Genomic DNA, 72,089 nt, shown 5'->3' with positions numbered 1-72,089 from the left:
TTATCCTTCCAATATAGTTCCTCTAGGTTTTACATGTATTCCAACTTAGCTTTGAGTCTAGAGGTAGTACTAGTATCAGTAGGATTGGAAACCCGAACCTCAGCCAAATCTTTTCTAATGGTAGAAATATTATTTTGGTGTTACCAAAGGAAGATTTATTCCATTCCCTAAGACCTCTTTTAGTATTTAAAAGCTTAGCTTTTAATTTATAGGCAGGAGAGCCTACAACATTCACATACCAGGAGTTAGCAATGATATCTCTACAAGTAGGATCTTCAATCCACATAGCCATAAAGTGAAAAGGTCTATGCATGCAAACTTCCTCATAATTGAAACCAATATGCATGGGGCAGTGGTCAGAAGAGTCTCTAGGTATATTGTTGACACACAGTTTGGGGCAAAGGTCTTCAGCAATTTGATTTAATAAACATATATCTAATCTTTCAAGAATTAAATCAGGACATTGTTGCATATTAGACCAAGTAAATCTAGGACCAAAAAAGCCAGGATCATGCAAGTTGAAAACAGAACATAAATTATAAGATTTAAGAAATCAGAATCATCAACCTCTAGTCCACCATTTTTATCTTCAGTCCCTAACATATCATTAAAGTCACCTATAAAGAAAATTGGTTTATCTAAGGGAGCATTAGATTGCTGGCATTGTTAATCCCAGAAAGCTTGTCTCAAAATACTGTTGGGTTCACCATTCAAAAAATGTATATGACAAGTTTTAGAGTGAATAATGTCAGTGGATATAACATAAATGCCCCTCAAACTGGATGAAATAATGTTGAGTTGAATTTCCTTTTTCCAAGCCAGAACAAGACCACCACTTCTACCAACACTAGAAACATTAAAAGTGCAGGGGAATCCCATACTTCTACCAACACTACATAGTAAGCTAAGATCCTTATTTGCAGTTTTTTTCTTCCAAAACCTCTAATGTTCCAAGCAATCAGATTAATGTTATTGACAAGGAATTGGTTTCTAGCATTATTGGAATTGTCAACTAAATAGGGTGAGGGAGTTGAATTTACCTGAGTGGTGGAGTCAGATCCACTACCAAGAGAAGCACTGGTAGCACCACCGCTCTGGGAAGAATTTTGGGTGGAATCGAGAGTAGAAGTAGCAACATTGAGATGAGAATTATTGCAAACACCATTGTTGTTTGGAGAAGAATCAGCAGGTATATTATATCTCCCATATGAATCAATCAAAGGTTGGGTACTTATTGAACAGTTGGAGAGGTTGATAGCAGGTAATTCCCCCAATTTGGTGATATGAGGACAAAGTTGAGCATAATCAGGTTCATTGTTATCCTGTTCTTCCGGAATAACCACTAGACTAGTTAAGTTGGAGTATGCTCTAGTTCGTTTTCTCAAATCATCTCTAGGATTAATTTTACTTTTGAGGTTAGATAGAACGTCTTGCTCAGCTGAAATCAGAGTTCTTCTTGAGGAGTTAGATGTTCGAATCGGACCACTCGTAGTCGGTTCAGAGCCAGTAACAGAAGCTTCAACAGTGACATTCTCGGTGGTAACCTGTTTGAAGATAATTGGTAAACCATTGTTCTGCTGAGTCGAGTTTTGTTGAATCGGTCCAACATCAAAAATCTTCAAAGTTGTGGATCGATTGACGAAAGGTCCTATTTGAAACATATTTGATAAACCCTTTTGAGTGGTATTATCCATCTTCTTATTATTATCCTTAGCTTTTCCTTTATTGCATACAGGAGTAGCAATAGTTGAGTATCTGGCACAATCTCAGTTTGTTGCATGACAGTATCCAAGATTGAAGTGGAGGTGGAGATAACTTGTTTATTTTCTGGTACGGATGACATCATGATTCTTGAAACAACAACAAAAACATATTTACTGCTAGAAGACGCAGTTTTTTTAATTGATTTCTGTTTTAATTTCCAAGATGGACAGTTTTGATCTTTATGATCAAGCACACGACATGAAGTGCATAAGTATCTTGGAACTTTGATGTATCTGCATTCAATCAGGAATGGTTGAGTTCTTTCGCTGGTGAAGATGGGGATACCTACTGGTAAAGATTTCTTCACTGGAATTCTGACGCACACCTTGACATTCTTCTTTAAAGGATGATTGTCGTAAGGATCTGAGCTTCAATGAGTTCTCCCATCTTAAAAGTAAGTTTCTAAAGGTCTTAAAACTCGATGCATTCTTTAGGGATGTTACATAGAATAAACCACATTAGTTCTTCAGTGAAGTAGAGATGATGATTTGCTGGCCAACCCTCTGTTGGGACAACTTTTAACACCATTAGGTAACCACAAACAAACCAAGGTCTCTGAGAGTTTATTTTGTTGAAATCATCTTCAGTTAAGAAACAAATAAGGACTTTGTTGCGCAGTACACTAAAAGTAGTGACAGTAGGATATTGAGCTAGAGGCCATTGATTACAGATATAGAAACGGATGGAAGAGGTAGGAACCAAGGTTTCACAGCATAGATATCCTACCATACAACATTTAATTTACTATCAGATTCGGCTAGAACAACTTTTTTTCGATGAACACTGGTTCAGAAAGGGTGGATGGTAAAGTTAATTTCTCCGCCATCAGAGAAGACAGGTTTTGAATATCTTGGTCTAACTTTTGATTGTTTTATGGAAAATTTGGGAACTCCAATATGTAAGAGGACTGGATATTTACGAATAGATTTTGATTGAGATGAGGGTTACAAATAACCATTATAATATGCGGTTGTGTTTAATGGGTAAAAACTGATTCTGTTGTTTTTGGGTAATTTGGGGTGTGTTGATGAGAAACGAGTTCAAACCCTAAAAAAAGGCATTGCAAGGGAATACTTTTAGGTTAGAGAAATCAATATGTAAGACTCTGTCCTAAACCAAGAAATGGCCGTTCCAGATTCAATTCGGTCACAAGGTGAAGGAGAAGGGTTGATCTCAGGGAGGGAAACGGAGAAGGTGTTTGAGATCAGAGTGTTGAATTATGAAGGTGTGGTTGTTTATGACTTGTATATCAGAAAATGGTTTCTGGATACTGGTGTTGATAACACTTGTGTTCCCTCTTTGTTGAAACATATTGAAAATCTATTTATACAAGTCATTGAGCGCACCCTGATCTCTTAGGAAGTGGAGGAATTGAAGTAGTGGAGAAGTGGATTTGTGCGAGAGGTAGTGATTATCGTATTTCCGTTATGAAGGAGAACTGATCACACGTCATTCCACTGCTCTCACTACTGTTAACCGTCCGTCTTTCCTGTCACGTTCTCGTAATGGACGCGTTGCACGCCGCACGCTGTAAACCGCCAGAACAATACCCCAGTAAGCATCCCCCAGTTTGTGACATGTTTGATGTCTCGAATAAGTGGGTCAAGTCGTGGGACCTTCCGCGGAGAATAGCATGGTGCTATTAGGTAAAACAACCAAGTTGTTAATACGGCTGATATAAAATATCATATGTATTTGATGCATGTGAAGCATCGTATTTAAGCATCTCAATTTAATCGATGTGTATGAAGCATCATTGTTTTAGAGCCTGATTGAATAAGTCGCGGATAAGCGTCTTAAAAGGGTAGCGGGGTCGACCACTTTGGGTGATCGTTCGAGTATCTTATGGGCAAACTACCATCTGGTTGATCACTCCCTGTGGAGGAGTGATGTCTGGTGTTCACAGCGCCACTTTGTTAATTTTCTGAGAATAAATCTACACCGTTCTACTAAGCTGGCGAAGTTGGATGGTCGTGATTTATTTCCGGAAATTGTTCAACGCCGTTGACGCGATTTTTAGGGTTTGCAGGACGATCAACCAACTCCATTTTGAGTGAGCGATTCGAGGTGTTGCATTTGGATTTGAGTAGGTCGATCGACCATGTACAAAGGTGTGTTGCCAACGATCACACTGACATCCCCTGGGTCACCTAAAATTAAATCTAAGCCACTCAATTCGGCTGGCGAAGTTTGATGGTTGTGATCGATTTTCGGCAGTAGTGTGTTGCCGTAAACGTAATTTAGGGAAAGCAGCGCGTTCTACCTACTTTGGGTGAACGATTATATACGTTATCGGCTTGACCTGAGAAATCGATCAACGATGGGTGTAGCTGGGTCTTCGGTGGACACGCCAGCGCTTCTTTGATCGCTCAAGATGCAATCTAATCCTTCTAACTAGGACGGCTAAGTTGGACAGACGTGATGCGTTTTGAGACCGTCTTTGCTGGTCTCAATTCGTTTGAGCTATTTTACACAGCGTGAACGCCCATGTTTGGGTAAGCGATTGAGCACTCTATAGGTTTTCCGCATGCAAGTCGATCGACTAGGGAACTAATGGGCCTACTGATGACCATGCTTGCGCTTCCTTAATTGTTCGTAGGAGAATCCAAGCCGTCCAACCAGGATGGCAAAGTTGGACGTTTGTGATGCTTCCAAGACCGTTTTTAACGGTCTTAACTCGTTTGAGCTTGCGCGAACACCCATCTTAGAGTTGCCGTTCGGGGCGCTTCAGATTTAATTGAATATAACTCGATCAACTAGGGATTTAGTGGGCCCACCGGCGGCCATCGTAATGATTGCCTAATTCCGTTAAGAGCAGGCTAGGTCTATTGAATCGCGCGTCCAAATCGTGCGATCGTGATTATTTTTGAGACTGATATTAACAGTCTAGATTTTCCTTAAGGAATTTAAGCGTGTTCGATCGCGCCAACTTTTAATGAAAAGGTGTGCAAATGTGCTGATCTCCTTGTCATAGGGTGGTGTATCCTATGTGGGTGTTTTCATGAAGGTCCCAATACTGACACTTCGGGAGATTTATGCTAGTCCATTGCGAGTGAACATTAGTTGTCATGTCATGCCAATATTGAGAGTTCGGTTGGGGAATATAGCATAGGAAAACACTAGGCAGGCTATGCATTAGTGAATAATGCTGGTGTAAGATAAAATTTATAGAATATTTGGGATTGTTGCTGCATGCACCATTCTGAGTATATTTTATATACATAAATATATTGAATTGCTCAATACATATATGAGCGAAGAGTCTTTAGGCACTCAACACTTTTAAATGGCTCCATTTCATTAGTGAATAATGCAACTAGGAGCTTAAATACATTATGATCTATACTAGTGAACAATTTATCTAGGATCTTGAGTTTCAATACAATATGAAGATCCGCATAGGCACTCATCAGATTTTGATATATTCTTCAAATTCCTTGAGGAATATAGACATATCAAGGTCTATTACTTCCGATGTCGGGTCAGGTAGATAGACTTTTACAATTTTCGCCCTAAACTAAAAACCACCATCAACATTAAGTTCCTTGCTTAGCACGTAACAGTGACATTGTTGCGGGGTAAGCACTAGATGGTGACAGACGAAAAACAAAACCAATAAGATTACCAGAGGTATATCGCTTGGTTTGAACTTCCTTTGCAGTCGTACTGGCGAAGCAGCTTTCAATCAGGGGATACCAACAAATCACCGCTCTTGCTCATCAATGGTAGGAAAATAAAGTGGCATGTATGGTCAAGTCCTTGGATCTCAACTAGATTCTCTAAATCCCATTCGTATGAGCGAGAGGAAGAAACCCTTTCCAGCTTTAAAATTTCGTCGGGTGTAAAGGGAACTTATGCTCTTTCCTGTTTTGCACGAACATCAAGACCCACCCATCTTCATGTACACCAAACAAGGTAAGTCCATCTCGTCTTCATACTCTTAATGTGAGTGCAATATCCACGTTCAATTCGATGTGATTGACTTTCTTTGTCAGCAGCGGAGCAAGTATCAACAACAAAAAAGCAATCTGAGGATATTTCCGCTACTAAGCCAAGGGGAATTAATGATTCCAAAGACACTCCCAATATGGATGATGAATTCTTCGAAGTGTCCTATACAATTTTTAGGACTCATCTTAATCACATGACGATTCTTTTTCCTGGACCAGAGGGTGTAGAAGCTGTACCATCGACCTTCTCTGAAATGTGTAATTTCTGTCTCCAGCCTCTCCAGTAAATTTCAAAATTTTCCGAACTCCGTTGTGCTCGATTGCAAGAGGCCTCGACTTTAAGTTTTTCGGTGGGCGTATGAGTGGTATCCTCTAGTCAAGGTGGAGGCAGTCCCCAGGAAAAATAGGTTCTGTCAGAGAGGATTGCAGGTGGCGCTTGAGCAGCTACAATGATCTCCAGTTCTTCCGATGTACGTGCATGTACATGTTTTTCTCTGTTTGACTGGCCGAATTATATGGATAGCTTTGAACTAATCTTGCTCAACTTTTTTCGTAGTTTTAATGCTTTGAGAAGATGAACGCCCTTGTTGGACTTACATGTATCCAGGATGACGTTGCAGGAAGAACCGAGAGGTAATGGAGGCGACCGACGGTTTTGAGGACGTGACTGCGCCCTCGACCCTCAATTTGATGCTCCTTATGTAAATCACGTGTTAATTAGGGGGTTCAACGAGTCAGCGAAGTATGCTCAATTGTACGCCCGGATATTGAAGAAGTATGGACACATTTTCGTAACCAAATGTGTAGTATGATCAGGCACGCTGCTTCTGGATGAGTGATCGAATATCAGAAGTATCCTCAAGACATGTGTATAGACTTCGAATCTAATGTTTCTTGGTTATGTGAAGGTATTTCCAAAATCCAAAATTTGCATTGAGAAACTGTCTCAGGAGTTGAAGTTGAAGCAGGCTACTCTTCGGGATATAAAAAGTGTTTTCTCTAAAAAAGATGAAATGTTGCTGAATGATTTCCCTTTAATGCCTTTATTTCCTTCCCAGGAATTTTCCGTGTAGGTGTTTTGGAAAGACGAGACATTCCTTTGTGGTTTGATTTGGTTTTGAACAGGTAGGCGGCTGCTCTTGAAGAATAGAGGTTTTTGTTTTGTGAAATAAATGGTGTTTCACTGAAATCTTAATTATGAATGCAAATTGGTGCAAACATTTTGGATGAATCGCAAGTATTGTATGAAAACAAGGGAAATACTAGGGAAATGGAAATATAATATTTCAGGAACTGACGGGAGCTATCTCGTGTGTATTGATACTCCTCCCAGCTGTCAGTACCAAGGAGTTTGCAATAGTCACCTTGTTTAATTTCAGAAACTAGGAAAGGATCCTGCTACTTGACCTCTGGACCTTTTATCCTCGATCAAGACTTCTTCTAAACATTTAATAAAATATTGACAGGGACCAGCTTCCTCTTCACATCGCCTAATCGCATTCGGGTTGACGACCAGATCAAGTCCCCATTTCTTGATGAGATGAGGATTAACAGACTGTAAAAGAGGTTGTTCGAGAAGACTTACTCGTGCGTTTGAGCCTCTGGATATACGATATGGCACTTCAGGACTTCCCTTCATAGTCCCTGCGTTAATCAACGTTTTTCCCAACTCGACATCTCTAAGATAAGCAGTGGTTAAGAGCCCCCAACCGCTTATGCCAATCATGTCTTCCAGAAGAGATTTAGGCCTGGGGGCAGCTTCATCGATCGAAGGTAGTTGCTTTACCGATACAACACAATTTAGAGTGACAAAGATATCTTGACTTTGTGCCTTGGAGAAAGAGAGAATTTCACACACATGTTTCATGGTTGATTGCACAGTTTTGTAGATGGAGTCCCCAGAAAGCATGCAACAACTTCTAATATGAGGATGGTATTTGTACACTCCTTCAGTGCCTAGTTGAAGTTCCCCGGAGTCAATCTTCTCCTGGAAGATGTGCTTCAATTTGTTGCAGTCACTGGTAGGATGGTTGGCAAACCTATGGAAGCGGCAGTACTTGGGATCTTTCATTTCTTGTTTAGTTGGAGGACGTTTGACACGAGGTAGCTTGATGACGTCATATTGTGTCCATACCTCCAAGAGTTCAATCACCTCTTCCACTGGAAAAGGGAAAATCTGGGAATGGTGGAGTCTCATTGTCCTATGTGAAATGGGAGTCGGACGCTTAGATTGTTGATAGTTGTTCCCTGAATGATTTCTCTTTCCACCCTCACGAGTGATTAATTGGAGGTTGGGTCTTTATTGGAAGGACACCTGCTTTCCTGAACATCTTTACGAGTTTTTTCATTCTAGGAAGGTTCAGATTGACTGAGTAAAGCAGCAGCGGATCTCTTAGCAGCTTCTGATGCAATATGGGAATTGATACTTTCCCGGAAGGATGCACATAGTGAAATCACCTTTTCATTGCGAGGACTCTGATGAGATCGTGCTAAATCCCACAAGTTTTCTTTCTGAGTTTAAGGAAGCATCTCTCGATCTTCATGAGAAGACAAGTTAGGTTGGTGGCTACTTTTCCATTTAACATGATCATAGGCTTCATCTTCCTCACCAGGAATAGGAATATGAATCTTGGAAGAAGGACTACTACCATCAGTATTGATCCAAAATGGATTGTTGGTGGCGTTTCCTTCAGAATGAATGCGTGTTCGTTCCTTCGATAGTTGATCCATGAGGACTTTAAAGAGCGCAAATACTCTGTCCTGCGTCTTGACAATAGTAGCTTGATTCCTGAAAATATCATTCAGGATTTTTATAAAATAATGAATAGTTGTTAAATATCGAGACTCCATAGCATCGACAAGGGTTTTGAATGAAAAAACAGATTCATGAATAACATGTGAAGTATTGTCAGTGCTGGGAGAAGTAAAATTGGGTTTGAGGGTTTCTGAACCATTCTGAAGATCAACCATATTGATAATTTTAGGAAATTGAAAACAAGATAGGGAAAAATGATTTTTTGCAACCGAGAGATCAACCACCCACTGTGGTCGCCAATTGTTTAATGGGTAAAAATTGATTTTGTTGTTTTTGGGTAATTTGGGGCGTGTTGATGAGAAACGAGTTCAAACCCTAAACAAATGCATTGCACGGGAATGCTTTTAGGTTCGAGAAATCAATTTGTAAGACTCTGGCCTAAACCAAGAAATGGTTTTTCCAGATTCAATTCGGTCACAAGGTGAAGGAGAAGGGTTGATCTTAGGGAGGGAAGCGGAAAAGATGTTTGAGATCAGAGTGTTGAATTATGAAGGTATGGGTGTTTATGAATTGTATATCAGAAAATGGTTTCTGTCTACTGGTGTTGATAACACTTGTGTTCCCCCTTTTTTGAAATAGATTGAAAATATATTTATACAAGTCATTGAGCGCATCCTGATCTCTTAGGAAGTGGAGGAAGTGAAGTAGTAGAGAAGTGGATTTGTGCGGGATGTAGTGATTATCGTGTTTCCGTTATGAAGGAAAACAGATCACATGTAGTTTACTGTTAACCATCCGTCTTTCCTGTCACGTTCTCGTAATGGATGCATTGCACGCCGCACGCTGTAAACCGTCAGATCAATACCACAGTAAGCATCTCCCAGTTTGTGACAAGTCGTGGGACCCGCCTCGGAGAATAGCATGGTGCTATTAGGTGAAACAACCAAGTTGTTAATGAGGTCTACATAAAATATCATATGTATTTGATGCATGTGAAGCATCGTATTTAAGCAACTCAATTTAATCGATGTGTATGAAGCATCATTGTTTTAGAGCCTGATTGAACAAGTCGCGGATAAGCGTTTTAAAAGGGTAGCGGGGTCGACCACTTTGGGGGATCGTTCGAGTATCTTATGGGAAAACTACCATCTGGTCGATCAATCCCTGTGGAGGAGTGATGGCTGGTGTTCACAGCGCCACTTTGTTAATTTTCTGAGAATAAATCTACATTGTCCTATTAAGATGGCGAAGTTGGATGGTCGTGATTGATTTGAGGCAGTTGTTCAACTCCATTGACGCGATTTTTAGGGTTTGGAGGATGATCAACCAACTCCCTTTTGAGCGAGCCATTCGAGGTGTTGTATTTGGATTTGAGTAGGTCGATCGACCATGTACAAAGGTGTGTTGCTAGCGAGCACGCTGACATCCCCTGGGTCACCTAAAATTAAATCTAAGCCACTCAATTCGGATGGCGAAGTTGGATGGTTGTGATCGATTTGCGGCAGTAGTGTGTTGCCGCAAACATAATTTAGGGTTTCTAAAGAAGCGCGTTCACCCTAGCTTGGGTGAACGATTCGATACGCCAGCGCTTCTTTGATCGCTCAAGATGCAATCTAAGCCGTCTAACTAGGCCGGCTAAGTTGGACAGATGTGATCCGTTTTGAGACCGTCTTTGTCGGTCTCAATTTGTTTGAGCTATTTTACACAGCGTGAATTCCCATGTTTGGATAAGCGATTGAGCACTCTATAGGTTTGCCGCTTACAAGTCGATGGACTAGGGCACTAATGGGCCCACTAATTATCATGTTTGCGCTTCCTTAACTGTTCGTAGGAGAATCCAAGCCGTCCAACCAGGCTGGCAAAGTTGGACGTTCGTGATGCTTCTAAGACCGTTTTTAATGGTCTTAGCTCATTTGAGATTGCGCTAACACCCATAGAGTTGACGTTCGGGGAGTTTCAGAGTTAATTGAATAAAACTCGATCAACTAGGGCTTTAGTGGGCCCGCCGGTGGCCATCGTAATGATTGCCTAATTCCGTTAGGAGCAGGCTAGGTCTATTGAATCGCGCGGCCAAATCCTGCGACCGTGATTATTTTTGAGACAGATATTAACAGTATAGATTTTCCTTCAAGAATTTAAGCGTGTTCGATTGCGCCAACTTTTAATTAAAAGGTGTGCGAACGCACTGATCTCTTTGTCAGAGGGTGGTGTAGCCTATGTGGGTGTTTTCATGCAGTTCTCAATACTGACACTTCGGGAGATTCATGCTACTCCGTTGCGAGTGAACATTAATCGTCATGTCATGCCCATATTGAGAGTTCGGCTGGGAAATATAGCATAGGAAAACACTAGGCAGGTTATGCGTTAGTGAATAATGCTGGTGTAAGATAAAATTTATAGAATATTTGGGATTGTTGCTGCATGCACCATTCTGAGTATATTTTATATACATAAATATATTGAATTGCTCAATACATATATGAGCGAAGAGGCTTTAGGCACTCAACACTTTTAAATGGTTCCATTTCATTAGTGAATAATGCAACTAGGAGCTTAAATACTCATTAGGATCTATACTAGTGAACAATTCATCTAGGAGCTTGAATTTCAATACAATATGAAGAGCGGCATATGCACTCATCAGATTTTGATATATTCTTCAAATTCCTTGCGGAATATAGACATATCAAGGTCTATTACTTACGATGTCGGGTCAGGTAGATAGACTTTTACAATTTTCTCCCTAAACTAAAAACCACCATCAACATGTTGTATAGAAAGGAATCTCTTTTTGGTATTGTATTGATATTGATCACAGACAATATGGATAGAGAAGTGGCAGAGGGGTTTTATTTGCTTATGTTTTTGAACTTTAAAAAGGGAATGAGAAGTCTGTTGAATAAATTTTGAAAAACTTTCAGGAGAATTTTGGTGTAAGGTAGTTGTTGTTTCGCTGCTATGACTGTGTTGGGTACATGGTTTATCATACGAGATGTCACTTTCGTTCCCATACTTTAAGCATAATATCGGTGTGGAGTTATAAGTATTCACGTGAGTTTGATGATAAGAGAACCAAGTAAAATCAAATCCAATGATCCATTATAATCTTTCCTGAGATATAAGAGATTGGTACGTAAGCATGGAGAATTTTGGGGTTGGTGGATCATTAATGGGTTTGTCTTTTTTATATTGACATAGGTATGATGGTACAAACTACCAAATGTAATAATGGTAATGAAATTGCAAACTGGGTAGTGGAGGTAGAAATGGAGGGAAAAATTATGTGGTGGTTGATGGTTTTGATTGGGAAGTTTCATTTTGGTAATAGTCATAGGTTTGGTGGTTGAGCTAGCAACCCATCTGGAAGACATACCCTGGACCGCAATGGTGCCTCTCAACTGATGTTGCATTCTTCTAATCTGCATAAAACACAAAATTTTAATTAGACCCCAAAATACTTTATAAGAGTTAGATGACCTACCAATACTCCACTTGAAGGCAGTTCCATAGGGAGTTATGGTTAATGAAGCGGTTAGGTGTTGAAAATAGGGTTTTATAGGGTAATTATGATGTAGAAATTAAATGGAGTACGCATGGCTTTGAAGGGACGTGAATAACCAAGCGACGAGACTGATTACCAAAAGCCATAAATGGTAGTTAATAAGAAAATTTGTATCTTTAAAAGAGATGTTTTGGATAAAATTAACATAGCCATTAGCAAGTTTACCAGAAGAGGGAAAGTTTTGGGATAATTCATCAAGAATTGGCCAGTTCCAGTAACCCCAATCCGGCAGTTCCTGCCAACTCCGATCAATACAACCTAACCAAAACTCAAGCTTTCTCACTAGAAATGGAAGAGTTAATGAAATTGAGAGATGATGTTCAGGGAGAGATGAATAGATGTGCAAGTGAAGTGGCTCAACGACGGAGAGAAGAGGAAGAGAGGAAAAGAAGAGAAGCTGAAGAAACTGATTCACTTTTTGCTGCTTGGGTACCAAAACATTTTTCCAGGTCTGATCGGAAAGAGGAGGAGAGATCTTTGAAGCGCCAAAAAGGTCCAAAGTATGAAAGTGCAACTGAGAGTGATTCCGAGGAAGGTTCTGATGCGGGGTTTGAATATCCAGTAGAGGAGGTAAACACCAGTGAAGAAGATTCTGATGCTGCTGAGAACAAGCGGAAGATGCAGAGGTATCTTGATTGGAAACTATGTAGAAAATTTGAGTTTGAGAGAGCCAATCCGAAGATATTTGCCAGAACCATGCAGGAGGGAGAAACCGAAGTTGAAGATAGATCCCCTATGAGAATATATCCCAGAGCTGCTCTTGTAGAAGAATCCAGTGAATCTGATGAAGAGTTCCCTGGTGTTTCCAATGATGAAGATGATGAAGAAGGTAGTGATGAGGAGAGCTCATCATCTGGAGATAGTGACACTTTGCCTGCTTCATCAGGTAGCAGCTGCAATGAGAGGTATGAGGAGGACGAGGACTGGAGTTACGATGAAGAGGACTTTTAGAGTTCTCTTTTGGAGTGTCGAATGCAGCCAAGTTTTCAGATTTTGAAAAAATTCTGAAAATGATCAACAAAGTTTTTGCAATATGGCTTTCTCGATGCGTTAATAAGCTCAATTGCCTTCCAAATTCTGGAATACAATGTTCCACACTAGCTTTCACCATGTTTAAACTTTAAACGGTCGCCTTCCGAACACAGATTCTGCCGCTATAAAGCAACCTCGGCCATCTTACCTTTCCTCCCGTCAAGACCTATAAATTCAGGCAGGCTTGGGCTTAGAAAACCATATGAGCCGCACAATTATTCGTTACGAACTCTCTCGGCTCGGTTAATATCTTCTTCTCTGTAAGTTGTGCAAACTAGTTTTTTTTAGGGGAAATTAGGATAAGGCCCGACCCATGGGTAACCCATAGTATGAGGCCCTTAATTAAAAGAAGTTTAAATCCAGGTCCCGAGTTATTAAAAGACATCCATGCCCTTTTATATATTTCCAAGCCCCAAATTAAATAAAATTTAAATTTAAGCCCAAATTTATTAAATATAGGCCCAAAATTATTAAAGTATAGTGTGAATGTGTAAACAGAAGTTACGCATGCATATGACATGTGTATCCAGAAGTTACACATCCTTATGACATGTGTAATGCAAAGTTACACATCAAAAAGAACGCATACAAAAAACACATGTATTACTTTAATATTTATTTACAATAATTTCTTAGCATATGTGACTAGAAGTTACACACGCATCTTTCTAGTGTAATTGAAAGTTGCATATGCATCTATCTAGTGTAATTGAGAGTTACACATGCATATGACGTGTGTATTCAGGGTCAACTCCAATTTCAGTAAGACCAAATACCAAAAATAAGCAATTAGCTTTTACGAAGTTATCGGAAACCTGAAATATCACAACCAGCAATCAGTTTTTATAAGCTTAAATGAACAATACATACAACAATGTACATTCAGTTTCACATATATCTGACTAGTGTAGCTAGCATTTACACATGCATTTGAATTGTGTAACTAAGAGTTACACATGCATATAACATGTGTAATTAGGAGTTACACATTCATATTGATATGTGTACCAATTGTTACACATACATATTTGCATGTAAAGTTGAGAACATACAGTGTCTTATTCATCTGTACATATAAATTAAAGAAAAATTGCAAGGTGAATAACAAAGAACATCAAAAACAACAGTAAGTACAGAAAAAACAAAGTGAATATAAGCTACTAAAATATGGCAGCTTCCCCAAAAAATTAGTTTTCAAATGCTTTTGATACTTGGTGAAGGAAACTAGTTCCTAGCTATGTACTTCTGGAACAGGCTAATGCAAATAATCTGCTTTATTCCGTCTAAATTAATAAGTAAATACTCCAAAACTAACTAAAGATTAAGAAAAATAAAATCAACGTCATGAGAATTAGTTGTTTGATTGGGGAACCATCAAAAACAAGGTAGTGGATGTAATGTAATAACCTTGACCATATAGTCTGTAATTTTCGTACTACCATTACATCTTTCTATATAAAATCAGAGCTAATAAGGGAATTCGTTTGTGGTACTGGTTCTACTTCTTCTTCCTTTCTAACCAAAATCTCATTAGATTTCACATTGAATCTAGCAAAATCATCAACAACTTCCTAGTGTAATTGTTAGTTACACATGCATTTTCCTAGTGTAACTAAGAGTTACACATGCATATTCCTAATGTAACTGAGAGTTACAGATGCTCACAGAATGTTGAGAAATGAGAAGAGAATCAAAGTTCTTGAAGTTGGTTTTTTACCTCTCATAGTTGGGCTGCAGTATCTTGAACCTAACACCTTGCGTTCTTATTTGCTTTACCAATTTTAGCATGAAAAGTTACCTGAATAACAAATTAAACAGCAAAAAAGCTTAGTTGAAGTACGAGAACTTAAATCTGTAACTGAATAACTAAAAGTTACACATATCAAACCTAAACATGAAGTACGATAAAAAAAAACACAACTGCAATACTTCATGTATGATTTCAAGCTCAGCCATTCATTCAATCAACTGCATTCATTAATGTAAAAGAACATTTTGAATGCTAAGGCAGTTAAAAGAAGTAAAGCAACTAAAAAACTTGGACAAAGTTCATACATAGGCAAACTCTACTGCATGAAATGAATAAAATTATTAACCTACTAGTGGCATAGGCATGTGTAAGTCGTAGTTACACATCCATATGGTTTGTGTAATCGGTAGTTACACATCCATATGCAAAAGAAGGTTTTGCTCTGCTCATCCAATGTGAGCAATAAATGAGTTAGGGATATTAAATATATCACATAACCATCAAATCCCGCAACATTAGAAAAAAAAGAAGAATTCATCGGCATCTACTTCCTCTTGGACCGACCACATAATAACAATACCCAACCATACGTATATAGAAATGGAAACATAATCCATGCTCTCAAAAAGTAAAGTTGTTAATTCAGAAAACTTCAATCACAAAAATGAGTTTCAATTAGATCAGCAGGTATGCCTCTAAGATCCTCCATGGACTCCAATATGTGAGGTTTACTTAATGAATAAGATCAAATAACACTACCAGTTTATAGAAATCAAGCTCAATCTTAAATATAAATTGCATCATGTCTTAGAAATTGAAACTCAGAAACTTGCATTCATAAACTAGCATTATAGGACAACATTGAGATAAATTATAGAGTGAAGATTACATATTAACTCTTGTAGAAGATGGAACACCTAATGCCTCATCCCGTATTGCTTTCTCACATCAAGATGTTGAGAATGAAGGTATGGTGTCGGATGAAGTGGTTCATGACTTTCTTAAATACTTCGAGGAAGCAAAACAACAACTTGTTAATAATATGAAGGATTTTGATGTGGTTAGAATTGAGGTGAAGAAGGTTACTACCGAGCTTGGTCTCATTAAGTCACATGTTAAAGAACTTCTCAATAAGGATATCTTCTCCGAAGACGCTGTTGCCAACATGAATCATGAACTAGAAGTCCGTGAAGATGCCGTACGTGAACTTTGATATGGATTGTGATCGGACTCTAGTATTTTTGAGTTCTTAGTGGATGTCTTCTTAATAAACTTCTTAATTTTATTTTTTTTGTTTAAGAAGGATTACTAGAGTTTGGAATAGCCATTATTGTGATTACACATAGTTGTGTCCAAGTTTTTCATCTTGCAATGTTTTTAGATTTATTTGTTTAAATTCTAAAGTGACTTGGATGATGATGGTTGCAGTATTAATCTTTATGGTTTTATATATTGCAATATTTTATGGGATATGTGTGTTTGCCCATATACTACCAAAAGTTAACTCTTTCACATGTCGATATGCAAATATTGATACAAGATCGATGAACTCTTGAAAAAACAAAAGTTAAGCCTATATTGTCAATCATTGATGGAAGATAGGTTAAAATCTTTTGTTTACAAAGATTATGTCTATTACAAATCGTTATGCAAATAGTGATGAAAGATATAATGAATCTTTGTATTTATCGCAGTATTGATCTTTCCCTGATCCATATTTTATGTGTATACTGCAATACTCCATAAGTTTTTCTTGTGTTGACTATATGAACGATTGAGCTAATCATTCCTTTATGGTTAACTTAGTCGTAGCTCCGTAAGTTCTCTTATGTCGAGCATTTCCAATTAAATTGATCACTTTTGTGTTTAATTTGATTGTGTGTTCCGACTAAATTAATCATGAGTATACTTGTGATTAGTTTAATTGAGATTTTTGGATATAGAAAATCATTTCTTGTGATTTTTGGTGTCCAATAAAATCCTTTCTTTTCTCGTAAAAAGTAAGGTCGCTCTTGTTGTTCTTTCGGGAATGACATCAAATGGGGGAGAGTTCATTTGAACTTGTGCTTAATTTCCATATCTTTATGGGGAATGTGTCTGTGGAATTTTTAGGGTTTATCTTGTATATTTATAAACTCCTTGATGAATGCATTTAGCTTCGGATATATGATTGCATCTAAATAAGTTGGTATGTACTTTCTTTGGTCTTGAAGCATCTCCGTGGAAATTTCATTAGGATCCCGTTTTCGTACCTTTGCCAATTTTATTAACAAAAAGGGGGAGAATTAATATGTAGTTCACACTACAAATACATATGGTTTACGTGTTTTACTCAAGGGGGAGTGCTTTTCATGTTGCGAAGACGAAGAACTACTCAAGGAACCAGTGGAACTTCATCCGACCAAAAAGGTATGTGGAGACTTGAACTTATCTATCACTCAAAATTCTATCCACTCTATCTCCTACTCTTGAGACAAAGTCGTATAAGTATGTTAGTTTTCATACATACACATTTGATATTTCGAGCGGAGTTTACTCTCCTATCTTTTATCTCGAAATATGTGTCGGTAAAGCTTTCGCTTTAGCCGTTGTTCATCTTTATCCATGACGCAAGTCATGATGACGTTTCGATCTTGAAAATAGCTTTGATGACGATAGTCGTGAATAACGATTATTATAAAATTATAGAAGAATGTTTCAATGATTGAAATGTAGAGTTGAGAATATGTAACCAACTATGGATATAAGCATATATAGTGTGTTCGCACATTAGTGTATAAATCCATGTGCCGGAAACCAAGTGTGTGCACTCGTGCATACGGTATTGGCGAAGGATACAGGTTGGGTACGCGTACTAGCGGAAGTTTTCGAACCGAAAATTTCTGCTGATGTTTGTAAAGTTTTCAAACTGGAAAACCGTCACCTTAGGTATGCGTACCCATACGTGTACCCTCATAAGTTTTCGAACAGAAAATTTCTGCTGGGTTTTCAAACCCAATTCCGGTAAAGCTAGAATACACGTACCCGTACGCGTACCCAAGCTGGTTATATCTCAAATGGGTAGTTCATGAACTTAAAACAATAAATCAATAAGGATTGCAATCTTTGCAACCGTGGGTATATTGTTCATGAATTGATTCAAGTGAATCAAACCGATTTTGTTTCAATTGTGTCTATCATAAAGGTGTAAACAATTGAACAACTCTTGAACTAGTTCTTTTGAAGTCATTTGAACTAGTTATGAAGAAGATGAATATGGTTGATATGAAAGTTACTCATATGGCTAACCATTGGTGAACCATTTGTGAACCAACCAAGTGCACACGTTTAGGTACGGTTACTCAAACCTAAACAAAAGCATTTCATTTGTGTGTGACAAGCTAAGTTTCGATCTAACGGTTGAAAGATATTAGCTTGGATAAATCAGGTTTTTCATCTAACGGTGAATATTGAATGCTTTGTTACTAAGCTAACTTAGATTACAAACCCCGATTTGAAAACTATATAAGGATGACTCTAGCATCTGTGCAAAACTAATCCCCACACCTCCTGTGTGATACTAGTTAGTTTTTCTAGAGTCGTTTCTCCTTTAACCGTAGGTTTCTTCTCGACACCGTGTCGGTTAAATGACTAAAAGACTTCATTGGGATTGTGAAGCCAGGCGAAACTACTTCTCTTGTGATTGAGCGATCTGATCTTGCCATTTTCTATCGTACGAGTTCAATTGTAAGATTGGCTTGAGATTTATCTTCGATAGGGAAAGATAAAAAGAAATCACAAACATCTTCGTCTCATCGTTTGTGATTCCGCAACATCTTGTTTCGCTACCATACGATTAATATTGCTGTGAGGTGATTGATAACTCTAGGATGTTCTTCGGAAATATAAGACCGGATTATAAATTGGTTCCTGTTCACCTTGATTTAGCAAAAGAAGGAACAAAACCTTTGGGTTTATCTGTGGGAGACAGATTTATCCATCCCATAGACTTTTCTGTGTGAGACAGATTTGTTTATCAAGTCTTCGACTTTGGGTCGTAGCAACTCTTGGTTGTGGGTGAGATCAGCTAAGGGAATCAAGTGCGTAGTATCCTGATGGGATCGGAGACGTAAGGAGCGCAACTGTACCTTGAATCATTGTGATATTGATTAGGGTTCAACTACAGTCCAGACCGAAGTTAGTTTGTAGTAGGCTAGTGTTTGTAGCGGCTTAATACATTGTGGTGTTCAATGTGGACTAAGTCCCGGGGTTTTTCTGCATTTTCGGTTTCCTCGTTAACAAAATTTATATTGGTCTTTGGTACCATCCAAGTTTATTCCTTGTATTTGATTAAGACTCGCAGATTTCTATTTGCTTGAGTAAGATCAAATCAAGAGAGAGATATTAACTCCTCGATATACTTTTACTTAGATTGAGTCTGACTGTCTAGTTGATTCTCTAGAAAGTATATTGGACTTAGTCCATACATATTGCTAAGAGAAATATCGGGTGGTGTTGTTAGACCCCCGCTTTTTCACTACTACTTTGGAAGTTTACTACGGTCCCAATTTCGAACCGCATGGAATTACTAAATTCAATTTTCAAAAGATTCTTGTGGGATGATCCAGATATGAACAAAAAGAATAATGATGTGATCTGGTTACAAATTTGTCTCCCTTTCTCTAAAGGAGGGTCGGGTATTGAGAATTTAGAGAGCGGAAACATTGTGCTAACCTTCATCATATGGGATTTTCCTGGAAAGAAACTGTGTGGACTCAATGGGTTAAAGTTAACCTCATTAAGCATAAGGACTTTTGAAGTAAGCATATTTCCCAAGACTGCTCCTGGAGTTGGAGAAGAATTTTAAGTTGTAGAGACGATGCTAAACCTTTTGTAGGCACTATTTTAGGTAATGGCAAAAGTACTAGATTCTTATTTAATTTATGGCATCCAAAGGGTACGTTATGTGAATGACCTCTCGTCTCTAGTATTCAGGATGTTAGCCAGTATGGTAAACATCTGGTTGCTGATTTTATTGATGATCAAGGTTGGGTTTCCCCGAATGTTGATGGCTTCGAATAAGAGTTTTGTCATCAGGTTAGTGAGGTCGAAGTCAACTTTTTGGAGAAAGATGTTAAGATTTGGAAAGCTAGCTCTTCGGGTACCTTCTCGATGAATATTGCACTTATAATGTTATTACATTATCTAGGCCTGATATGGAATGACACATGTTGGTGTGGTTTAATGGTCTTATCCCTCATCATTATTTTATTGGTTGCCTAGCAATGCATAATAGACTCAAAACCAGGTGCAGACTAATGCAGTGGGGTGTGATTTCTGAACCAGTTTTATGCTTTGTAATGAGGCCCCTGAATATGAAGACCATATTTTTAGTAGATGTGTGTTTTCTTCTGTGATTTGGCAAGGTTTGTTGTTGAAACTTGGTTATTACTGATATGGTCTCCTGAATTGGGAACAAAAACTGAAGTGGTGTAGTGAGCATCTTACTGGTGTTGGAGCTGTTAATTCCACCATAAAACTTACCCTCAACATTTTTATTTATCACATTTGGAAAGAACGAAACAGACGTCTATATTCCACTAAGTCAAATTCTGAAGCTTCTGTTAGATATTTTATAGTTAAAGATGTGAGACTAAAGATTAAATATGGATATTTCTCTGATGTGCATTCTTTATTTGTTAGATCCTTTTTACACATATGGGGGGTTTCCTACCGCTTGAGGGAAAAGAAGGTTATTGCTTGTAGATGGCAATTCCCAGCAGCTGATGAAGTCATGCTTAATATTTATGGATCTAAACGTGACAATTCCGGTGGTTTTGCAGTTATCATGAGAGATATTTTAGGCTAACCTCTTGTTGTTGCAACTGGGGGTTCAGATCCTGATCTTGTTCTCTCTTTGGAGTTACGGGGTGCTGAACTTGCTATGAAGTGTGTTATCTCTAAAAATCAGAGTAGAATTCAAATTAATATTGATTAAATGGTTGTTTGCGATATAAGGAAAAGTATGAACCCCAAACCTGGTTGGGCTATCTTACACCTCTGGAGAAGAATTTTCAGCTTCATAAATGGTTTCACTGGATAAGAGTTGGGAATATTTACAGGGAGACTAATCGTGTTGCTAGCGCTTTGTCAACCATCCACCCTTCTCACTCGTTTTTGGAGTTGGACGTTAATGATTTCATCCGTGAGATGAAGAAGATTCTTGAAGATGATATGTATTTGAAGATTTATTACAGGGAGTAGGTGTTCTTTTAGTTTTTTCTTTCTTCTTTCTTTCTTATCAGTTTGGATCTCCTTAACCCAACGTGCTGTTTCAAAACCAAATATATATATTAAGCAAAGTTCGCAAGAACACAAGCTTGGACAATTTGTATGACCCACTGCGCCTCTTGTAGTACGAATACTAACATTGATCTTCTCTCACTTCACTCAACCCCTCGAAACATTAGTATATCAATTAATAACAACAAAAAGTTTTGATAGACAAGAGAGAGTAGTTTGATAGACGGTATTCATGACAATTTTCATTAATTAGTTTGGTGGGGATATTGGCGAAACCAATTAAACTTCTATTGCTGATGATGGAATAATGAATTCTTGTTATAAATTACTGGTGGTGATGCTGGTGATTAGTATGTATTGTTTAAATGGTGAGTAATACTACTATTTATTTATTTTTTTGTTAAATCACAATTTTATTGATTACCAAAACAAAACTTATAGTTTACGCAAATTGAATATAAAAAGCAAGCTAAAACCAAAAAGGTGAAAAATTACACATGCTAAGAACTTTTGTTGTTAGCAGAATCTATAGTATTTTCTGCCAAGTACTTCAATTTGTTCTAAAGATGAAGGCTTCCCTTTGTTAACATTCACAACTCCTTGAGGCAATTTTGTACCTTGTTTTGCAAGCTCAATTACAGAGAAATTAACTTTTTTGTAACAATGCTCATAGATAACTTCAGAAACCTCATTCTTGGCTTTCAGTCTTCTTGACTGTAAGCACCAAGGTATCACACCCTTTTTTGCATCATCAATTACAGTTGGAGAGTGAGATCTGATGATGATCTTGCTACATTGTAATTTAACATCCCATTCAACAGACCATACAACAGCTAATGCATCAGCTATATAAGTGCTAGCAATTCCAATTCCACCAGAGATAGTTCCAATCACTTGACTATTGTGAGATCTAGCAATAATTCCAAACCCTGCCATACCTGGATTACCTACTAAATTTCCAGCAAAGTTAAATAGCACATATCCTTCATTAAGATTCAACCAATGGCATTCTTTGATGATTGTAAACTTCATATTTCTCTAGCCTAGATTGAAGAAATCAAGGATATTTGAATCATAATTTTGCCCCCATTTTGAACCTGTCATTCTGTAGCCACCATAAAATACCAAGCTCATGATTCTTCTTTTAAAAATCTCCAAATTTGGAAGAATGTTTTCATGAATCAATTTATTTTTTTGGAACCACAACTCTCTCATAGTTGCACATGTTGTTGTTATCCATACTTGCTTAACAATTGGACTTTTATGTTTTGCAGAACTAAGTATGTCTGAAAAGGAAGTAGGGGCTTGGAATTGAAAAATAGGTACTAACCATTGCCAGATGATTTTACTGAAGCTGCAATGCCACATGAGATGCTCCATACAGTCTTGATTCTGTTGGCAGATACTGAAAAAGCGGGGGTCTAACAACACCACCAATATTTCGCTTAGCAATCTGTATGGACAAACTCCAATATACTTTTTATGAGAATCAACTAGACAGTTAGACTCAATCAATAAAAAGATATATCAAAGATTTTATATCTCAATCTCTCGAATTTAATCTTACTCAAGAAAACTGCAAGTCTCGATTAAAGAGAGATAAACTTGGACGGTACCAAAAACCAATATCCAAGGATCAATCAATATCAATCAAAAACCATTAGCTCGGACTCTCCAATTGATGGATCTAAACGCACAACCTGTATTATTTCATATAACAAATATAATGCAGAAAAGAAATAACACAGACACCAGAAGTTTTGTTAACGAGGAAACCGCAAATGCAGAAAAACTCCGGGAACTAGTCCAAATTGAACACACACTATATTAAGTTGCTACAGACACTAGCCCACTCCAAGCTAACTTCGGACTGGACTGTAGTTGAACCCCAATCAGTCTCCCACTGATCCAAGGTACAGTTGCACCCCTACGCCTCTGATCCCAGCAGGATACTGAGCACTTGATTCCCTTAGCTGATCTCACCCACAACTAAGAGTTGCTACAACCCAAAATCGCAGGCTGTGACAATAAACAAATCTGTCTCACACAGACAAGTCTATCAAAGGATCAATCTGTCTACCACTGAAAAACCCTAAAGTTTTTGTTTCATCTTTTGATATAAAATTAAGGTGAATATAAACCAATTGATAATCCGGTCTTATATTCCCGAAGAACAACCTAGATTAATCAATCACCTCACAACAATCTTAATCGTATGGTAGCGAAACAAGATGTTGTGGAATCACAAACGATGAGACGAATATGTTTGTGATTACTTTTTATATCTTGCCTATTGGAGAGGTTAATATCAAGCCAATCAATCTGATTGTACTCGTACGATAGAAGATGCAAGATCAGATCACAACAACTACGATAAAAATAGTATCGGTCTGGATTCACAATCCCAATGAAGTCTTTAAGTCTTTAACCTGGTTTTAGAAGAAGAAAACCAAAGGTTAAAGGAGAACCGACTCTAGCGCGCAAACTAGTATCACACGTAAGGTGTGGGGATCAGTTTTTCACAAGGCTGGATGTCTCCTTTATATAGTCTTTCAAATCAGGGTTTCGCCTTGTTCACAAATAAAACACTATCCACCGTTAGATGAAAACCTGATTTAGATTCAAGATAATATATCTCAACCGTTAGATCGAAATCTTAGCTTTTTATACACAAATGAAGTACACGCCTCTAGGTTTGTTAACCGTACCCAAACGTGTGCATTGTTGGTTCAACAATAGTCAACCAAAAGATTATCCATTTGAGCATTTCATACCAACCATTTTCTTCTTGACCATAACTAGTACAAATGACTCATATGAACTAGTTAGAGAGTTGTTCAATTGCAAGGAAATCTCATGTACTACACAAGACACAATTGAAGCAAAGATGATTTGATTCACATGAATCGGTTCATGAACTTTATATCCGCGGTTTGCAAAAGAATTTCTTAGTCTTTATAAGTTTAAGTTCAGAAATCATCTTCAGATATATAACCTTTCTCAAGTTCGCAGACTAGGTTCGCGGACTTAAGGTACTGGATAGAGTTTACAAACTCCAGCAGAAATTCTCAGGTTTGAGAACTTCGCCGGTTCACAGACTTGACTCACGCAAGTAGTTTGTTAACTCCAGCAGAAATTCTCGGGTTTGAGAACTTCGGCAGTTCGTGGACTGAGTTGGCGGACTTGTCTACTAGCCATTCTTCCAGTATAGGACTTATGCACATATGTGTTTCCACAACATTCTTATGTCCATCATTGGTTATGTAATCTAAACTCTCATTCCAATCATTGAAACATTATTAGATAACGTTACATAGTTGTTACACTATTTCTCGTCAAAGCAATTTTCAAGATGACTGAAACATATCATGACTTGCGTCACTAGGTAAAGAAAAACATGGTCAAAGAGAAACGCTTACCAACACATATTTCGAGACATAGATATACGAGGTATACTCGGCTCGAAATATCAAATGTGTATAATCTAAGTCTATATATATATCATACGACTTTTGTCTCAAAAAGTAGGAGATAGAATAGATAGACTTTTGAGTGACATATAAGTTCAAGTCTTCACATACCTTTTTGTCGAGAAGTTCCACCAGTTCCTTGAGTAGTTCTTCCACTTGTATGATGAATCACCATGAAGTCCTTGAGCTCAACTACACTTACTATCCTAGTCTGAGACTTAGCTATAATAGACTAGAAATCAAGACCTATAATTTTGATCACTAACATTGACAAACATGCTTGATATAGAAACGCATGCGAGTTCGACCGAGCAGTGCTCTAAGAATCTCCCCTTTGTCAATTTTAGTGATAAAACTATCAATACATATGAAATACAGAAAAGATAATGAAACTTTAGTAGCTCCTATTCCACATGTCTAATCTTCAACATTCCTTGAAATCTTCATCCTTCCAAGTACTCCAATGATCCCAAAGGTTGTAAGTTTATCATCACCGTTGTTGAAGATCCGTATCTATAACAAAGAGAAAGCATTTGTCTCGATCATTGTTATACAATGTCATAGTATTATTCCACAGTGTCAAAGTCCAATTGTATCACAAATTTATTGGCCAAAAATATTCCAGCAGGACCCTGTTAACTCAATCCCACCTCTACAATATTCCAGCAGGACCCTGTTAACTCAATCCTGGGCGTTAAATTCTTTCCTAAATCTTCATGGACTCTAAAATCCCGATAATATTTCTCCATGACTCTGTTTTGGTCTAACACGATGGAAACTCCTTCTTTCTCGAATCTGGCCGCCATACATTCCCTGTTTAGACGAAACAGGGTTATACTAATCCATAACGCGAGAAAAATCCGACCAAATCTCTTCCAACTACCGAATCAGGATACCCGTGAAACTCCACACCTCTGTTTCCTTTTTCCGGCTTATCTAGCCAAATTCGATCGATCAAAACGAACATTCCAAGCATGTTACGCTCTAGGAAGTCCAGCCCAATGAAAATCAGCGCTTGAATCTCTTTAAAACTCGCTTGAATCTCAAACCCTAAATCTGTTCACTTCTGCCAAATATTCCCGCCAAAATGAATTCGAATTTTGGGGAAGAAGCTGGTTGCCCCCTATCCAGAGTAGGGGGTGCCGATAGTAGGTGACTTGGGTGTTGTGGACAAATGTGGGTGCTGAGGATAAATTTGGGCTATACATAGCCTGGGTGCTCCTTAGCCAATTCTGGGGTCCGTTTAGCAACTGTCCTTCGGGGGTGCCCCGCGCAACTTTTCGAGCCAATTTTTCCAAAAATGTTTATTGACCAAAAATACCTACACATACATAAAACACCATAATAAGTACAAAAATGAGCACTATCAATATATAGAACCGAGACAAATAAGACACAAAATTGTGTCTATCAAATACCCCAAAACCTATTATTTGCTAGTCCTCGAGCAAAGATAAAATTGAAAAAATAAAATCCTAAGTCATTGACGCAGGCATCGTCGATTGCATTTAGCATATAAAATAAGCCTTTAAACCCCTAGGTGGCTCTAGTGGCTGAGTTATAGTCTCGGGAGGGCTTACCAGAGGTATACCCACAAAACCTTTATACTCCAGACCCTAGATATCTACGCAGAACCTTGGAAAGCACTAAAGAATCTCCTTGGTTGGCATACTTATTGACTACAGGAAGAAATACCCTGATGCAAAATTCCAATTGTTGTACACGAGTTTGCACTCAAGCATACTAAAATTCATATAAAGTGACAGAGCTCTACTTCGATAGTTGCACTATGGACATCAATATTCGGAGTCAAACCAATCACATGGATAGATTAAGAGATGGATATAGAAAAATGTAGATGGTTTTGATGTTTACTAAGTGAACGGCGTTTCCCATATCTGTCTGAAGGCCTCCGCCAAAGTGAACCTATCCTAATGGATTGAGATACTAGTCTGACTAATATCAACACAACTGGCATATACAAGGGAACCAGTGATTGATAATCCTAACTCTAGGTCAACACAGCTGGCATATACAAGGGTACCAGTGGTCGACTTTACTGAATTTATTCCTTTTGGTCAAATGGTCTGGTCTCAAATTTTTTATTTTTTTTCATCTCTTTTTCTTTTTCAACTTTTTTTTTCTTTTTTCTTTCATGGTATCTCAATCACTCTAATTCACCCTAGCATTGGTAACAACTTGAATCGTGAGCCCCACCTAATCACTTAGAGTAACATAGTTTAAAAACAAAATAAAATAAAAATAGAAGTGAAAAGGACTCAACGAGATATGGTGAAACTATCATGTTATTTCTAACACCTGAGCTCTGTGCTTTTATGAATAGACTCTTCTAGATGTTTCCATCTAATCAGATTGGTTCCTCAACTCCTACAACCAAAATGCTTCCATCCACTTAGGTTGGTTAGTGCTATCCTTAATATGCATAAATTTCTAGGCTCTGGAGTTTATTTAAAACAAAAAGTTTCTACCCCACCCCCAAACTTAAATCTAACATTGTCCTCAATGTTTCGAATGAAAGAACAGTACCAAAAATATAAGTAACATGAGGAAATAGTAAAGAGAGAGTTCGGAAAGATAGTACCTGGGTGAAGTGAAACCAAAAACTGACAAAAATATTATACAACAGACAAATCGCCTCGATGGTCAATCAAGGGTAAACAGGGTCCTCCATAGGGACCTCCTCAACATCACCTGTAGGAAAAGACTCTAAAAAGGGCTTCAATCTCTGACCGTTAACCTTTGAAGAACTAGTACCATCTGATGTCTCAATCTCAATAGCGCCATGAGGAAAAACAGTACAGACCACAAAAGGACTGGTCCACCGAGAGCGCAGTTTCCCGGGGAATAGATGCAAACGAGTGTCATACATAAGAACTTTTTGACCTGGAGAAAACGACTTCCGTAAAATATTCTTATCATGCACAAGTTTCATTTTGTTATTATACTCATTAGCACTATCATATGCATCTCTACGAATCTCGTCCAACTCATTGAGCTGGAGCTTTCTGTGAGCTCCTGCCTTGTCAAGTGAAAAGTTTAGCTGCTTAATAGCCCAATAGGCTCTATGCTCTAACTCAACAGGCAAGTGACATGCCTTGCCAAATACTAAACGGTAGGGTGACATTCCAATGGGTGTCTTAAACGCGGTACGGTAAGCCCATAAGGCATCAGTAAGCCTCGACGACCAGTCTTTCCTATTGGGATTAACTGTTTTCTCTAAAATACGCTTAATTTCCCTATTAGAAACCTCTACCTGACCACTAGTCTGTGGGTGATACGGGGTAGCTACTTTGTGGGTAATACCATATTGTTTCATTAAAAGAGCAAACGGTCTATTACAAAAGTGTGAACCCCCATCACTAATTATAGCTCGCGGTGTACCAAAACGTGTAAGTATATTCTCTTTCAAAAACTTAATTACGACCCTATGGTCATTTTTTTTACACGGAACCGCCTCAACCCACTTAGACACATAGTCTACAGCGACAAGTATGTAAAGATAACCTAAAGAATTAGGAAATGAACCCATGAAATCAATGCCCCACACATCAAAGACCTCAATCACTAAAATAGGGTTCAAAGGCATCATATTTCTACGGGAAATGGTTCCTAACCTCTGGCAACGATCACAAGAAACACAGTGACTATGGGAGTCTTTAAACGGTGAAGGCCAGTAAAATCCACACTGCAATATCTTAGCAGCAGTCTTCTTAGCACTAAAATGACCCCCACAAGCATGTTCATGACAAAAGGAGAGAATACTGGACTGGTCACTCTCAGGTACACATCTCCTAAAAATCTGGCCGGGACAATACTTAAACAAATAAGGATCGTCCCAAAAGAAATGCTTAACCTCGGCTAAAAACCTAGAACGATCTTGTTTACCCCAATGTTGAGGGGTACGGCCAGTAACAAGATAATTCACTATATTTTCATACCAAGGTGATTGGGAAACAGAGAACAATTGTTCGTCAGGAAAGCTATCCCTTATAGGAAGGGCATCACTAGGGGAACTAACAACTAACCTGGATAAGTGGTCTGCTACTACATTTTCAGCACCCTTTTTGTCTCTAATGTCTGGAGAAAATTCTTGTAACAATAGTATCCACCTAATCAATCTAGGTTTGGTGTCCTTCTTAGACAAAAGGTATTTCAAAGCAGCATGATCGGTATAGATTACGATCTTAGAACCTAATAGGTAGGATCTAAACTTATCCAAGGCAAACACGATGGCTAGCAGTTCCTTCTCGGTAGTTGTATAGTTCAATTGGGAATCATTCAGAGTTTTGCTAGCATAGTAAATCACATGAAGTAATTTGTCTACTCGTTGACCTAACACAACGCCTATAGCATAATCTGAAGCATCACACATAATCTCAAAGGGTAGGTTCCAGTTGGGTGCCTGGACTATGGGAGCGGTAGTGAGTAAATTTTTAAGCTTCTCAAAAGCCTCTAAACAAGCATCATCAAAGACAAACTTAACATCTTTTGCAAGCAAACTGCAAAGAGGTCTAGAAATCAAGCTAAAATCCTTAATGAATCGACGGTAAAAACCTGCATGCCCTAGGAATGACCTAATGTCTTTTACGGTTTTTGGGACCTGTAAAGTCTTAATAAGGTCAACTTTGGCTTTGTCTACCTCTATACCCTTTGAAGAAATGATGTGCCCTAAAACAATTCCTGATTTAACCATGAAATGGCATTTTTCCCAATTAAGCACTAAATTCTTTTCCTTACACCTAGTCAACACTAATGTCAAATGATGCAAGCACTCATCAAAAGATGAACCAAACACTGAAAAATCATCCATAAAGACCTCTAAAAACCGTTCTACCATATCAGAAAATATGCTCATCATACAACGCTGAAAAGTCGCAGGGGCATTACACAGCCCGAAAGGCATGCGTCTATACGCGAATGTACCAAAGGGACAGGTAAAAGTGGTTTTCTCTTGGTCTTCTGGGGCAATAACGATCTGATTATATGGAAAAGCCATCTAAAAAGCAATAGAAACTATATCCAGCTAATCTCTCTAGCATTTGGTCGATAAAAGGAAGGGGAAAGTGATCCTTCCTTGTGACCTTGTTCAATTTCCTATAGTCGATACAGACACGCCATCCCGTGGTCACTCGGGTTGGGATTAACTCATTATCCTCATTCTGGACTACAGTGATACCTGATTTCTTGGGAACAACCTGAACGGGGCTGACCCACTTACTGTCTGAAATTGGGTAGATAATACCCGCATCTAACAACTTAAGCACCTCTTTTCGAACTACTTCTTTCATGTTAGGGTTCAGTCGACATTGCATATCCCTAGACGGTTTGGAGTCTTCCTCTAAATGAATCTGATGCATACAAACGGTAGGACTAATACCCTAAATGTATGCTATAGACCACCCTCAAGCTTCCTTATTATCTTGAAGTACTTTTACTAGGCTACTTTCCTGATCACTATCCAAGTCGGCAGCAATAATCACAGGTAAAGTCTCAGATGGGCCTAAGAACACATACTTCAGGTTATCTGGTAGTGGTTTGAGGTCCAACTTAGGGGGCTCTTCTAAGGAAGGAACTGAGGTAGTCTCAGAAGCTAGTAATGGTTCGAACCTAGCTTTCCATCTATCAATGTCTAACACAGGGGTAGAATCTAATAGAGCATTCACTTGTTCAATGGTACTATCATCGTCAAAATCTAAACCAAAACGGGATAGACAACTCTCTAATGGGTCTTCAGACAAGATGTTTGGTAATGACTCCTGAACTAAGGATTCTATCATATTCACCTCTTTAACACATGTGCCATCCAGCTCATAAGGTAGCTTACTGACATTAAAAATGTTCATTTCGATAGTCATATTACCAAAGGATAAATTCATCACACCATTTCGACAGTTTATGATTGCAGTAGACGTAGCTAAGAATGGGCGACCTAAAATCACAGATATCTGGTTCTCTGGGTCAGGGATAGGTTGGGTATCTAGGACCACGAAATCCACTGGATAAATAAACTTGTCGACCTCAATAAGAACATCCTCGATAACACCTCGAGGAATTTTGACAGACCTATCAGCTAACTGCAGTGTTATCTGAGTGGGTTTCATTTCACCAAGTCCTAGCTGTAAATACACATGGTACGGCAGTAAGTTCACACTGGCTCCTAAGTCAAGTAAAGCTTTTTCTACCCGGTGTTTACCTATTGTACAAGCAATGGTAGGGGAACCTGGGTCTTTGTACTTTGGAGCTGTGGTGTTCTGAATGATTGAACTTACATGACTAGCTAAGAAAGCTTTCTTATGGACGCTAAGTTTTCGCTTTCGCGTACACATATCCGTGAGGAACTTGGCATAAGCAGGAATTTGCATAATTACATCTAATAAAGGAAGGTTTATGGTAACTTGCTTAGAAACCTCCAATATGTCATTAAAGTTTGATTCCTTCTTTGTTGATGCTCATAGCTGGGGAAATGGGGCTCTAGGCACAGAATCAGACCTCTCGGGAACCGAATTGGCATCATCGGAAATTTTATCAGTCCCCTCAGTTAGTGGTCCTGAGGGATGAGATCCTGAGGGGTGAACTACAGTATGTTCACTATTGGGCATGGTTACCTGATTGTCTACTACTCTACCACTCCTAAGGGTTCTAATAGCATTCAATTGATTCGATGGTTTTGCACCTACTTCATGAACTCCTCTAGGGTTGGGGGTATCCTGACTAGGGAGCCTTCCGTTATCTCTCTCACTTAAGGTCTTAGCTATTTGGCCGACTTGAAGTTCTAGCTTAGCAAGGCTCTGAGCATTAGTTTGAAAGTTCTGCTTGGTTTCCTGTTGAAAACTAATTTGGCTCTGTGCTAACATATCCTGAGTTTTTGCTAACATCTTAATAGATTCCTCTAAGCTAGTCGTTTTGTTTTCTGGGCCTGATGAATTCTTAGTGTAACCAAAACCTGGGGGAGCATTAGAATTATTAAACTGACCTTCACTCTGTCCCTTAGACCATGAAAGGTTCGGATGGTTTCTCCAACCAGGATTATAGGTTTCTGAATATGGGTCAAACTTATGACGGTTATCATACCTAGTGTTATTATAGAGAGCATTGGCTTGCTCTTCATTATTCTGGCCTTCCCAAAAAGGCTCCAATATACCACTAGTGTGACCCACTTCTAAAGCTTCTAACCTTTTCGTTATAGCAGCAATTTTGGCATTTGATTCAAAGCTTCCTTCTACCCTATTAACGTTTCCTCTGCCTAGAAGAATTGTTTTCTGGGGTACCCTATTGCTTTCCCATTGTTGGGTCTTTTCGGCAATTTCATGCAAATATGTCATCGCATCATCAACTGTTTGGTTTTCAAACCCACCTGTACACATGGACTCTACTGTAGTTGTGGTGGGATAATCTAAACCCTCATAAAGGATCTGAACTAACCTAACCTTTTTTAAACCATGATGAGGATATTGGGCTAATAAATCATTGAACCTTTCCAAATACCTATACAAAGATTCTCCCTCCTGTTGTGTAAATGTGCAGATTTGCGTCCTAATAGACGAGGTTTTGTGCCTAGGGAAAAACTTGTTCAAAAAGGCAGATGTAAGTTGTTCGTAGGTTTCAATTGATTCGGAAGCCAAACTATACAACCACGACTTGGCTTTATGTTTTAAGGAAAAGGGGAATAACCTGAGTTTTAAAGCATCATCATCAAGGTTTCTAATTTTCAGTGTACTATAAATTTCCTCAAAGTCCCTAACATGAAAATAGGGGTTTTCATTTTCTTTTCCTAAAAAGATTGGGAGCAACTGTAAGGTTCCAGGCTTAAGTTCATAATTTGCTTCAGTTTCAGGTAACCTGATACACGAGGGACGAGTAGTCCTAGTAGGATTCAACAAGGCTTTCAAAGTTGCCATTTCTGGCGCTATTGGACTATCAGGGATTCTTTCCTCAAACGGACGTTCAAAAACGGAATCTTCACGAATCAGACTTTCTAAATTGAGGTAATCAAGACGCTTAGAACTACTAGGTTTCTCTTTAACAAATCTACCTAGGGCGTCTCTTTTATGTTCAGGCATGCAACAGAATAAGGTAGGGAATTCTATGCAAACACAAAACAAGGCTGACTCAACCAAATCAAACCTAAATTTCTAGCAAACAAAAAGCATGATGCCTCCACTTAGATTGTTTCTAGACCAGCTTCTATTCTTTCGAAAAGGAACTCGTTGCAATCTGAGCAAACCCTCTGGAATCAATCCGAGTCAAAGTAAGTTGAATCGAGGCGAGGGAAGCTTAGTGGAGCTTTGATACCCAAGGCCTCACCGGTTACAAGGCAGCGCAGTCACGCATTCAACTCACAGAAACCTTCAAGAACTTCGAAGTATGCTCAAAAGAGTAACCAATATTCTTCGAACGACTTTCCTATTAAGCTCGTTAACCTATAGGTCTCGTTCTAGTCAAAATTTTAGGCTTAGGTTCGCGTTTGGTTTCGTTTTCCTAAGGCGGGCAAGAACAGAACGGTGATGAAATCCGAACCCTTATCTTGTATGGCCAGTCCTTGCCCTTTACTAGGAAATTAAAGCAGTCGTTTTCAAGTCCTCAGCATATATGCAAACGAAGGAATACAGTAAACCCGCTGACAGGGGATTCGCGGGTGTTTCGAAAAACTTACCTCTCGTACCAGACGGGCGAAGAACCGCTGAAGTCGACTCGGGCCACGACTCCTATGTCATGTACGAACCCGAGGGGCCGAGGAGATATCGTAATCACCGTCCTTCTCTGCACACAGTTTATATTTAAACCAACCCTTCCTTAGGGTTTTTTTAAAAAATAATAATGTCCAAAGTCCAATGTCCAACTGTCCAAAAAAAAGAAAAATTACAAAAATAACAAACCCTAATACAGTTCTCTCTCTCTTTTATAAAGAAAAATAGACAAACCCTAAAAAAATAAAGAGAAAATATCTAAAAAGAAATTGTCTTCTTCTCCGTTATTTTCGCTTTAAGCTTTCGCTCCAAGTCTTTATGCTTTAAGTTCCAGTCTTTACGAAATCACCAAACTCCTTGGCTCAATTCGCATTATGATCCAAAACCTGTAGACAAAAGATAAATACCCAAAAACGTAAAAAAGAACAAAAATAATAAAAACCTAAAAAATAAAAAAAATAAAAGAAAACGAAGTCTAAAAACCCTAAAAGCAAATCCGCGTCGGCGGCGCCAAAAATTGATGTGGTTTATAGATAGTGGTAAAAGTGGTTTGATTCTCAGACTTGCGAAGGATAAAATATAGACTTAAATTCTAAAACAAAAATAGAAAACTCAAACAAAGATGATGTTGTTATCAATATTAAAAGAACACTGAGGCTAAGATTCCACTATTTTCCAAGTTCAAAGTGATTTAAATCCAATATTTATATTTATTCAATTTTTTCGTTTAATTTGATTCTAAGATGTTGCAACAAGTAGATTTTTAAAATAACAAGAGTAAATCAAAAGCATGGGATATCAAAAACCTAAGTCCAAGCATATACCATCAATGGAAATCACAATTATTGAATAAAAATCATTAAAACAATTCTCAAACAAGGCAAATAATCATATGAATAATTGTAATAAATAAGATAAATAGAAAATACCACTCTTTATTGGAAAAATAGCTTCCTCTATCGCCTCAGCAATGGGGTTTATCTCCTCATATCAAAAACAGGTTCAAAATATTTTTCCATTGCTCAAAAGGTGTTTTCAAAGGTGAAGAGACTCAAAGGGAGTAAAACAGTTCAATTGCAACGTTTATATGTGTTGCAGATCGACTGTTACATGAGAAACAGAAGGAATAAGACTGCTGCAGTAACGATAGAAGCGAAGTGCTGTAGAACAACGACAGTGTTCTGCGATAGTTGGGCGTGGGTTGATGTTCTTCGTGTTCTTCAGCAGCACCAGCAGAACAGCTTTCCTGCAACTCGTGATTTTTGTCTCCTCTGGTTCTCGAAACTACCCCAAACTGTTCGTCCCCCCTCTGACTTGCAACCAACCTATATATAGCCAACAACCCCCAAGTAAACCCTAAACAACTCAAGTTTATCTTCATTCTTCTTTCACGGCAAGTCACGGATTTTTCTATTTATTCTCTTCTGTACGCGTCAACTGGGTCAATCCCACCTCTACAATATTCCAGCAGGACCCTGTTAACTCAATCATGGGCGTTAAATTCTTTCCTAAATCTTCATGGACTCTAAAATCCCGATAATATTTCTCCATGACTCTGTTTTGGTCTAACACGATGGAAACTCCTTCTTTCTCGAATCTGGCCGCCATACATTCCCTGTTTAGACGAAACAGGGTTATACTAATCCATAACGAGAGAAAAATCCTACCAAATCTCTTCCAACTACCGAATCAGGATACCCGTGAAACTCTACACCTCTGTTTCCTTTTTCCGGCTTATCTAGCCAAATTCGATCGATCAAAACGAACATTCCAAGCCTGTTACGCTCTAGGAAGTCCAGCACAATGAAAATCAGCGCTTCAATCTCTCTAAAACTCGCTTGAATCTCAAACCCTAAATCTGTTCACTTCTGCCAAATATTCCCGCCAAAATGAATTCGAATTTTGGGGAAGAAGCTGGTTGCCCCCTATCCAGAGTAGGGGGTGCCGATAGTAGGTGACTTGGGTGTTGTGGACAAATGTGGGTGCTGAGGATAAATTTGGGCTATACATAGCCTGGGTGCTCCTTAGCCAATTCTGGGGTCCGTTTAGCAACTGTCCTCCAGGGTGCCCCGCGCAACTTTTCGAGCCAATTTTTCCAAAAATGTTTATTGGCCAAAAATACCTACACACACATAAAACACCATAATAAGTACAAAAATGAGCACTATCAATATATAGAACCGAGACAAATAAGACACAAAATTGTGTCTATCACTCACCCTTAGTCAACACTCCATCTCACATGGAAAGCACTCCCCTTTACATAATGATCCGAAAACCATATGTATTTGTAGTGTGAACTACTTATTAATTCTCCCCCTTTTTGTCAATAAAATTGGCAAAGGTACAAGAACGGGATCATAATGAAATTTTTGTAAGATACATTTCATGACTAAAAAAAAAACAATACACATCATCTTATTTAGATGCAATCATATAGCCGAAGCTAATAACATTCATCAAGGAGTTTAAATATACAAGATAACCCCTCTAAAATTCCACAGCCGCATACTCCTCGAGATATGACCATTAAGCACAAGTTCAAAAGAACTCTCCCCCATTTGATGTCATTCCCAAGGGAACAACAAGAGCGACCTTAATTTCAAAAGAAACAAAGGATTTTTATTGGACACCAAAAACCATGATAAATGATTTTCTATATCCAAAAACTCAATCAAATTAATCACAAGTAAACCCATGGTTAATTTAATCGGAATACGCAATCAAATTAAACACACAAGGTGATCAACTTAATTGATTATGCTCAACATAAGTAAACTTACGGAACATATGACTAACATAACCATTAGAAAATGATTAGGATAGCCGTTCATACACTCAACACAAGGAAACTTATGGAATATATGAATACTCAACTAGAATAATTACAAGAGAACCCATAATTAATCTAATTGGAATACATAATTAAACTAATCACAAAAGTAATCGATTGTATTTACATTTGTTTTGCTCAACATAAGAAAACTTACGGAGCAATAACTAAACAACCAAACAAGATTATTAATTTAGTTTACAAATGCTCAACATAAAATACCTTACGGAACAACCAACCAAGCTAATCAAAATTAATCAACTTAGTTGTATCGTGCTCAACATAAGACACATTACGGAGCCTCACAGTAATACATAAAATATGGATCAGGGATGATCACTACTGCGGAATACACAAGGATTCATTCTATCTTCAATCACTATTTTCATAACGACAATAATAGACATAATCCTTGGAAACAAAAGATTTTAACCTATCTTCGATCAAAGAATTGACAATATAGGCTTAACTTTTGTATATGTCAAAAGTACATTCATTCTTAAATCAATACATGAATACCGATCATGAACGACTTTACTTTTAACAAAATATGGGACAACATAGTTCACGGACGTAAACACCAATATCCCATAACAAATTGCAATATAACAAATCATAAAGATTAAATACTGCAAACATCATCCTCCAAATATTTTTAGAATTTAAAACCAATAAACCTAAAAAATAATACAGGAAGATAAAAATAATAGCTATGTGTAGTCACAATCAATGCCATTCAAAGCACTAGTTATTCTTCCAACTGAACCAAAAAGAAGACATACTAGGAAACAATGTCTTTGAGAAATTCTTTATCATTCCCGAACTCCTTATCGTCAACAGCCATTAGTACATAAGGTTCGTGAAGAAAGGAGTTAATATCAACAAACCATCTTGGATGGTGATGTCGAACCAGGGCTTTCTGAATTTCCAAAGATCTTAAAAAACAAGCCTTTATTTCACCAATCTCCTTTGTTACTTCCTTTAACTCATCAAGAACTTCGGGAAACTTCTGAGAGTTAGAAGGACAGCCCTTGGCTTTCTTGTATTCCTCCTCTTTCTTTTTAACGAATGAGTTACTGGAGATTTTACTTTTTCCTTGATTGATGGCTTAACAATCATATTGACATCTTTTCCATCCAAAGACATGATGCTACAGAGAACAGTTATAACCAACTGATTTTTGTGAGTGGATTTCACAATCCCATAAAGCAGTGTTAAGATAAAAAGGATATTAGAGAGGAAAAAGGAACGTATGGTTCGAAACCTTTAAACAGGTTCGCGGACGTCCAACTCTTAAACCCTAGAAAGAGTTGAATAGACACAAATAACCCCTTATTTGATAGACAGGAAAAGCAAACCAAAAAAAAAACTTTTCTAAAGCTTGTGCGTTCACAACCTTGTCTCCTTTGATCAGGCACATGAGACAAGATTTTCCAATCAACACAATCAATTTGTGCTGTGGTGAACAACAATTTGTCCACCATTTCCTTCTTGAGAGGAATCCTCTGACTTATGTCTATCAAAGCGACTTGACCATACCTTTTTTTCTAATGATCTTATTTTGTCTTTGGAAACTAACTTCTTAGATGAAGATAAAATCCTTACCTCAGCGGTTTTCTGAGCAAGTTTAAGCTTCCTTGCCAATCGATTTGGTCTTCGTTGAAGTTTGCTGGCATGCCTCACTTGATGTTTATACTTGTAACATCTTGACAGTTCATGCCCTTTTGAGAACAGAACGAGCACATCAACCTTGGATAGTATTCAGGCATCTGTGGTGTGAACGCAACTAGACACATAGTAGATCCTGAAACATTACAATCAGAGTTTCCAAAGAATGGGTCAGTTGATTCTTGATTGGATTCTTTTCTTCACCTAAACCATCAAGATTGATATATGTATTGCTACAACTATCAAAATCAACGTTCTCACATAGAAGACCGACACTTGATTTCTTATCTTCATCAAAATCATAGATCTCAGACATCTCATCAAGTGTTACAGCAAGACCTTTGTTAACTCCAGCAGAAAGTCTCGGGTTTGAGACCTTCGGAAGTTCGTGGACTGAGTTCGCGGACTTGGCTACTAGCCATTCTTCCAGTATAGGACTTATGCACATATGTGTTTCCACAACATACTTATGTCCATCATTGGTTATGTAATCTAAACTCTCATTCCAATCATTGAAACATTCTTAGATAACGTTATATAGTTGTTACACTATTTCTGGTCAAAGCAATTTTCAAGATGACTGAAACACATCATGACTGGCGTCACTAGGTAAAGAAAAACATGGTCAAAGCGAAACGCTTACCAACACATATTTCGAGATATAGATAGGCGAGGTATACTCGGCTCGAAATACCAAATGTGTATAATCTAAGTCTATATATATAGCATACGACTTTTTCTCAAGAAGTAGGAGATAGAATAGATAGACTTTTGAGTGACAGATAAGTTCAAGTCTTCACATACCTTTTTGTCGAGAAGTTCCACCGTTTCCTTGAGTAGTTCTTCCACTTGTATGATGAATCACCATGAAGTCCTTGAGCTCAACTACACTTACTATCCTAGTCCGAGACTTAGTTATAATAGGATAGAAATCAAGACTTATAGTTTTGGTCACTAACATTGACAAACATGCTTGATATAGGAACGCATGCGAGTTCGACCGAGCAGTGCTCTAACAGATACAACATTTAGAAGCAAGAGAATATCCTTTCTTGATTAGCTTTGGATCATCAATGTACACTCCTTGTTGTATTTTCAATACATTGCTAACAATACTTGGATATAAATTTTTTTCCAAATGTGATCAGGCCAATGTACTTTTGGTTCCTTGGTTATGATTTTTGTCAACAACAACAGATGTAGAGAATAGGCCTTTCATATCACCACTCCATATAAGCTTGTCCTGAACTCCATTTATTGGTGGTAATGAATCTGGAATATAAGCTTGTAAATTACTAGGAATCATCCACTGTGCATTTAGAGGAATGTCACTCACAATCATATTCAGAGCAGTTCACATTCTCAATTAAAGGATTTTCACCAACCCATGTGTCAAACCATAAATAAATTTTCTCACCAGTACCAACATTCCATCTCAAATTTGATTTCAATTCCTTCCAAGCCCACTTCAAACCTGGACATACTGTTGATAATTTCCATTTAGTACTCCATTGGCCATATTTATCTTTATACTTAGCTGCAAATTTTTTTGAGCAATCACCATCCGAGGTTGTGAATATCCACATCATTTTCATTAATAGAGCTCTATTGATTACCTTTATTCTTCTAATTGCCGATCCTCTTTCATTAAAAGGTGCACAAACTTTACTGCACCCTAGAGTTTCATATTTCCTACTTTCACTGTCACCAGTCCATAAGAAGTTTCTTAAAAAAATTTCACTGTCACCCTAGAGCTCTATTGAGTAATACTATTATATGTATTACCTAAATGATTGTTAATTAGCAATAGCATCTCTTATCTTGCGTGAGTTTTGAGGATTCTGATGACAACCCAGCACTCGAGAAATGATAGCATTCTCAATCCAATTTCTTAGCCTATATATTAAAAATATAATCAGTAAACGAAGACCTGCTGTGAACGGTAATGACATGAGAAAATATAGTTTTATTGCAGGCTTGATGAACTGTTGATAGTGATCATTGTAGAAAGTTTAATTGAAGGGAATAATAAAAATTTCACTGTCACCAGTCCATAAAAAGTTTCTTAAAAAAATTTCACTGTCACCCAAGAGCTCTATTGAGTAATACTACTATACGTATTACCTAAACGATTGTTAATTAGCAGTAGCAGCTCTTATCTTGCGTGAGTTTTGAGGATTCTGATGACAACCCAGCACTCGAGAAATGATAACATTCTCAATCCAATTTCTTAGCCTATATATTAAAAATATAATCAGTAAACGAAGACCTGCTGTGAACGGTAATGACATGAGAAAAGATAGTTTTATTGCAGACTTGATGAACTGTTGATAGTGATCATTGTAGAAAATTTAATTGAAGGGAATAATAAAAATATTTAATTTAGAAAACAAAAGAGACTTATCGAAACAAAATACTTAAACATATTTCTTCATAATTCATTCTGGTTTGGGACTGCCCTTTTATAGGCTACATGAAGAAAACACTAAAAAAAAAAACTTAAATAACCGTACAGAAAATATAACTCCTAAATTTTTCGTTGCGAAACAAAATATCAACTGAAAATTGAAATTCCTAAAGACTAGGATAACATAAAACTAAAATTGAAAAATATTTAAAATAAACGAGTTGGCCAGTTTGAATTAATTCCAACATCTTCTTTGTCACCATCATCATTTCATCATCACCGTACACCATCATCATCAAATAATCATCATTAAAATAAGATCAACTCTTCTTCATTATCAAATGCTTCTACACAGAAATTTGCTTGCTCTTCTTTTGGTTTGTCACAACAGTATTTTTCAGTATGCCCAAACTTTTTACAGTGGTAGCATTGCAATGGATTTTTGTCTTTGAAGTAACAAACATCAATAGTATGGTTTTTCCTTTTGCATATTAAAAATGATTGAGAAGAAGCATTTTCACCCTTTTCTCTAGATATAAGAGCTTTCTCTTTATATGATTCTATTTTCAGTAACCCGTTCAACCTTTCCTCATGTGCTTGAAGAGACCCAATTAGCTTATTTAAAGAATAAACAGATAAATCTTTGGATTCTTCAATAACAACTACTACATGTTCAAATTTAGAATGAAGGGAACGTAATACCTTTTCCACAATTTTTTGGTCAGAGAGTTCTTCACCATAAGACCTGATTGCATTCACGTTTTTTGTAACTTTGTCGAAAAATCTCTGCACAGGTTCATTGTTTCTCATGGAAAAAGTTTCAAACTCACGCTGAAGAGTTTTTAGTTTCTTAGTGACCACCTTATTAGTACCTTCATACTTTCTTTGCAACACAGTCCATGTTTCTTTTGCTGTTCTACAGTTAGAAATATTTGGAAAAATATAATCATCGAAACCTTCTTGTATGAATGATAAAGCTCTGGATCTTTCTTCACTTTTTCTGTATACTCATTCCTTTGTGCCGTAGTGAGCCTTTGATCTGGATTTACTTTATTATAACCATTTTCTACTAATTCCCATAAATCATGAGAAATAAAAATAATTCTCAACTTAATAGACCAGTATTTGAATTTATCACCTTTAAAAATAGTAATATGTGGTTATGGAAGCGTACTATTAGTTTCCATGTCTACAGGATCGTCTGGCTCCGATACCAAATGTAGGAAATTTAATTGATAAGAATAATAAAAATATTTAATTTAGGAAACAAAAGAGACTTATGGAAAAAAAATACTTAAAGTCTTAAACATATTTCTTCATAATTCATTCTGGTTTAGGACCGGCCTTTTATAAGGAACGCGCAATTTGGGGATATAAATTACTTCCCTCAACCAATAGTGTTTGCTAAGGGGTGTTTTTGGGGGACAAAAATACAAAAATACTCTTCTCTCTAAATAAAAATCTAATAACTTAAAATCAAAAAACAAAATCACATCCCCCATTTTCATCTTCACTGCCGGCATTCTCGTTAGAGTTACGGATTTTAAACCTAAATATTCTCCACTTTGAAAACATTTTTTTTTACATTCGGAAGTGATGAAGACCATGCCGGAAGGGATGAAAACCATGCCGGAAGTGATTAAGACCATGCCTATAGTGATGAAGACCAGGAAGACCATGCCGAAGTGATGAATACCATGCTCGTAGTGATAAAGACCATGTCGGAAATAAATTATTTTACATCGACGGAAGTGATGAAGACCATGCCGAAATTGATGAAGACCATGCCGAAAAATGGTGTCGGCATGCTTGGTAACTAACATTCAATGCAGTAACTTAATTCCGGTATGCTCGATAGAAATCTATCAATGCCGGTAGTCAAGTGAAAAAAAAATCAATTTTCTGGATACTTTACATCATGTGTCACCAAAGAAATTTAAGCAACATACTATGCCGTTAAAAGTGACGGCATGATCGAGAATCAACTAACTGTGCCGGCAGTGGACTGATTATAACCAGAAAAAATTCAAAACGGAATAGGTTTTGAATTCCACTATCAGAAAACTCTGCGTAGAGGCAAACATTTATGAAAATTTCCAACAAACTCTGTGACGGCATTGATATAAATATGAATACCATGCCGGTTTAGGTTGTTCCGGCATGGTATTCATAGTTATATCAATGCTGACAGGATGTTTTGCAGGTGCAGACATGGTGAATCCAAAGTTACATCTGGAGAAGATTCAACATAAATTTTGAAGAAGCGGAGACATCTCTTTGGTCACTATGTTCACTCATCTACAACCAAAAATTTTGAACCCTACATTCATACTTCTAATCTCTCCAAAATGATAAAGATTTCTATAAATCATTTTCAAACTAATCAATTAACATAACTAATTATTATTAACCAGTAAACCGGATTAATGAGGGGTAGATTAGGAACTATATAAAATATATATACAAGGGGTGATCCTCATTTGATATTTGGATCTAGTTTTTTGTCTTTTTTCTCTATCCCCAATTAGTTTTGTTATCCCCCAATTACGCGTTCTTTATAAGCTACATGAAGAAAACTCTTAAAAATAAAATCTTAAATCATGGTACATAAAATATAACTCCTAAATTTTTGGTTGCAAAACAAAAAATCAACTGAAATTTTTGGTTCCTAAAAACTAGGATAACATAAAACTATAATTCAAAAATATTCAAGGCTACCAAAAATCCTAAAATATCTTAAATTCAAAATATTCTAATAAACCGATTGACCAGTTTGAATTAATTCCAACAATCATGCATTTCTAATTTGTTTGGTTACTGTAGTTGTAATTTTTTTTTTGAAGCATGATATTTATTAACCTGTCATTTTTATGGGCGATCCCGAAAAAATTAGGGGCGACTTTTTTATTCCGAACCCATATGCAATGTTAAGGGATGTCCAAAAATGCGGAGAATACTTTAATGCCCTTACATAATCGGAAGCTATTTTGTGCCCGATTGTAAATACCTAATCGGGAGTTAAGCAACTTAAATATATTATCGATTGATATAAATTTGTGTTAAACGCGTATTTGGGGCTATTATTAATCGGAAGTTAACGATAAATTCATTTACTACCGATTACAGGCTCAATCAAAATTCAAAAAAAAAAAGATTTTTGTAAAATCTCATTTTGGGGCTACTCTGTATTCGGTAGTTATATAAACTATTTTGACTACCGAATATGGTTGAATATTTTCAAAGAGAGCCAATGTACAATTGGAAGTCAGGATTTTACCTCATCTACTACCCGATTATAGGCTTAACCAAAATTCCAAAAATAGATGATTTTGGCAAAATCACATTTTGGGGCAACTCTATATTCGGTAGTTATATGAACCACCTTGACTACCGATTATGGTAAGATATTTGCAAAGAGATTCACTGTATATCGGAAGTCAGGATAACTTCATTTACTACCAATTATAGGCTCAACTAAAATTCAAAAAATTGAGGATTTTTGCAAAATCACATTTTGGGGCGACTCTATATTCGGTAGTTATATGAAGTATCTTGACTACCGATTATGGTAGGATTTCGGTAAAGAGATCTACTATATAATCGGAAGTCAGGATAACTTCATTTACTACCGATTATAGGCTCAACCAAAATTCAAAAAATTGAAGATTTTTGCAAAATCACATTTTGGGGCAACTCTATATTCGTTAGTTATATGAACTACCTTGACTGCCGATTATGGTAGGATATTTGCAAAGAGAGTCACTGTATAATCGGAAGTCAGGTTAACTTCATTTACTACCGAATATAGGCTCAACCAAAATTCAAAAAATTGAGGATTTTTGCAAAATCACATTTTGGGGCAACTCTATATTCGGTAGTTATATGAACTATCTTAACTACCGATTATGGTAGGATTTCGGTAAAGAGATCTACTATATAATCGGAAGTCAAGATAACTTCATTTACTACCGATTATAGGCTCAACCAAAATTCCAAAAATTGAGGATTTTTGCAAAATTATTTTTTGGGGCAACTCTATATTCGGTAGTTATATGAACTACCTTGACTTCCGATTACAGTAGGATCTTTGCAAAGAGATCCACTGTATAATCGGAAGTAAGCATACCTTCATTTACTACCGATTATAGGCTCAACCAAAATTCAAAAAATTGAGAATTTTTGCAAAATCTTATTTTGGGTCTACTCTATATTCGGGAGTTAAATAAACTAAATTCACTACCAAAGGTCTACTTTAATCGGGAGTCAAGATAAAAATTTTCACTACCGATTATAGGATAATCAAAATTCAAAAGATAGAGGATTTTATTTTGGGGATACTTTATATTCGGAAGTTATATAAACTAAATTGACTTCCGATTGTGGATTAACTTCCCGATTGTGAAGTTATCTACCGATTGTAAAGGGTAGTTTGGCCATTAAAAAAATGGGAGATAAGGGATGGCTACATGCTACGTTTCTGTGACCTTTTTTTGTTTTTTGTGTCGCCCCTAATTCTTTCGGGGTCGCCCCTAAAAATGCCAGGTTTATTAAACTACTGAAGGGATAATACAGGAGGGTATATGATTCCCAAATATTCTTCAATTACATTTAGATTGGTAGGCCATGAATCTATAGCAACAAAATATAGGTTCAAAATATGAACAACACTCTCCGGATTGGAGTTGCAGTGGGGGGGAGTTGAGCAGATGGCTATGGTTTGGGTGTCGAAGGTCGAAAGGTCTTCGGTCAATGCTTTCCACAAGAAAAGCTGTATTTTTGAAGGACACGACAGTATCCAAATGAACTTTGGTGGTGGTAGAAGGTGTCACTGCAATTGATCCGATGATGTAGTCAGTATCTAAATGGTGCGGTTGACTGCGCTTGATTACCTCCTCTTGTTTCTGCTTGATCCACAAGTTCTCGCTGATGTGTGCTGGTGATGGAGAAAATTGTTGGAGAGTCATCCCTTGGATCCTTTATCACGTCCGTGTGAGGAGGGTCGAACTTTCGATACATAACCATGGTTGCAGTTAAGCTGCAACGGGACTACTACCACTATTACACTTAATACACGAGGAACAAACAAGGACTGTAACTAACTGATACAGAAGACTGAACTGTAACCAAGACACTAACTAAACAATGTGCTTTATAAGATAGCACTGACACCTAAGACAAGAAAACGTGCTTAATACAGTAACACTTGAGGAGACTAATAAAAACATGTAAAAACACCTAATGATTTTTAAACTTAGGAAAAACACCAAAGAAAAGTAGGAATACAGGACCTAAAACAGGACGGAACTAAAACTTGAACCTCATAAAATGGAAATGCAAACCGCTAAACCTAATACAACAACAATCATCCTTCTACTTGAGGTTAGTGATATTTGACTTGAACTGTTTCATTCCCTAACGTATCTTTCAAGTCGTGCATATTGAAAACATAACTGCGAAGCATATTTGAACTCTAGATAGACATAATATTAAGGAATACAATACGAGGTTTATTGCTTAACCATTAAACTTTGTAGATAAGACATCGTCATAATCATTTGAATGCTATTATATTATGTATGGGTATGAGGTGAGGATTTCATCCTAGGGAACAATGTTTACATGTGTTCTAAGGAAGTAAGTTCATAAACTTGTTTGTGGACCGAAAAGGAAATTGCCAGGTGTTATTGGATTTGTTATTCATTGCATATCTTATGAACAACCAATGTGTGATTGAGTATAACCGCTCACAACTTGTTGTGTTCTTGGTAGAACTATTCACAAAGGCCTGATTTATGTATTGGTATAAGTTTTATTAGTAAAACCGATCTTAAGTAATCACATGTGGTATGATCGGGTTTGTGTGTCTGACCAAATATGGGAGAGGGGAACCGATCCTAGTAAGAGGTGCAGTACATCACAAGGGGAACCGATCCTTGTATGGGGTGCAGCAAGGCTTATAGCAGAAAGGGGAGCCGATCCTATGGACATGTGGAATACGTTTTTATGCAAAGGGGAACCAATCCTATGGACATGTGCAACACATATAAGTTAGATACCATATATATGTGGGGAACCGATCCTAGTACCTAGTCAACCGAATTTTGGAAAGCTAGTGTGACTATGCACAGTACTCACATAGAGGTAGAACCAAAACTTGTTTTGGTAGAACCGTTAAACCCATGATTGTGATTGGATGTTGGTTTGATCAATCACATAGTTCTTAAAAGTCAGATGAACCAATTATAAACTTGTTTGGAAGTGTGGTAAATCGGTTTCAAGGTTGTAAGAGTGAAAGAGAACTTACAAAGTAAAGATGTCGACAAACTTTGAACACGTGCTGTGATTATTTATTTCTTTAATTGTTCAAAGATATTCCTTAACAGCTAAGGGAAGAGAATCCCAGGATCGAAACATAAGTAAGTTAAGAATCTTTTAATTAAGGTTATTAATTTCATTTTGTAGGGAAATTCCAGAATTAGTAATGTGCATTTACTAATTAGATTTTACGAGAGATTTCGATCGTTATTTTTGGACAGAGCATTTCCAGGAATTATGAAAACCGAATCTGTGCTTTAATGAGTATCTTGAGAATATTTTCGGTTTTGGAAATTCCTTGGTGTCCAAACTTCCTTATCTATAAATACTTGAAGTTTGCCTTTCTAGCAAACTAATCCTTCGTAACAACAAAATTCCTCTTTTGTTTTTGTTACTGGTGTAGCCGCCTATTTGGAGAGGAGAGTAACCTAATTAGGCGAAATATCTTACGGCCGCTCAGTTTAAAGTCTTTTTTCGGATTGAGAAGATCTAGCGTGTACCGTCAGTGGGAAACTAGATAATTGCGGTTTATTTTTTGTTTTCGATTGATTTGATTGACTAACGGTGGTTGAAATCTGATTGCACCTAGTTTGTTTATTCATGAGAATTTTTTCTTCTGATATAAGATTCACTCAAACTAGTTCAGAGTTTCGACAGGGATCTTTAGACTGTTGTTAGTTCTAAAGACGATCTTGTGATAATCCATTGTTAACAGACTTCGTTATCCGTGTGATTGATCACAAGAGATTCAAATGATTGTGTGCAGGTTTTTATTGAAGATTTAAGAAGATTTGAAGAAAAACAAGATATTGAAGATCTGACTTGGGTTTTATAATCTTTGGTGTGCACAATACTTGTTTCGGTAAAAGATGATCCAATTAATAATCGGTTTATCCTGGTGGTTGATTGGATTGATTAATTGAGTAGATCGGCATCAACAAAGTTCTTCGGATTAAAGGTGTTGTTGGCTTAATCTTAAACGATTACTTCGGTAATTGAATATAAGATAGATCTAAGGACCTGGCAAAGGAGTTTATGTTAAGATAAACAAAAGTGCCTTTGTCCAACTCATATCACTTGGTTGAATAGAGTTGATACCAAACAGATTTGTTGTTCCTTTACTGTTTGGAATACGAACCAAAGAAATTGTTTCAAGTACGTGACTTATTTATAAGTCGGACGCGTGGGAATACAGACGGAAATAGGTGAACTATAGGGTTAGTTACTTGGTCTCAATTATAAGAAGTTAGGTGTAATTTTGTGTAGCGGCTTAATCCTGAGAGTATTCAATTCTGGACTAGGTCCCGGGGTTTTTCTGCATTTGCGGTTTCCTCGTTAACAAAATCTTGTTGTGTCATTTACTTTTATTTCCGTATTATAATTGTTTTATTATAATTAAAGTAAATTACACAAACGTTAATTCCTATTTACTTGATAAGCAATCCTATTGTGTTTGGTTAAGTCCGAACCTTTGTATCAAGTAAACATACTTCGTTGTTGTATTGTCTCGATCTCGTATCCGTAGACAATCACATGAAGTGTGAACTAATTAGTTGTATTGTCTCGACTCAGTCCATAGACAATCACTTTCGGAGAAAGGACTTATATGTAGAAAAAGTTTTAGCTTGAGGTATATTTGGGTACCCTCGCCGTTTCAGAGATGAAACGAGGGTGATAATGGATAGAAATTAGTGGATTTGATGAGAAAGATGAAGGAGACATCAGTTGAGAATAGATCTAGGGTTTGGCTCCATATCTCCCATCTCTTCTCTCGACGGAACAAACAAAGAAAATGAGAAATGAAATGTAAAATTTTATTATAAAGTGTCGAGGGCATTTTTGCCAATTTCAGCGACTCAGAGATACTAGTGAGCGACTCAAGGGCATGGAGGTGCCTAACTCTATAGGGCCCGAGTCAGGGGTTAGCCCTGACTCAGATGCCGAGTCAGAGATTGTAAAAAATGCAAACCAAACAATCTGACTGCTGACTCGGCACGAGTCAGGAGTTGATTCAACAAACAAGTTTTTAATCTCCACCCCCACCAACTTTTTTTTTCGTCTTCACTTACTTTCCGCTGGAAATTAGGGTTTCTTTGTTCCCAAAAAAAAGATCAATTGAGAAGGTACTATTTCTCTCTCCCATGGTTTGATTACACCTGCGATGACACGTCATCCGAGTGGTAAGTAGAGTGATAAAAGGCGGTGACACGTCAGCCGAGTGGTAAGTATAGTGGTAAAAGGCGAATGGTTATGTTATATTTTACCATGTATGGTTGTTTTATTTTCATAACATAGCACTACAATGCACAACACAACATAGTGACGGATCGCTTCTCCAAAACGCACAATAATGTCGAACTCTCTTTAATGCTTCAGACCGACATGATGGGTAGCTGAATTATCCTACCTTTTAGCCGAAGTTTGTGTATTTATTGGTTGGGCCGGAGAATAATCTATGCCTTCCCTTTGTCTTAAGAGATATGAGATATATGGCTGGATTCGTTGATCCTAGCTGTCTCCAACATGTTTTTGAGTGCCAGATTTGTCCCCGGACAGAGACATCTTCGTTTTACAATAGAGAGGGTAGTTTGCCATTAAGAAAAAGCCTATGACCCCATCGCGAGTGTACTTAATATCCACCTCAACAAATGTTTTTCTTCGTCTTCACTTACTTTCCTCTGGAAGTTAGGGTTTCTTTGTTCCCAAAGAAAAAGATCAATTGAGAAGGTACTATTTCTCTTCTTCTTTTTCAATTAGGTAAACAGGTCTTTAAGTTTGGTTCTAGGTTTCAAATTTGGGGATTTTTGAACTTAGCTGTTCCACTACTCCGATGTAGTGTAATGTGAAATGAATTAGGGTTGTTTTCGATAAGAAAGATGGTATGCATGTACGAGAAAATATGAAGAAAAGTAAGTTTTAAATTTGTATTTGGAATTTTGTTTCTGCTTTTTATGTGCGGTTTGCGTGTTGAAGATTCGGATATAGTTTGTTTGTTAAAATAATCCAAAGTCTTTCTTCTTCTATTTATCACCTGAGGACTATTTTATCAATAATTTCTTTTATTAAAAAGAAAGAAAATAACCTGGTGTAGCCATGTGATTCATATTGTTTATTTTATTCTTACCTTCTCTGTGATTTTAGGTTTTTTAGTTTTTTTTTCTTAATTAGTCTTTGCATAATATGACATAATTTTGTAACGTTGGTAAAGATTTTTTAAAATAGTATTATGTAATGAGTCATATGATCTGTCTTTGTTAGTGATTTTTATGTATAATATAATATATGCTAGATGAGTCCAACTTCATGCAAAAGGTATGCGTGGTTTATAGTACTAATTATTCAATTGATGAAATATTATCCAGTATACTTATTTGATATTTTCATCCTGGAACCCAAGTTCAGCTTGTCATGGATCCGAGCTTATAAGTAGGCTTTGAGTATAACGAACTTGATATGAGCTTAGAGAAGTCTTCCCTTTGTAGTGCTGTTTGCTACTTTGCTTTATTTCCGGATCATGTACTGTCATTTTACCTGCACATGCAGAGTCTATGGTTGAATTAAATGTTATGTAAATGTGTTTCTTGCAATTTAATTTTAAAATTGTATTTGATGTTGATTTGGTAAAATTTGTTCCTCTTTACCACACAGATTGGTTAAATGGAAACCTCCGAATACCGTTGGAGGCCTGTTATTAATAAGTTTTGCGGGTTTAACGATTTGCAAAATGAAGAAGACAGTGTGCAGAAGTTTAACTCTCATTGGACCGACCTTGAACTTGACAATGGTGCTAAGAGCGTCGCCTTAATCGGTAATACCGCAAAGATGTATGCATTTTGTTTTTGTTTTTTCACTGAAGTAGGGGATTTTTATACTGTTAACTCTTGAGCTTTTGATTTTCAGAGCGATAAGACTTGAAGTTGAGTGTTCGGAGTTTGCGTCTCTGTGGTTGTACATGGAAAAACAACCAGAATGTTTCATCCCTTTCTTTTACTTTCTTTTTTATCATTTTTTCATGTCTCATTGTAATATATAACAACTTCCCTTATCCCCTGGTATATTGACAGAACCAATACATGCTCTTTTCACGATTCTATATGATGCAAAATTTGTTCCCTGTTCAAAAAATAGGAAGGGTCGTCATGTAAAATGGTTGTAGTTGTTAACTATGTTGAAGGGTCGTCATGTGAAGTCGTTAACGATGTTGAAGGGTCGTTTGGTTTTATAAATTTTGCTTTCCGACCCTTGATTTATGAAATGGCTCGCTAGGGTCGTCAATATATAAGAATGCCTAATTAACGACCTTAAGAGTAACATCTTCAGAGAGTAAAAAGTTTTACAGGGGGTTAGTCGTGGGAGAGTTTGAGAGATTTTAATGTATTTAGGTTTTCTCATGTTAGTCCTGAGGGAGTTTGAGGGAGTCTGTCCAAATCTCTGTTAGTCGTGGGGGAGTTTAGAGGAGTCTCCTAAACTCTCTAGAAAACATCTGTTAGTCAGTGGGGAATTTAAAAAAAGCTGTTGAACTCCCTGTTAGTCATGAAACCCTACAATACTAGGGAGTTGGTTGCTTTGGGGAGTTCGAAGGAGTTTCTAGTGTATTTTGGTCTCACAACAAATCTCTCAAAAGAGTAGAGATTTGGGAAGGAGTTTGGTGCGTAGAAAACCATAGGAGAAAGAAGAGGAAACGTTTTTTCCAGGTATGTTTTTTTTCTTCTTTGATCTCCATGATTGTTTATAATAGTTTGATTTGTGTACTATTTTGATTGTTTTTCATATCTTTGATCTCCATGATTGTTTATTTTGATTGTGTGTATAGTTTTTTTTGTGGGTACTCTCTCTCTGTCAAAACCCTAATTTGTGGTTCAAAAGATCTTGGTAAGAAATTGCATGATTTGATTATAATGATATCTTTAAATTCAACCGTTGGAATATGATGAAATTTTAGTATGTCGTAGTTTACCTTGTTATAGAAGTACAGTAAAAGTTTCACGCGGATCAGGTCAAGTTTGCTACTGCAAATCTTGCACAATATATGACTATGGTCTGCTGAGTTTAAATCCCGAATAGGGGACTGATTCCTATTTATCTCATTATCCGCTTATCGGACAAAGCTGAAATTTTAGTATGATGTTTTTATATATGAAGGTTACCTATTGTAGAAATTTCATGAAGTTCTGATCACTTTAGGTACACCAAAGTGTGAGAAATTCGGAACTGAATTATGTATGCACGTATTGAAAGTAGTCGGGTTCTGAGTAATGTATCTTTTTAATAAACCGTTGGAATGCTATGATTTTTGAGTGTGTAGTGGAATATTGAGTTGTAAGTATACTGTAAAAATTTAAAGAGGATCGGGTAAGTATTAGTACTGCAAAGATTGGACAATCTGAAACTGTGTTTCGGTGAAACAGAATTCCTTTATAGCTATCTTCATAATTTGTTATGTCATCATGCATTAATTGGCTTGCTACTTTGCATGGGTGTCATTGAGAATCACTATCACTTGTTAAGTAATCTTATTTAGACACATACTTCTCTTTTATTCTATATGCCAAAGTTCAATACAGTGGCGTACTTCATTCCGTATTGGCGTGTTTTGGTCAATTCATACGGTGCTTTTGTGATAATGATATCTTTAAATTCAACCGTTGGTATATGATAAAATTTGAGTATGTCGTATTTTACCTTGTTATAGAAGTAAAGTAAAAGTTTCACGCGGATCAGGTCAAGTTTGCTACTGCAAAGCTTGCACAATATATGACTATGGTCTGCTGAGTTTAAATCCCGAATTGGGGACTGATTCCTATTTATCTCATTATCCGCTTATGGGACAAAGCTGAAATTTTAGTGTGATGTTTTTATATATGAAGGTTACCTATTGTAGAAATTTCATGAAGTTCTGATCACTTTAGGTACACCAAAGTGTGAGAAATTCGGAACTGAATTCTGTATGCACGTATTGAAAGTAGTCGGGTTCTGAGTAATGTATCTTTTTAATAAACCGTTGGAATGCTATGATTTTTAAGTGTGTTGTGGAATATTGAGTTTTAAGTATACTGTAAAAATTTAAAGAGGATCGGGTAAGTATTAGTACTGCAAAGATTGGACAATCTGAAACTGTGTTTCGGTGAAACAGAATTCCTTTATAGCTATCTTCATAATTTGTTATGTCATCATGCATTAATTGGCTTGCTACTTTGCATGGGTGTCATTGAGAATCACTATCACTTGTTAAATAATCTTATTTAGACACATACTTCTCTTTTATTCTATATGCCAAAGTTCAATATAGTGGCGTACTTCATTCCGTATTGGCGTGTTTTGGCCAATTCATACGGTGCTTTTGTGATAATGATATATTTAAATTCAACCGTTGGAATATGATGAAATTTGAGTATGTAGTAGTTTACCTTGTTATAGAAGTACAGTAAAATTTTCACGCGGATCAGGTCAGGTTTGCCACTGCAAAGCTTGCACAATATATGACTATGGTCTGCTGAGTTTAAATCCCGAATAGGGGACTGATTCCTATTTATCTCATTATCCGCTTATCGGACAAAGCTGAAATTTTAGTATGATGTTTTTATATATGAATTTTACCTAGTGTATAAATTTCATGAAGTTCTGATCATTTTAGGTACACCAAAGTGTGAGAAATTCGGAACTGAATTCTGTATGCACGTATTGAAAGTAGTCGGGTTCTGAGTAATGTATCTTTTTAATAAACCGTTGGAATTCTATGATTTTTGAGTGTGTTGTGGAATATTGAGTTGTCAGTATACTTTAAAAATTTAAAGAGGATCGGGTAAGTATTAGTACTTCAAAGATTGGACAATCTGAAACTGTGTTTCGGTGAAACAGAATTCCTTTATAGCTATCTTCATAATTTGTTATGTCATCATGCATTAATTGGCTTGATACTTTGCATGGGTGTCATTGAGAATCACTATCACTTGTTAAGTAATCTTATTTAGACACATACTTCTCTTTTATTCTATATGCCAAAGTTCAATACAGTGGCGTACTTCATTCCGTATTGGCATGTTTTGGCCAATTCATACGGTGCTTTTGTGATAATGATATCTTTAAATTCAACCGTTGGAATATGATGAAATTTGAGTATGTCGTAGTTTACCTTGTTATAGAAGTACAGTAAAATGTTCACGCGGATCAGGTCACGTTTGATACTTCAAAGCTTGCACAATATATGACTATGGTCTGCTGAGTTTAAATCCCGAATAGGGGACTGATTCCTATTTATCTCATTCTCCGCTTATCGGAAAAAGCTGAAATTTTAGTATGATGTTTTTATATATGAAGGTTTCCTACTGTAGAAATTTCATGAAGTTCTGATCATTTTAGGTACACCAAAGTGTGAGAAATCCGGAACTGAATTCTGTATGCACGTATTGAAAGTAGTCGGGTTCTGAGTAATGTATCTTTTTAATGAACCGTTGGAATGCTATGATTTTTGAGTGTGTTGTGGAATATTGAGTTGTAAGTATAATTTAAAAATTTAAAGAGGATCGGGTAAGTATTAGTACTTCAAAGATTGGACAATCTGAAACTGTGTTTCGGTGAAACAGAATTCCTTTATAGCTATCTTCATAATTTGTTATGTCATCATGCATTAATTGGCTTGCTACTTTGCATGGGTGTCATTGAGAATCACTATCACTTGTTAAGTCATCTTATTTAGACACATACTTCTCTTCTATTCTATATGCCAAAGTTCAATACAGTGGCGTACTTCATTCCGTATTGGCGTGTTTTAGCCAATTCATACGGTGCTTTTGTTATAATGATATCTTTAAATTCAACCGTTGGAATATGATGAAATTTGAGTATGTCGTAGTTTACCTTGTTATAGAAGTACAGTAAAATTTTCACGCGGATCAGGTCACGTTTGCTACTGCAAAGCTTGCACAATATATGACTATGGTCTGCTGAGTTTAAATCCCGAATAGGGGACTGATTCCTATTTATCTCATTCTCCGCTTATCGGACAAAGCTGAAATTTTAGTATGATGTTTTATATATGAAGGTTACCTACTGTAGAAATTTCATGAAGTTCTGATCACTTTAGGTACACCAAAGTGTGAGAAATCCGGAACTGAATTCTGTATGCACGTATTGAAAGTAGTCGGGTTCTGAGTAATGTATCTTTTTAATGAACCGTTGGAATGCTATGATTTTTGAGTGTTGTGGAATATTGAGTTGTAAGTGTACCATAAAAATTTAAAGAGGATCAGGTAAGTATTAGTACTGCAAAGATTGGACAATCTGAAACTGTGTTTCGGTGAAACAGAATTCCTTTAGCTATCTTCATAATTTGTTATGTCATCATGCATTAATTGGCTTGCTACTTTGCATGGGTGTCATTGAGAATCACTATCACTTGTTAAGTAATCTTATTTAGACACATACTTCTCTTTTATTCTATATGCCAAAGTTCAATACAGTGGCGTACTTCATTCCGTATTGGCGTGTTTTGGCCAATTCATACGGTGCTTTTGTGATAATGATATCTTTAAATTCAACCGTTGGAATATGATGAAATTTGAGTATGTCGTAGTTTACCTTGTTATAGAAGTACAGTAAAATGTTCACGCGGATCAGGTCACGTTTGCTACTTCAAAGCTTGCACAATATATGACTATGGTCTGCTGAGTTTAAATCCCGAATAGGGGACTGATTCCTATTTATCTTATTCTCCGCTAATCGGACAAAGCTGAAATTTTAGTATGATGTTTTTATATATGAAGGTTTCCTACTGTAGAAATTTCATGAAGTTCTGATCATTTTAGGTACACCAAAGTGTGAGAAATCCGGAACTGAATTCTTTATGCACGTATTGAAAGTAGTCGGGTTCTGAGTAATGTATCTTTTTAATAAACCGTTGGAATGCTATGATTTTTGAGTGTGTTGTGGAATATTGAGTTTTAAGTGTACCGTAAAAATTTAAAGAGGATCAGGTAATTATTAGTATTGCAAAGATTGGACAATATGAAACTGTGTTTCGGTGAAACAGAATTCCTTTACAGTTGAAAGAATTATTTAACATGTGTCATGCTTCTTTGAGGAATGTAGTTGAAAGATTGTTCGGTGTTGTGAAGTCTCGTTTCTTGATCTTTAAGTCTCAACCTCCATTTCCGTATCAGGTGCAAGCGGAGATAATGACAGCTTGTGCAGGCCTACACAACTTCTTACGAAAAGAATGCCGTTCAGATGAGTTTCCGGTCGAGGAAGAAGAAGAGGAAGATAGCCATACATCAACGCTTGTAACTGACGATGAAATTTTGATACAACAAACTCAAGAACAACAACGTCAAGAAGCTAATGCATGGAGAAAGAGTATAGCGGATGATATGTGGGAAAATGTTCGTGAACAAAGGGAGTTAGAATTGTATGGAGACCGTTAAATTGAAGGGAAAATGATTATTTCGTTGCACAAAATAACATACTATTGATACAGAGATATGATCATTTTCATTTATTTTTTTCTTTTGATTAAAGATCAATGTTATTTGCAAATAAGGGTTCATTGTTTCTTAAAAGAGAATGAGTTAGGAGTGAACTCTCTCAAACTCCCCCAAATTCCCCCAAACTCCCTCTAATAAACTCTCTCAAACTCCCTACACTCCCCCAAACTCCCTGAACTCAAAAACACAAAACTCTCTCAAACTCCCTACACTCTCTCAAACTCTCTCAAAATCCCTGAGACTTAAAATACACTCAACTCCCCCGAAATCACTCGAGGACTAACCCCCTGTTAGAGTCGTTGGGTTCTAAACATATTAAGTTAACGACTCTATATGACCTAACTAGCTGGAGTCGTCAATTATATCACACTTGGTTGACGATTTTTCATAACATGTAAAAGTTGCAGGTTTGAGTCGTCAAAGGTTGTGTCAAGTAATTGACAACTCCTTAGAGTCGTTCGTTTATTACCCTCTCGACTTAACGACCCTCACTTTGAGTAGTTGCATAGTGTACATGAATCGACCACTTGGGGCATCATTCATACAATTTGAAGAGTATAGGAAGTTTACCTGATTGTTTTGAGCTTCGGGTTCTTCATTTTGAGGATTGATTCCTTCATTTTGAGCAATATGATTCCTCTACTAGAATCCCCCAAAAACTCAACTTCTTCCTCTCCACAACACAAAAACACAATTTTTCTTTTATCAAAATTTTATCCCTAAATCTGATTTTAATCTAATTAAACTAATTAACAATTAATTAACTTAATTACCACTAATGGTTTGGGGTAGTTTAGCCATTTAAAAAAATTGGGGATAAGGGATAACTCCCAATTACTATTTCATGACCTTTTTTTTTGTCCTGTAGCTAGGGTTCCCAATTATTTTTCCAGGACCCCAATTTAGCCTCGCTAATAAAACTTTCATAGAAACCGGAAATCAACTAATGAACCGGTGCCTTGATAAAATATTGCACTTCGAGGGCAAGAAACGCGTGCACTGGTTGATTAATTTTTTAGATCTCCATAAACCGGCTCGGGATCCTCTACACCAAAAATCTTTTGCACCTCTACACCAGCCAATAAATAGAAGCCACGTGTTCGCCTTTTCCACATACCAAAATCATGTATTCTGGAGTATATTAATGTTGTTAAAACAAAAAGATTTTCCCGGTGACAAAACTGGAAAACGTTTATCCTCCCTTAATTACATATCTTCGTATACTGCAGCGTAGTCGTTAGACCAATTGATGAACACTTTTCATGTTCTTCAACATTTTAAATTAGTTTTTTTTTATTGGAAGTGATTGTTTTGTTTTAGTCCTGATTTTTAAAAGGACGGCATCACTTATGTAGCTCGCATCCTCAAGATTACCCATGGGGGTTACAATATCGATGAAGTTCAGAAGAATAAAGAAGATAACAGGTACCTATTTAAGTATCTGCACATTAGGATTGTCACGATACGAAACTCCAGTAATTATGATGGTTGCAAAGTACAAAAGAAAGTCCAACCTGCTGCTTAGGCATGGACATGAATGTATTCTGTTGTCTTTTGTCATCATAATAAAGAATCCTTTTTTGATTCTCTGTAAACAATTACTAATCTTGAGCATGCAGTATGAACTCCTCTCTTTTGTTACGTCATGAGCTTTGGATGCTTTATAATGGAAATTATGCATATTGAACTGTTTCCTAGTAGAAATCGGCTACTGTAACTATTAGTTTTCTACATTTATAGAGATCGATAGCAAAAAATGGTTGATCTCACAAGTTTTAGTTAATAGCCAAGAACCATTTACCTCAAGCCCCCCTTAATAAAATTGCCAACATTAGGTCTGGTTATTTTATAGTAGATCACGATACAGATGTATTACAAACTACAGTGGGAAAATGGTGATATGAATCAATCTTTTGTCTTTTATGGAGATGTTACGTAGTGGGAAGATGGCTGGTAGTATTTTATGCAAGCAAATTGTGGCAACTTGCATCCTTCATTGCAGCTAAATGACTTTGGAACTTTGGGTTTTCTGTTCATAGTATTGGAAGAATGAGTTTTAGAAAATACTTAGCTCCTCATTTCGTTTTCACTTTCAGTAAAATCAGACTTTAGTATATAAGAAATGAGAGTTATGTCTTGAGATCATTGCGCATAGATTTCTTCAGTTAGACGCACTCGAACAATTTTAATTCCCAGCGAAAGTCCATAATCATAAATCTGATACAGTATGAGTGAGAAGAGATAATCAAGGAAGGATAAACATTTTATATTTTTACCTTCGTGAAAATCTTTTTATTTTAACAATATTAATATAGAATATATGATGATTTTGGTATGTGAAAAAGGCGAACACGTGGCTTTCATTCATTGGCAGATATAGAGGTGTAGAGGATTTTTGGTGTAGAGAATCCGGAGCCCCATAAACTAGAAACTGAAGGGTTTGTACTTACTCGAGAGTCTTGCCAGTATCTCATAGTGTTGGTTGATGGGCATACTTTAAGGTAAAAGTCTAATATTTTATTAAACAATTATTCTTCATTTTTGGTGGTACAAAGCTTTTTAAGCACATTTATTCTTCATTTTTGGTGTTTTGACAGGAAGGTTTCAGATCCAGCCATTTACTGTTCAAAAGCTGGAAGAAGTACCTTGATAGCTAGTTATGGTCATCAAGTAATTCAGAAATTAAAAGATGCTTGCGCTGATTGTTTACTGAGATTTGAAAATGGGTACTGTTTTTTTAAATTTTATAATCTCGTCGCTCCCTCTCTTCGTTGTTAGTATATATTCATATTGGGCACTGCCATATTTTGCTCAAATTGAATTTCTTGATCTATTGCAGTCTTGGAGAAAGGTGGAGTCGTGAAAGTGATTCAGCTAAGCAGGAATTCAAGGAGAAGAATTTGGGTTCCGTTGACTAGAATGTGATTTTTAGGATAACACAACGTTTCTTTCCGGATAATACATGCATTCTTTATCCATTGATAATGGAGTTGCTACATTTTGGAATGGAGTTTGCAGAGAAGTATGCAGGTTTTTTTGCACCATTGGTTAAGTCAGATCAATTGATTTCTTTTGGTGATGGCAAACTGTTTTTGAAAGATGATCTTGAGATAATCATAAGCAAAAAAGTTCAACAATACAGTAGTTGGACCAGGAATACTAATGCTATCTCGCTGGATGATAATGAAGCTTTTTTAGATCGACTTTTAGCTTCAGGATGGTGCGCTGTCCAGTTGTTTTTTGTGTATCATTATTTCAGGTAAAACAATCATCATCTTTTATATTCTTAGCGTATTCGTTGATGGTGTATTTCATGGTTTGCACAACAATGCCTATTAGTTTATGCGAATGTTTCTAGATTATTGTTGTTAATGTATAGTTTCTGGACTTTAAACGTGGTGTGGTAGTAAATTGCTATCTCAATTTTGTGTGTTTTTGATTGGTATCTTACGTGCATTGTGCAAGTGACTATATAGCTTAATCTAGTCTGAAGCTTGTAGTCTAGAAAGATAATAAACTAAATAAACTAGAGAATGTAACAGCAGAACTATCTAATTGTTTCTACTTTCATGCTTTTGAGAGTGTAATAGCATGCTTGCATGTTAAGGAGAATATCAAATTGTTGTAATCCAAACAGTAGGGACAGGAAAAGCTGGAATTTTAGGGTTTGTCAATTGGGGTACATTTTGATTTAATATCATGACATCGGTAGGGAAAGATTCTGGATAGAGTGCATTATGGTGAGTGTGCAAGTCCCCACTAGACTTAGAAATTACAGAGTTGCTTGGGTACTTCTGTGTTGAGGTGTTTTTGATTGAAGCATCTTTCCTATTTCTCTTGTTTTTTTTTGTCTGGTATAGGATCAATGTTTTCAGGTTTAAGGTTGACTTTTGGAGTGAGGTTAGATGGAACAATAAGTTTGCGTTTCATTCTACTGGTGAGGTTGTCTATATTGAGATCATTGTTTGAGCTTGAGGCTTTGTTGTTAGACTTAACTTTCTTTTGTTTTTCGCCACTTGGTTGTTGATGAGTTCTGAAAGCTGTGTGTTGCAATTTATTGGAGATTGAAGGTGTATAGTTACCAAAATTATACACGTAGAACTTAAGAGTCCAAGTCAAAAACAAAGCTAGTTATCTTACTTATTTTCTTCAAAAGGAAAATAACTTAAGGTGTGTTGCAATGATTATTTTCTTATAATCTGTTGAAACTGGAATTCTAACTTAACTTACCCAAGCCTATTCAATGTAATTTATTTGCTCAGTGTGGTGACTCAAGCCTATTTAATTTACTTGTATGTTCAGTTTGCTGACTATTTTTCACGAGAAGGAAACTTCTGTAAAGCCAATGTCAAAAAAGGAGAAAAAGAAGAAAAGTAAAGAAAAACACAGATCAGCTAAGAATGTACCATCTCCGATCCTCACCGTACACGACATACCGAACCAGGAGATGGATGACGATGGAATGGTGAGATGGATCCGTCCATCAAATATGTTAGCTGATGGGATCAGCAGAGTTGATTCTGACGGAGCATATAATGGCAAGGTAATAAGAAAATGCATTTTTATTCACTTTGTGTGTTATATGACTTGAGTTCTAGTTATATTTTCATAATTATTTTCTTTTCCCTTTTAATCCATTTTTGGCAAACTTGGTGGGGCAAGAGACTAGGATTGCACGACATCTTTATTCATGATCTCATGTCTTCAATTAAATGCAATCTATAGTGGTTTTTAATTCCTTCCATCTTCAACTTATTGTAGATTTATTAGTAACATGTTCTAATTGTAAACAGCGTCATGTTTAAAGAGTAAATTTGTATGTCATATCACTTGATCACTTATGGTTAGTCCGGATTGGTATGTTTCATCGATTATCACCATATGAACTGTTTAGACAGTCAAGTTGTACATTACAGACGAGTTGAAACAACATCGGGCTGATTTGGTGTTTTGTTTGATCAGAATGCCCATCTTTGGCATGCATAATTGTGCTTGATACCTTCTATTAGCATTGTCAATATTAGGAGCATGTTCTTATTTCTTGCTAAACATATATCGTGCTGTGTATATCATGATGCTTTAAAGTATTAATTGTTGCACCGCAATATTTTGATTGAATCTGAAATCTTTTTCAGACAGCTGGATACAGCTGTGTGATCCGGCATACTAAAAATGGTGTGAAGATTGAAGTACTAGTTGCTGTTGCTGGTGGTTCTGCGCCTGAATCTTCAACCTATCATGAATTCGAGGGCCTCCGTTGTGGATATCGGCAAGCTGTGAGGCACAATCTTCAAAACGTTGTAGTGTCTTGTGATTGCAAAACAACAATTTTCGAAATTGAAAAAGGAATCGCAAGAGAAAGACAGGTAGGTAAGAACAGGTCAAGATCAAATAAAATGAAGAAGATGATTAACGATATCATTGCAATGAAAGCGCGAATAAAGAATGTAAAGATGGTGCACATGTATCGAGGTGCTAATGAAGTTGCAAACAAGTTAGCGAAGATCTGCAAGATACCAAAACAGCAGATCGTTTACAAACAAGAAGATTTTGACACTGACAACAAGGTGGAGCTGCAACCAATCAGGGGTATTCTTGAATCTGATGCAAATGGCGAAAAGTACTACCCTCACGGAAGAGTACCATAGCCAGGCTGCACCTTTTAAGCATTTTTTGCTACCCTTCCGTGTAGAGTTTGCCATAGGAAATACCACGACAGTTGTAAACACATAGGTAGGAACACCCTGGTAGCTGTAAACACATATAGGTAGGAACTGTTTGCAAGAGTACTAGACTTATTTTTAGAAGGCTCAGTAATCTTTTTGTTTAATACTCAGGTTTCATTTTTCTGTACTCAGTCTTGTAGTTTCATTACTACTAAATCTTGAAGGATATGGATTTTGTTTGTCATTGTCTGAGTTGATTTATGAGCATCAACTTTCAGACAAGATTTGTTAACACCATGACGTTCAAGATGTGTCACCTGGTTGTATACTGGAATCTATGCTGAACTGCTGTGCATTCATATTTCGGTTATCTTATGTGAAGGATTCATGTAAAAAATCCGTATATCACCTATTTCTTAGGTGAAATATCAAGCTTTCACATGATTATCAAGTGAAAAGTCCGTACTTCGGGGGTGAAGGATCTAACTTTCACATTACATTGATTCATGACTTGCGAGAAAAATCCATTATCGCCTATTTCTTTTGCTGAAAAATCCAACTCACATTAATTTCTTAGGTGAAAGATCTAGCTTTCACATGCTTTCACATTAATATCTTAGGTGCAACTGTTGGGAATTTGGGTTTGCCAAGAAGAATGAATGGTGAAATTAGAAGAGAACTAGAGGAACTTCAAAATGATCTTAATAATGTCTTATGCAACAGTGTAATGAAGATTGCATTGAATGGTCCATTCAAAGTAAGACATTCTTGTGTATGTTTTTTTTTTTTGATCCATCAAAGAGGAAATTCATTGAAAAGGAGGTACTTAAGTGAGGTTCCTCAACCCAATGAATACAATCAAGAGCAATAAGAAAAGGGAGCCCAAAGGAGATTCGGCAATCCAAAACAAAAACAAACCAAGATCACTAAGGTCGGAATAAAGAGTCCCAAAGATCGTATTCGCCGTTAGACCTAACATCCTTGTGTTCGACTCCGCCCAAAAAAACGCTTGGAGTTTAACATTTCTAACGAGGCTTGCCAAATTTTTCTTTTTCTTTTCGAAGATTCTTGCATTTCGCTCGTTCCATATGCACCACATATTGCAACCGGGATATTATTCCATATTCTAGTAAGTCTTTCATCTCTCCAATTAAACTTCCAAGATGTCACAGTTGTGGTGATATTTGAATCATAAGTCCACCGAAATTGACATCCTTCAACAAAGTAATCACATATTCTTCAGGTCCTCCAACAATCATAGAATAAGTGCGATTTAGTTTCATCATTTTCCTCACAAAAATAACAAACACTTGAAATATCCATGACCCTTCTTATAAGTTTATGCGCCATCATTACCTTATCACGAGAAAGGAGCCAAAGAAAGAAATTTATTTTACAAGGATACTCACAACTCCAAACAACATCGATTGGAGATGTTGGCTCATCTTGTTCTCCTTCGTTCTTTACATTTTCTTTCTGTCAAATCCATTTGTATCTAGCAAATGACTTGTTTTTGCAAGGAGTGAATCCTCTTTCAAGGTAAATTGGAATAAAAAACTGCTACCTAAAAGCAGTTTTTTCTTATGGATCTTACTATATAATCGACTGCCAGATAGAGACATGTTGAGGAGGAGGAATTAACGTGGCACAAAATTGTCTTTCCACAATGAAAAAGTGATAGTATCTCTCTTTTCCAATAACTGAAGTAGTACGATTTTGTTTCAACATATTTGTGAATTTTACAGTCAAATATAATTAGGACTAAATATATTCAAACGTGAAAAGACGAGGGTACCCAAATATACCAAGATATTTTATTTATAAATATATAAGTTCTTTATCAAGTGAGATCGTCTATGGACAGAGTCGAGACTAAAAAAGCGAGGGTCTAACAACCGCACCAAATATTTCGTTCGACAATCTGTATGGACTAACTCCAATATAATTCTAAGTGAATCAACTAGACAGTCAGACTCAATCAACAAATCAAACAGATAGGAATCCGTGAGCCTGATTATTATGAGAAACAACTTGAATGGTATCAAAGACCAATTTTCAAGTGTCAATCAATTTCAATCAACAACCAAAGGTTGGATTTACCTGTTGATTGAACTACGCACAACCTGTAATATTTCAATTATATAAACAAATATAATGCGGAGAAGAAATAACACAAACACCAGAACTTTTGTTGACGAGGAAACCGCAAATGCAGAAAAACCTCGGGACCTAGTCCATATTTGAACACCATATTGTATTAAGTCGTTACAGACACTAGCCCACTTCAAGTTAACTTCGGACTGGAATGTAGTTGAGCCCTAACCAAGTCTCACACCGATTAAGGTACGCCTCTGAATCCCAGCAGGACTCTACGCACTTTGTGAGGGTAAAATACCCGATCACCACATGTCAACATCTTAAGAGATGGTCTCATTATCTTAAGCATCGAATCATACTATAAAAGGTGATTTCGTCTGAATCAAGACACCTGCTACAACGTTACATGTATGACGCGTGTGAGGAGTGGTCTAATCAACTCATACGGTCAATTCTAAAAAGAAGGAATGCATTTAATGAAGGATAAAAAGAGGCGTGGGCGAAGGTACATCGTATCATAAGACTTGGACGATCCGTACTACAACCCGAGGATGGTACATAGGCCCCTCAAGGAGGACCGATACGATAATGCACAAGGCGGGACAAATCGGAAGGAGAACCGAGAAAGGCATCACGATGGATAGTATAGAGTTCGTCCGAAGTAATGAGAAGGTGTATGACATCTCCACCAGCTCGGCGATATCGGGTCACACCTTCACGAGTCTAGTCTGTCTATCAATACCAGTCCATGTAGAAGGAGATGGGAATGTAATCTTAGATGGTCTTTCTACAAAGAATTCTAGAGAGAGACTTAGAGAAAGAGAGAGTGAGAAGTCTAAGTGATATTTGTAACTCTTTCAAGGGTAAGACCTTAATCAATAAAGAAGATAGCTTATTTCCCGTGGATGTAGGTCTTCATAGCCGACCAACGTTATATGCTTGTGTTAATCTTTACTTTCATGTTCTTTACATCTTGCTTATATATGAATCTTGAATGTTAGTAGTTTTATAGTCGTTAGATCTACTTGGGTGGAGCCATCAGAAAAGATGCAGTTGCATTTTAGCGTTAGAAACAAGGAGGTATGAAGATTTAATCTGCCTCCCTCATAAAGCTCTATAGTTTTTTCATAATCTTTCAAAGGGAAGTGGTTTTCATGCCATTGTGTAAAATTCTGTGAAACTCATGAGTAGATCTCTGACGCAACACGATCTATGCGATCAGTGAAGTCCTAAAGAGCCTCAGGAATACCAGATATACACCTTTTTCATCGATCTTGTTTAAGATTTTGTTCTTCTAAGATTTCCGATACCTTCCTAAAAATGATCAGGAGAGTTGAAGGTCGGAGTGAAAATGAAGTCTAAAACTCCTAATCAACACTCAGGCGATCTCCTCCATAAAATGGTTGGGAAGCAGTTAAAGCCAGTAAACTTCGTAGGGAGAAAATTATATTACGAAAGTTGAAAAGAGAAACTATTCATAGTGTTCTTCATCTTTTAAGAAGCTCAAGATAACCCATAATCTTCGTCTTAGAAATCTAAGTCAAGGGAAAAAGTTAGTGAGTACGTAATCATTCATCAAACTCAAAGTTTGTTCAAATCAAAAGTTTCAAGATGTTGAGAAATATTTCCTAAAATGGGAAAATGTGCTCAATCGTCATAACTTGTTTTTTTCCTATTAAAGGTATGACGTGTGGAAGAAGGTAGTTTACTCGAAAAGTGAGAAAAACAAAACACCTTTTTCTGTCACTAAAACTTTATGCAAGTGGGGAATTTGTTTTAACATCATCACATATCTCCAAAATTCATTGAAGAGTCTTCTTGTACTAAAATTGTCTAGTTTAAACTATGACTTAGTAATTGCACATGACCTGCAAATTTAGGGTCCCACTTTTCTGAAAGAAAAGAAAAATTAAGCATTATTGCATATATCGCAGGTAAGGCGATAGTGAAGAGACGATCCGCTCGCACGAGCCAAGGTGAAACTGATGGATCCCAACCCGAAGGACTAGACGATATGTAGCAAGGAGACGTTACACACAATGGTGTACTCCCAGGAGAGGGATATCCCGATAACCAATATCGGGAAGTGTTGACAGACAACTCTAGCTCCGACAAAGAGGGAAACCCCTTCGAAGGACAGGGCGGTTGTGATGGATCAGAAAATTTTGGCTCCCAACGGGTCGGGTTACAACCCACTTGGCAAGCTCCAACTCCTTGAAACACCACTCAAGAAAAAAGAGTTATGCTCATTGATAAAATTCCTATCTCAGTAGGTAACAATCGTTTCTTACCGAATAACAAATTTGAGATCCCGCTGAACAGAAATCTCATTGGTCTCAATGTTAGAATTCTATGAGCGTATGTCCCACATCATAATTCTCATAAAATTCCACAAGAGTCCCAATTTCGAAAAAAAAAAAGAGTCGGCCAGTTGCCGAAATAGCAGATGGTCAATTGCCAATAATAACATAAACCAATTGCCGAAAATAAGAAATGGCCGGTTTCCAATAATAACAAACGGCCAATTTCCGCAAATAAAAGATGTCCAATTACTGAAAATAAAATATGGCCAATTGCCAAAATCAGAGATGGCCAATTGTCGGAAATAAAAGATGGCCAATTGCCAAATCAGAAACGGCCAATTTCCAAAAGTAAGAGACGACCAATTGTCGAAAATAAGAAACGACCAGTTGCCGATTCCAGCAACTTTTATGGCTAGTTGCCAAAAATAGGAGATGGCCAGTTTTCAACTCTAGTAATTTACACGGCCAATTGCCAAAAATGAGGATTGGTAACAATCATCTCTCACTAGGTAGTATGAACAGCTAATACCGCAACTACCTCTTACTAACAATATATAATGCTAAAGTTGCAATAATCTCCGAATAGGTGGTATAAACTGCCAAATAGTAACCATCTCTTTTCCGATGATATGAACAACCTCGCAGATATGTGCTGAACCGCATAGCGGCTGCTTACGTACCCTCTCTGTTACTCGAAGGGATCAAGCACGACCGTAGTTCATCACTATTTATTCAGATAATATGAACCAATCTCAAGAGTAGCAATTATCTCTTATTAAATATCAAGTAAACTTATTCCATTTGCAATTCCCGATTTTTAGAATGATACTAAGTTACATGACGATGATAGCGCACATCTACAAACCATGTGAATAATAATACAAACGCTGAACAAATCACCACTTCAACTACAGGAAATTAACATCAATAGATTATAAAGGTTTTTAATAATGCGGGGGTCCAACAACCCCACCCAATATTTCGACTATCAATCTGTATGGACTAACTCCAATATACTTTCTAGAGAATCAACTAGACAGTCAAACTAAATCTAGAGTAAAGTATATCAAAGATTACAATATCTCGATATCTCGATTTGATCTATACTCAAGCAAATAGAAATCTGCGAGTCTTTATCAAATACCGGAGAGATAACTTGGATGGTACCAAAGACCAATACCCAAGTGTCAATCAATTTAAATCAACAACCAAAGTTCGGATATTCTAATTGATTGAACTTAACGCACAACCTGTGATATTTCAATTATATAACAAAACATAATGTGGAATCGAAATAACACAGACACCAGAAGTTTTGTTAAGGAGGAAACTGCAAATGCAGAAAAACCCTGGGACCTAGTCCATATTGAACACCACACTGTATTAAGCCACTACAGAAACTATCCTACTACAAACTAACTTCGGTCTAGACTGTAGTTGGACCCCAATCAATCTCACACTGATTCAAGGTATATTTGCACTTCTTACATATTTGATCCCAGCAGGATGCTACGCACTTGATTCCCTTAACTAATCTCACCCACAAACAAGAGTTGCTATGACCCATAGTCGAAGACTTTAATAAACAAATCTGTTTCACACAGAAAAATCTACGATAATAGATAAATCTGTCTCCTACAAAAAAACCAAGAGTTTTGTTCCGTATTTTGATAAAATCAAGGTAAACAGGAACCAATCGATAACCCGGACTTATATTCCCGAAGACCAACCTAGAATTATCAATCACCTCACAATAATTTAAATTGTATGGTAGCGAAACTAGATATTGCGGAATCACAAACGATTAAACGAAGATGTTTGTGATTTTTTTTTATCTTGCTCTATCGGAGATATAATCTCAAGTCAATTATTCAGTTGAACTCGTACGATAGAAAATGGCAAGATCAGATCGCACAACTACAAGAGAAGTAGTTTCGTATGGCTTCACAATCCCAATGAAGTCTTTCAGTCGTTAACCTACAGGGTCTCGAGAAGAAACCTAAGGTTAAAGGAGAACCGACTCTAGCAAAACCAACTAGTATCATACAAGAGGTGTGGGGATTAGTTTTTCCAGTTGCTAGAGTTCCCCTTTATATAGTTTTCAAATCAGGGTTTGCAATCTAAGTTACCTTGGTAAAAAAGTATTCAATATTCACCGTTACATGAAAAACCTGATTTAACCAAGCTCATATCTTTCAACCGTTAGATCTAAACTTAGCTTGTCATACACAAATGAAATGTATTTCATTTAGGTTTGAGTAACCATACCTAAACGTGTACACTTAGTTGGTTCACAAATAGTTAACCAATGGTTATCCATATGAGTACTTTCATATTAACCGTATTCATCTTCTTCACAACTAGTTCAAATGACTTCAAAAGAACTAGTTAAAGAGTTGTTCAATTGCTTAGGTCTTTATGCATAGACACAATTAAAACAAAATCGGTTTGATTCACTTGAATCAATTCATGAAAAATATAGCCACGGTTTGCAAAGATTGCATTCCTTATTGATTTATTGTTTAAGTTCATGAACTTCCGATTTGAGAAATATAACCAGCTTAGGTACGCGTACGGGTTTAGAAAACTTCCGCTAGTACGCGTACGATACGCGTACCCGACCTATCTCCTTCACCAATACCGTATGCACACACTTGGTTTCCGGCACATGGATTTATTCACTAATGTGCGAACACACTATATATGCTTATATCCATAGATGGTTACGTAATCTCAACTCTACATTTGAATCATTGAAACATTCTTCTATAATGTTATAACAGTCGTTATTCACAACTATCGTCATCAAAGCTATTTTGAAGATTGAAACGTCATCATGAATTTCGTCACGGGTAAAGATGAAAAGTGGTCAAAGCGAAATCTTACCAACACATATTTCGAGAAAAAGATAGGCGAGTAAACTCGGCTAGAAATAACAAATGTGTATGTATGAAAACTATCATACTTATACGACTTTGTCTCAAGAGTAGGAGATAGAGAGGTATACCTTTGAGTGATAGATAAGTTCAAGTCTCTGCATACCTTTTAGTCGGATGAAGTTCCACTGGTTCCTTGAGTAGTTCTTGAAAAGGATAGGGTACCCAAATATACCTCAAGCTAAAACTTTTCCTACCTATAAGTCCCTTCTCCGAAAGTGATTGTCTATGGACTGAGTCGAGACAATACAACTAATCGGTTCACACTTCGTGTGATCGTATATGGATACGAGATCAATACAATACAACAACGAAGTATGTTTACTTGATACAAAGGTTCGGACTTAACCAAACACAATAGGATTGCTTATCAAGTAAAAAGAATTAACGTTTGTGTAATTTACTTTAATTATAATAAAACAATTATAATGCGGAATAAAAGTAAATGACACAGCAAGATTTTGTTAACGAGGAAACCGCAAATGCAGAAAAATCCCGGGACCTAGTCCAGAATTGAATACTCTCAGGATCTAAAACAAAAGATAAATCGTATTTATCTAGTTTCCCACCAACGTTACACGCTAGAGATTCTCAATCCCAGAGAAGACTTTAAACTGAGCGGCCGTAAGAGATTTCGCCTAATTATGTTACTCTCCTCTCCGAATAGGCGGCTACACCAGTAACAACAACAAAAGAGTAAATCTATTGTTACGAAGGATTAGTTTGCTAGAAAGGAAAACTTCGAGTGTTTATAGACAAGGAAGTTTGGACACCAAGGAATTTCCAAAACTGAAAATATTCTAAAGATATTCATAAAAGCACAGATTCAGTTTTCATAATTCCTGGAAATGCTCTGTCCAAAAATAACGATTGAAATCTCTCGGGAAATCTAATTAGTAAATGCACATTACTAATTCTGTAATTTCCCTACAAAATGAAGTTAATAACCTTAATTAAAGAAATATCTTTGCCGTTAAGGAATATCTTTGAACAATTAAAGAAATAAACATTCACAGCACGTCTTCAAAGTTTGTCGACATCTTAACTTTGTAAGTTCTCTTTCACACTTACAACCTTGAAACCGATTTGCCACACTTCCAAACAAGTTTAGAATTGGTTCATCTGACTTTCAAGAACTATGTGATTGATCAAACCAACATTCAATCACAATCATGGGTTTACGGTTCTACCAAAACAAGTTTCGGTTCTACCTCCATGTGAGTACTGTGCATAGTCACACTAGCATTCCAAAAATTCGGTTGACTAGGTACTAGGATCGGTTCCCCATATATATATGGCATCTAACTTATATGTGTTGCACATGTCCATAGGATCGGTTCCCCTTTTCCTAAAAAACGTGTTGCACATGTCCATAGGATCGGTTCCCCTTTCTGCTATAAACCTTGCTGCACCCCATACAAGGATCGGTTCCATTTGATGTACTGCACCCCTTACAAGGATTGGTTCCCCTTTCCTTTTAATTGGTCATATATACGAAATCAGATCATACCACAGGTGATTACTTAAGATCGGTTTTACTAATAAAACTTATACCAATACATAAGTCAGGTCTTTGTGAATAGTTCTACCAAGAACACAACAGGTTTTGAGCGGTTATACTCTATCACACATATTGTTGTTCATAAGATATGCAATGAATAACAAACCCAATACCACCTGGAAATTTCCTTTTCGGTCCACAAACAAGTTTATGAACTTACTTCCTTAGAACACATGTAAACATTGTTCCCTAGGATTAAATCCTCACCTCAAACCCATACACAATCACAATAGCATTCAAATGATTATGGCGATGTCTTATCTACAAAGTTTAATGGTTAAGCAATAAACCTCGTATTGTATTCCTTAATACTATGTCTATTTAGAGTTCAAATATGCTTTAATGTGTGTGTTTTCAATATGCACGACTTGAAAGATACGTTAGGGAATGAAACAGTTCAAGTCAAATATCACTAACCTCAAGTGGAAGGATGATTGTTGTCGTTGTAGCTCCTTGCTTCTTCACATCTTCAAGACTTCGCAATGCTTGTAATGTCTCATATCCTAATACTTTCAATCTAACATATACGAAGTTGACTCTAGTACATAATCAAACGACTCTTAACATGAGTTTTGATTCACTAAAATATGACAACCAAACTTGACATACCAATGCTTGGTGGGTTCAACCGAACAATGCTCTAACAATCTTCCCCTTTGTCAATTTTAGTGACAAAACTCTTACATCATATGGATCAAAAAATTACAAGAATTCATTACGATCCGCTTGATTCCCGATTCAACAACACAGTAAAACTGCTTACATTCAATCCTTGAAAATGCCGTTGTTGACATTATAATAACAAAGATAATACTCCCCCTAAGGAAGATAGGTAGATATTCAATCCGAACGTCTTTGTTATACCAATTTATATGACATGTTACTCCCCCTTAGTTTGTGCTTTCACTCTTTAGTTAGATAAAACATTCAAGTACCAATGTTCTTTTCCCTAGCGATGCCAATCAATATAAAATCAATGCCGGCATCACCTGTTTACTCCATATATTTCTCCCCCTTTTTGTCACAAAAATGACAAAGAAACGAAAAAATAAAGGACAACACGAAAAGAATCTTACAAATCTCAGAATAGACTTGCAAACCTGTAAAGTTAGGCACGAGGGTTCCACACATGACGTTTTGATAACCAATATCAAAACCGAAACTACAAGTAGTCTTATTTTGATATGTTACCAAGGAAACAATTGTCCGAAACAATTTTTCCAATTTAGTTTAGCAAACCAAAAACAACTAAGCACATTAGTCCCTTTGCTAAACCGATTGTTCAAAAACAACCGCTTAATTCGATAAGACCAAAATAAAAATAAACTCCATTTTTCTCATCAGGTTCTAATTATCCATAAACTTAGACCTTTCAATTTTAAACAAGACAAGTACTAGGTTAGTTAACTAGCATTCCTTGTTTAGGCATTCGATTAGACTTGAAAAATCGAAACCTCACTTTGATAAGACAAACTAAGATCACAATTAACTTAGTTTCTTATCCAGAATCGAATTGGACTAAACAACTCATCCCGTACAAAAATTATTTCG

The 72,089-nt window shown here is 36.8% G+C and overlaps 3 protein-coding genes across 4 annotated transcripts; 1 reads left to right on the top strand and 2 right to left on the bottom strand.

The window, feature by feature from the left end:
- Positions 1 to 27,845: 27,845 nt before the first annotated feature.
- Positions 27,846 to 29,898, bottom strand: LOC113272614 (the record flags this gene model as incomplete). The annotated part of the gene is made up of 4 exons (XM_026522427.1): positions 29,788 to 29,898; positions 28,877 to 29,063; positions 28,319 to 28,675; positions 27,846 to 28,072 (listed from the first exon to the last, which is right to left on the bottom strand). Coding segments are annotated over exons 1-4 (882 nt in total), but the record flags the coding sequence as incomplete, so codon positions are not given.
- A 10,592-nt stretch (positions 29,899 to 40,490) lies between these two features.
- LOC113272613 lies at positions 40,491 to 45,203 on the bottom strand. Its single transcript, XM_026522426.1, has 3 exons — positions 45,071 to 45,203; positions 41,054 to 41,319; positions 40,491 to 40,967 (listed from the first exon to the last, which is right to left on the bottom strand). Exons 1-3 carry the CDS (start codon positions 45,201 to 45,203, stop codon positions 40,491 to 40,493), a joined length of 876 nt encoding a protein of 291 aa, XP_026378211.1.
- A 13,217-nt stretch (positions 45,204 to 58,420) lies between these two features.
- Positions 58,421 to 61,958, top strand: LOC113275714. Of its 2 annotated transcripts, XM_026525258.1 has the most exons (5): positions 58,421 to 58,476; positions 58,573 to 58,701; positions 58,815 to 59,234; positions 60,278 to 60,518; positions 61,111 to 61,958. In XM_026525258.1, the coding sequence occupies exons 3-5, from the start codon at positions 58,960 to 58,962 to the stop codon at positions 61,621 to 61,623; spliced, it is 1,029 nt and encodes a 342-aa protein (XP_026381043.1). In that variant the 5' UTR covers positions 58,421 to 58,476; positions 58,573 to 58,701; positions 58,815 to 58,959; the 3' UTR covers positions 61,624 to 61,958. The 2 variants fall into 2 exon arrangements, with proteins under 2 accessions (XP_026381043.1, XP_026381042.1); XM_026525257.1 differs by lacking the exon at positions 58,421 to 58,476 and having other exon boundaries at positions 58,528 to 58,701.
- Positions 61,959 to 72,089: the final 10,131 nt, after the last annotated feature.

The sequence above is a fragment of the Papaver somniferum genome, chromosome 4, assembly GCF_003573695.1.
Source record: "Papaver somniferum cultivar HN1 chromosome 4, ASM357369v1, whole genome shotgun sequence".
In the NCBI taxonomy this organism is placed as follows: Eukaryota; Viridiplantae; Streptophyta; class Magnoliopsida; order Ranunculales; family Papaveraceae; genus Papaver; species Papaver somniferum.
Note: the sequence above shows the minus strand (reverse complement) of the source record. Positions and strands in the feature narration are given on the sequence as shown.

Coding starts and splice junctions, on each gene's coding strand:
- LOC113272613 (XM_026522426.1), bottom strand. CDS start 45,203: ATGGTTATGTATCGAAAGTTCGACCCTCCTCACACGGACGTGATAAAG. Junction 41,320..45,070: donor TCAAGCAGAAACAAGAGGAG/GTAATCAAGCGC, acceptor CTATTTTTAAAG/GTGATAAATTCAAATACTGG. Junction 40,968..41,053: donor GTTGCAAAGAAAGTATGAAG/GTACTAATAAGG, acceptor GAACCTGTGCAG/AGATTTTTCGACAAAGTTAC.
- LOC113275714 (XM_026525258.1), top strand. CDS start 58,960: ATGGAGTTGCTACATTTTGGAATGGAGTTTGCAGAGAAGTATGCAGGT. Junction 59,235..60,277: donor TTTGTGTATCATTATTTCAG/GTAAAACAATCA, acceptor TTGTATGTTCAG/TTTGCTGACTATTTTTCACG. Junction 60,519..61,110: donor ACGGAGCATATAATGGCAAG/GTAATAAGAAAA, acceptor AATCTTTTTCAG/ACAGCTGGATACAGCTGTGT.